This window comes from Sarcophilus harrisii, chromosome X (assembly GCF_902635505.1).
Source record: "Sarcophilus harrisii chromosome X, mSarHar1.11, whole genome shotgun sequence".
In the NCBI taxonomy this organism is placed as follows: domain Eukaryota; kingdom Metazoa; phylum Chordata; class Mammalia; order Dasyuromorphia; family Dasyuridae; genus Sarcophilus; species Sarcophilus harrisii.
The window spans coordinates 7,185,849-7,246,796 of NC_045432.1; the positions used below are offsets into that span (position 1 = coordinate 7,185,849).

General features: G+C 52.7%; 2 protein-coding genes and 3 long non-coding RNA genes across 8 annotated transcripts; 4 read left to right on the forward strand and 1 right to left on the reverse strand.

Moving 5' to 3' along the window:
• Positions 1-993: 993 nt before the first annotated feature.
• On the forward strand, positions 994-2,370 carry LOC111721678 (translation initiation factor IF-2-like). The gene is made up of 2 exons (XM_031944730.1): positions 994-1,101; positions 1,372-2,370. The coding sequence occupies exons 1-2, from the start codon at positions 994-996 to the stop codon at positions 2,326-2,328; spliced, it is 1,065 nt and encodes a 354-aa protein (XP_031800590.1). The 3' UTR covers positions 2,329-2,370.
• Positions 2,371-8,125: 5,755 nt separating this feature from the next.
• LOC100926345 lies at positions 8,126-50,271 on the forward strand. Of its 3 annotated transcripts, none has more exons than XR_004230537.1 (9): positions 8,126-8,151; positions 47,056-47,154; positions 47,653-47,753; positions 47,900-47,998; positions 48,231-48,331; positions 48,841-48,936; positions 49,212-49,283; positions 49,738-49,871; positions 50,211-50,271. It is a non-coding gene; the product is annotated as an uncharacterized LOC100926345 (long non-coding RNA). The 3 variants fall into 3 exon arrangements; XR_004230536.1 differs by lacking the exon at positions 8,126-8,151 and adding an exon at positions 46,552-46,719; XR_004230538.1 differs by lacking the exon at positions 8,126-8,151 and adding an exon at positions 46,552-46,719 and having other exon boundaries at positions 47,657-47,753.
• LOC116420238 lies at positions 8,537-9,278 on the forward strand. Its single transcript, XR_004230539.1, has 3 exons — positions 8,537-8,566; positions 9,013-9,113; positions 9,246-9,278. It is a non-coding gene; the product is annotated as an uncharacterized LOC116420238 (long non-coding RNA).
• Positions 50,272-54,381: 4,110 nt separating the features above from the next.
• Positions 54,382-58,416, reverse strand: LOC116420270. Of its 2 annotated transcripts, none has more exons than XR_004230569.1 (3): positions 58,184-58,416; positions 55,456-55,639; positions 54,382-54,951 (listed from the first exon to the last, which is right to left on the reverse strand). It is a non-coding gene; the product is annotated as an uncharacterized LOC116420270 (long non-coding RNA). The 2 variants fall into 2 exon arrangements; XR_004230570.1 differs by lacking the exon at positions 58,184-58,416 and adding an exon at positions 56,546-57,091.
• On the forward strand, positions 57,628-59,243 carry LOC116420269. The gene is made up of 2 exons (XM_031944640.1): positions 57,628-57,911; positions 58,742-59,243. The coding sequence occupies exons 1-2, from the start codon at positions 57,822-57,824 to the stop codon at positions 59,165-59,167; spliced, it is 516 nt and encodes a 171-aa protein (XP_031800500.1). The 5' UTR covers positions 57,628-57,821; the 3' UTR covers positions 59,168-59,243.
• Positions 59,244-60,948: the final 1,705 nt, after the last annotated feature.

Here is a 60,948-nt window from a genome sequence, read left to right on the forward strand (position 1 = left end):
GGAGATCTGTATACTTCAACAACAATACTGAATGATGACCAGTCTGATAGGTCAAGGGCCATCACAGCTTACAACAGATCAACCCGATGTTTCTAATGGAGCAGTAATGAACTGAACTAGCGATGCCAGAAAAAGAACTCTGGGAGATGACTAAAACCATTACATTGAATTCCCAATCCCTATATTCATGCACACCTGCATCTTTGATTTCCTTCCACATATTCAATTGGCCACAACTAATTCAGGTCTGATTCTTTTTTGTACGCAACAAAATAATGTTTTGGTCATGTGTACTTATTGTGTATCTAAGTTATATTTTAATATATTTAATATCTACTGGTCATCCTGCCATCTAGGGAGGGTGGGGGGTAAGAGGTGAAAAATTGGAACAAGAAGGTTTGGCAATTGTTAATGCTGTAAATTACCCATGTATATATCCTGTAATAAATTAAAGGCTATCAAATAAAAAAAAAAAAAGAAAAAATAAAAGCTTTTTAAAAAACCAAAAAAAAAGAGGCGAGGGCAGGGGCTGGGGCCCCAGCAGAGGGAGGGCCCATTTGCCCCGAAGACAGAAACCGGCCGGTGTGGGCATGGCCGCTGTGAGACCAGCCCCTGCCTGTGGGGAAGAGGCCTTCCACAGGGAGCCTGCCCCGGACCCCTTGGCCCTGCTTGGGGACAGCTGCCTTTGTGGGAACAGGAGGAGCTGTGGGGGTTTGGGGAGCCAGACCCCCACTGAAAGGCTCAGCCTGCCCTGCTTCCCACCTGGGGCTGTCTCCAGGTTACCCCGGGCTCCTCCCTAAACAAAGGAGGTTCTGGAACTGCAGGGGTGGCTGGGCCCAGTTGTGGATGTGGCCCCGGCCTGTCTGCCCACCCCCAGGCCTGCTGCTGGTAGATGACCCCTGGTGTTAGGGCCCCAGGGGGCAGAACTTCCAGCATGGCTGGTCACCACAGACAGTGGGCCTGAGAGGTGCTGCCAGCTGGTGGGAGTAGGACATGGGTGGAGGGGCCTCCAGCCCATGGTTGGAACAGCCAGACATGGACATGGACATGGACATGGACAGGCCCGATGAGGAAGGACCCCTGAGACGTAACAACATACAGGTGAGCAGCCCTGCCTGTGGGCCAGGCCCCTTGCCGGTGCTCCCCGCACCCACACTCGGGACCCCTCCCCAGCACAGGGGGCTTGGGCCCGGGAGGACCCCTTTAGACAGCTGGGGAACACCGGGGCTGTAGCAGGGACCCAGGGCCTGCCCAGGCGCAGGAGGGAGAGTCTGGGCCTCCCCGACCCTGCCCTGCCCGGTGCGGGCAGACCACCTTTCCCGGGGGCACTGTCAGAAGCAGGGGACAGGCGCTGTGTGTGTGTACTTTCAGGCCTTGTTAATCGGGAATTGGGTACATTTTGAGGGGCCAGGACGCCTGGGCCCCCAAGCAGATGGAGAAATCAGCCCCTGCCCTTTAGAGCTCGAAGAGCCGTTACCATGGCCATCCCACACAGCATTTGGGGTTACGTGGCGGGAGGCGGGCGCCACCTCACAATTCCCCTGTGAGGCGGGCGGAAGGAGGGTTGCCGGAGACCCGGTTCGCCGCAAGGCGGGCAGGGTGCGACCCCAGAACCTGCCACGTCCCCTCACCTGTGTGGCTATGTTGAGGCTTTTCCAACTGACTCCTGGCCAGGTTCCTCAGCGCAGAGCCGATGGAAGACCCGGACCTCAGCCACCTCCCGGGGCCCGGCCCAGAATGCCCCAGTTTCAGGCAGAGAGCATCCGTAGCAACCATCCCTGCGGGACATCAAGTAGGGGGAGCCATGCCCCAGTGTTGCATCCTCGGGTGGTCCCGGCCATCCCCGACTTGCTGGCGACAGCCTTGGCCGCAGGGGGGGAAGGGATCCCTGGAGCTAGGCCTGGGGCTCTGGGCTATGCCCATTGGCCCCAGGCGTACTTAGAGAACCAGCATGCAGCCTTGTTCGGGGCTGGAGATGGGAGGATGAGAGTGAGCGTGCCGGGGAGGCGCAGTCCATTCTTTCCTGACCCTCATCGAGGACGGCAGGCCGGGCCCCACATGCGAAGACACCGAAGATCCCGCGCCCTCCCCGAGCTGCTCCTGGCCACGCTCGCCAGGACCGAAGGTGAATTCTCCGGAGCAGGCTCCCAGGCCCTGGCCCAGGCCCCCCAAGCCTCCCAGGCAGCGGCCGAATCCAACAGCGGCGACAGAGCTGGCCCTGCCCCCTGGCCCCCCAGACCCCAAGACCCCGCCGAAGGCCTTCCACAACCGGCCGGAAGAGGCGAAGCCCGAGCTCTGGGCGCCTGGAGCCCCCCGAGGAACATGTAACAAGGCTTTGAAAGAACTGGAGCCCGCCCCCCCCCCCGCCCTCACTCCCGTCCTTCCTGCCTCCCTCCTCCCCCTCCCTCCCCTCGAGCCCTTCTATCTGCCCCCCCCTCTCTGCCTAAAGGCTCTCACCAGCAGCCTCCTCACGGGACATAGGAGAAAGGAAGGAGGTCCTCAGGGCCTTCCCGGACCCCTTGCTGTGCCCTCCCTACCGCGGATTTATTCTTTGAAAGTTTCCTTATGTTACTCAACGTTTGGTCTGAAGCTACGAGAGCTCTCATGAGTGCAAGAAGAAAAATAAACACCTTCTCTATTGAGCCTGCCTTTGTCCTTTGCTCTCTTGCCTCCTCCCAAGCCCCTTTCAGGGGCCCCTCCCGTGCCCTGGCCCGGCCCACCACCAATGCCTTCCCTGGGCTCCCGGTCTGTCCCGCTGCTTCCCCGGCAGCTTCCCCCCCTTCCGGTCCGTCCTGAGTGCCTTGAGGAGACCCCCAGACTACAGGGCAGCTCTCCCTTGAGAGGAACTGGGGAGGCTGAGAGCAAGGGACTCAGTGGGAGGAAGCCCCGCTCTAGACTCCCTGCCCCTGCTTCCTTTAAACAGAGATGGGGGGAATCCCCTGGAGTGTGCAACCTTTTTATGTGGCTAATCCAAGGGCTCGCGGGGAGAGGGAAGCCCCAGTCTAAATTGTGTGCCCTCAGCTTCCTCCTTCATAGAGACCCGGGGAGACCCTTGGAGTGTAGAACTTGGGGATGTGGCAGGGACAAGGGCTGATTTTGGGTGGGAAGCCCTGTTCCAGACACACTTTTCCCAGCTTCCTCCTTCACAGAGGTGGTGAATGATGGGATGTGGCAGGGAGGGCTGTGAAGTCCAGTCTAGACTTAGTATCTTCAGATTCCTCCTTCACAGAGATGGGGGGAGCCCCCTGGGGTTCTGGGGACTGGGAGGGAAGGCTAACATGGGGTCTCAGCTAAGTGTATGTCCCAAGGCCCTCTGAGTTGAGCCTAGAAGAAGAAGCAGGAGGGAGACGGGGCGGGGGCTCCCTGGCTCATCACACCCCCAGACAATAATAGGCCTTGCCAGTGGGCTCCAAGGCACAGTGAGGGGCTGAGGCTCCCCCTGCCCTTTCTGGCTGCCTGAGACTGCAGTTTCCAACAGCCTCAGGAGACTTACTCGGGCCACTCCCCCAAGTGAGAGGAGTTGAGAAGACTGGGGGCAAGATAGGAGCCCAAGTCCATTGTCCCAAGAGTTGCCCTGGAGCAGTGTCTGAACCCGAGGAGATGGGAGGGCCCCAGAGGGCCGGTGGCAGGTGGAGGACACGGGAAAAAGGAGGAGGGGTTAGGGCACTCTAACCCAGGCCAGGCTTCCTGGGGAGTGCAGAGGGGGGGCCAGACAACTCTGTCATCCTGGCTGGTAAAGCAGGGACCCCCGGCCAGCCCACCCCAGACCCCCAGCAGGCCCACGGGAGATATTCTGCCCCCTGACCCTTAGGAGGGTGTGGGCCAAAGGGGCAAGACATCTCTCCACCCCCTCCACTTCAGTGCCTTGTCAGTTAGGGCCAAAGCAAGCTGGACTTAGGGCTGGAGGAGGTCAGAGAGTCTGCTGTGATCAAACCCCTTCCTGTTGTGTGTGTGTGTGTGGGGGGAACTGAGGCCCCTGCAGGATCAGGTAGTGGTGTCTCCCCGCGAGGCTGTGGGGGAGTCACACAGGTCGGGAGGCATGGAAGGGCCGCTCTGGTGAGTTTGTCTGGGCCCGGGCCGGGCGGGCTGCGTGGGCAGAGGCGGACCACCCCTTGCCCCGGGAGGGAAGCCCCTCTCCCATCTCTGGGCGGCCTTGGCTTCTCCCCTCCCCCAGGGCCCAGGCTCTCTGTGGGGAGGGGGGGTCTGGCCCCTGGGACCCCGAGAGCCAAGGGGCAGAAACGGCCCGAGCCTCCCCCAGATGCCCTGGCGGGGGCCCCTGCTCTTTGCCCCCAGGAGGCCTCCGGTGCGGATTGTGCAGCAAGATCCCCCGTGGCAGCTCCAGAGGAGCGTCAGCACAGATCTCCGCAGAGACCAACTGCCGTTCTCATCCCCAGGTACCCGGGAGGGGGCGGGCGGGCGCCCCCTCCCAGAAGCCCTGCTCAGACCCCTGTTGAAAGCCCGCCTCACGCGCCCGCCTCACGTGCCCCCCCCTCGGCCATGGCTGTTTCCCCACACACACACACACACACTCATACCCACCCACAAAAATACACAAATGCCACACAAACACCACTCATGCACGCACAAATACTATACCTTATAAATGCACCCAAATACACACTTACACAACACGCAAAACAACCATGCCATGGAAAGACACATATCACACATACAGTCACATGACCAAGATACACATACTTCTTGATTACCACGAAGCAGATCCATACACTCCCCGAAATGCACCCCACCACAATAAAACCCCCTGGAAACTTTATAAATACACAAAATGATTCCCCCACCTGCACCCCCCAAAGCCCACATCCATCAGATGCAATAAAACACCACAAGAAAATCAGGCACCCAGAGAAACATGTTTGTTTATATAAAGGCAAACACTTATATATAAACATGTGTAAACAGCAAACCCCCATCCCCATAGGAATACATGCATATCATGCACACTACACACTTACGTATTCCACAAGCACCCACATACATAAAAAATCACATAACACAAACTGTACAAATCCACAAAACAAACCCCATTCACATACAAACACAAAACACAAACAATACCCCCACACACACATACACAACACACAACCCAAGCACACCAAAGAAATATGGCCATTGGGCAGCTAAGTGGGGCAGTAGATAGGGCACCAGCCCTGAAATCAGGAGGACCCGAGTTCAAATCTGGGGGTGTGACCCTAGGCATCACACACAAACAAGCCCATATACTAATACAGACAACACAAAAACGGCCTCTAAAAACACACAAAACATCAAACTATACACAAACCCCCAAAACACTATACACAATAAATATAACAAAAACACACGAAAGAAACAAATAAAAAAAGAACACACACATATACAATGCAATCAAAAACACACAGTAGATCACAGAAATACACCCAACAGAGAAAACACACAATTAAATGCACATCCAACACAAAAAAAAGAAAGAAAACACACAATATACAATCACACCCCACAGAGAAAAAAACCCCACAAAAAACACACAATAAAAGCCACAACACAAAGTTTAGACACAAAAGCAACGGAAAAAAAAATATACAATCACATCCAAAAAACACACAGTAGATCACAAAAAAAAACCTACAAACTTACAATTTTACACAAAAAACACACAAAATCAACCCACAAAGACAACAATAGATACACAAACAACCAAGAAAAACACACACATAACAAAACCATAGCCAAAAAATAGTAGACCCACAAAATAATCCACAAAAGAAAAACACACATAACAAATGCACATCAACAAAGCACAATAGATCACAAAACATAAGAAAACACAACATGAATGCACATCAACAAAAAACCACAATAGAACAAATCAACCACAGAGAAAACACACACATATACAATGCACATCAACCAAAGACACACAATAGATGCACAAATACACGCCACAGAGAAAACACACACATATACAATGCACATCAACCAAAAACACACAGTAGACACACAGAAATACACGCCACAGAGAAAACACACACATATACAATGCACATCAACACAAAGACACACAATAGATGCACAAATACACGCCACAGAGAAAACACACACATATACAATGCACATCAACACAAAGACACACAATAGATACACAAATACAAGCCACAGAGAAAACACACACATATACAATGCACATCAACCAAAAACACACAGTAGACACACAGAAATACACGCCACACAGAAAACACACACATATACAATGCAACATCAACACAAAGACACACAATAGATGCACAAATACACGCCACAGAGAAAACACACACATATACAATGCACATCAACCAAAAACACACAGTAGACACACAGAAATACACGCCACAGAGAAAACACACACATATACAATGCACATCAACACAAAGACACACAATAGATACACAGGTAATAATAACACATTATTATATACAATGTACATCAATATGATAATAGTAGATATACAACACATTAATAACCTAATAATTGAGTATATAATATATTAACAATAATTTAAACACTACGTATCACACATTATAGATAATAATAAATACCAATACTACACACATAATAGACACATGAATATACACACTACACACAAATACACAAAGAGTTTACATAGTAAATACACGAATAGTCATCACACACAAGTCCATCACAATATTCAGACCACACAAATATCCCTGCACCAGACATACAAATACACACAACAGACAAATATATTCACTAGATCCACAAAAACAGCCCAACACCAGCAGTAGGCAATGGTAATGTAACCAGGACCTCATAGTATTCTTGAAGATCCCAAGATCACCTGGAGACTTGCACGGCCACATGAGTATCCAGAGTCTCCTTTAAACAGAACCCTTCAGGACCATGCGTAGCTGGGGACGACAATGACTGTAATCCACCCTCAGGGCCACTGCCCTTCCCTTGACTTCCTCTTGGGCCCCCCGCCCCCCATGGCCAGAAGACTCTCTGCAAAAGTCTCCTCCTTGGACACCTGAGAGCTGCAGAAGGGCTGAATCCCGCTCCCATACCCCGGCCTCATCCCTGCCAGTGGCAGAAGGATTCTTTGGGTTTGAGCTGATGCTGCTTTGCCTTCTGCCTTCTATAACCAAAACACCTTTCTTCAATTCAAGAAGAAAAATAAAGAGCTTTCTCTGGTGAAATTGCCTGTGGCCTTTAGGATTTTCTCTCCCTGTCCCACAGCCTGCCCGAGCCCCCTCTTGTTCACTGGTCCCTGCCTGTCCCTTCCACGGGGCTCCGGGTCTCTGCCCACCCAACTCCTTGTCATCTGCTGTGCGCTGGCACTGCCTCCCTTCCCCCGGCTTCGCTTCTGGGCTCTGCCCACAATCCTGTGAGAGGCGGCCCACCAGGCTGAGGGGGATGGACACCCAGGGTGTGGAATTTGGAGATGTGGATAATCCAAGGGCCTATTTGGGTTATGAAGTCCTGGTGTAGACACCCTGCCCCTAACTTCCTCCTTCACAGAGATAGCTGGGGAGAGCTTTGGGATGTAAAACTTGGGGAGGTGCCTCAGACAAGGGCTGATTTGGGGTGGAAAGCCCAAGCTCCCTGGTCTAGCTTTATTGCCCCCACCTTCCAATTTCACAAAGACAGGGTGCAGACTTCTGGGACCCTGGGAACGGGGAGGGGGGGACGGCACACAACAAAGGTGTTTCCAGGTCCGTCTCCAGGGCAGGCTGGGCCTGCTTCCTCCCTTGTGCCCGCCCCCTTTCCTGTGGGAGTGCTTTGTGTACCATCTAGGCATCCTGCCACGGTGGGGGGGGGGGTGGCGGGGAATTGTCTGGTCTGGCTTCCCCAAGGCCTAAAAGATCAGTCCTGCTCTCTCTAGAGTAATAAGAGGGCCTGGGCCAGTGCTGGGGCCTGCCCTGCCCATCCCCCTTGACACCACTAGAGATTCAGGCCATTGGCCCAAGCCCGACTCCAGGACCTGGGGATCACAAATTGGCTGATGTCACAACCAGACTCCATTGGCCTCAGTCCTGGGGTGAGGCTCAAGGCTGCCCAGTCCTGCCCGTGCCCAGCTCTGGCTCAGCGGGCCAGTCTCGGCTCCAGCCCGGAGCTAGGGGACCAGGCATGCAGCGTGTGTCTGTGCCACCTGAGAGGGTGAGGCCCGCCGCCTCCCAGCTCCGGGCCCGCGACTGGCTCCTGGGGTCTGGCTTCCTGGGCCTGGGCACCATGGGGCGTGGGGCTGACATGGGACAACGGATGGGGTGAGGGGGCTGGGGGCCGGAGCTTGTTAGTTTCTTCGAGCGGGCCCTGCAGCGGTGCTGATGCCCTTCCCTAGTCTCAGGAGGTCAAGGTAGCTGCTGCCAGGTCACAGGCTACCAGGTGGGGGGATGCGGGAAGGCCTGGGACCCTGTTTAGGGCAGCAACGGGCCTGAGTGTCCCCTCACACCAAGCGGGGCCCCTGCCTCTTGCCCCAGAGGCCTCCAGTGCGGACTGTGCAGCAAGACTCTCATGGCAGCTGCAGAGCAGCCTAGCACAATCTCCCAGAGACCAACTGCCCTTCTCGGCCCAGGTACCCGGCAGGGGCACCATCGGGATGGGGCTGGACCCGGGGCTCATTGGGGGTGGGAGCCCAGGCTCCCTGGTCTGGACTCTGCCCAGGCCTCCCACTTTCCCAGACAGGGTGGACCCTGGGGTTGGGTGAATGGAGGAAGGTCCACAATAAAGGGGCCTAGATCGGGGGTCTCTCAGGGCAGCCCTGCTTCCCAGCCCGCGCCTTTCCCTGGGAGTGCTTTGTGTACCATCTGGGGGGTCCTGCCCCTGGGGTGTGGGGAATTATTCAGTAGGGCTCCCCAGAGGCCCAGAGAGACTGGTCCTGCTCTGGGGGAGGGGGCCAAGAGGGCGGGTCTGGGTCTAGGGGAGGGCGGAATGGCCTGCCCATCCCCTTGACACAACAAGGAGATTCAGGGGCCACGCCCCGACCTGTGACCTGGGGGATCACAATTGATGATGTCACAGCCAGACTCCACAGTCCTGGGGGTGGGGCGCCCGGGGCTGCTCAGACCTGCCCTGCCCAGCCGGGGTGTCAGTTGGGCCAGCCTCTGCTGCCACCTGAGAAAGTGAGTGTCCCCAGGCCCCCAGCCCCCGGGGCCCGACTGCCCAGCCCTCAAGTGTGGGGGAGACAAGGCCAATGGGGGAGGCTCTGGCTCCTCAGGAGCGGCTCCTGCAGCGTCCCAGGCCCCTCTCCCCAGTCTGATGGAGGCCCGGGCTGTAGCTGCCAAGCTGCTTGGAAGTCACCCAGGTGGGATGCTGGAAGGGCCCTTGGGACAGTAGAAAGGCCGCTCTGGTGAGTTTGTCTGGGCCGGCGGGCTGTGTGGGCAGAGCCGACCACCCTCAGTCTCTGGAGGAGGCCTTCCCATCTCAAATTGGCCTCCCCTTCCCCGGGCCCAGGCCTTCATGTGTGAGGGGGGTCTCATTAACCCTGAGAGCCCAGGGGCAGAACGTCTGAGCGTCCCAGACACTTGGGCGGGGCCCTGCTCTTGCCCCAGGAGGCTCTGGTGCGGATTGTGCAGCAAGATCCCCGTGCAGCTCCAGAGAGCGTCAGCACAGATCTCCTCGCAGAGACCAACTGCCGATCTCATCCCCAGGTACCTGAGGGGCAGGCGGGCCCCTCCCAGAAGCCCTGCTCAGACCCCTGTTGAAAAGCCCGCCCCATGTGCCCTCCCCCGGCCATGGCTGTTTCTGCCCCCCCCACACACACAGAAGGATTCACATAGTTAACAAAAGCGACATGTAACCCTCAGAGCACAGATGTCCCCAAGGCACATCCACACTGAACACACACACACGGCACACACACACACACACACACACACGGCACACACACACACACACACACACACACACACACACAATGAATTTGCTCACACTCATGCATTACAGCACACCTCAGACCTGGCCTCCTGGGCCAGGGCCTGCTCTTTTCCCTACGCCTGCAGCCCCATCAGTGGGACAGACGTGGTGGGGGTGGGGGTGGTTGGTCAGACCCCTGCTCAAGCAATTGCTCCCACGCCCCTGCTCTTACAGACACATCAGAAGTTGCCTGCTCCCTGACAGCTCCCATCAGGCCCAGCAGCTGTGAGGAAGAGAACATTGAGGTGGCTGAAGAAATGCCCGAGGTAGGGTGTTGCTGTCAGCCCTGCCGGGCCTCCCGGGCGGTCCTTCTTCACACGGGTGGGGCTTCCCATGTCTGTTGCAGAGGGGCCGAGACCTGGAGCCTGCGAGGGCCGATTGGCCGGGGCCGCCCAGATGGGGTTGGGAGCCCCGCTTAATGGAGCGCAGGCCTCTGGTGCCCCCGTGGGGGATGTCTGCACCTCTGTGAGTTGGGGCTCCCGGAGCCCTCGTGACCCAGGCTCTCTCCTTTCCCCAGGAATGACAATCTCTGCTGTCAGCACTGCCCGGGCAGGACTGGCCCTAATTGTGCAACTTCCTTTCTCTCCTGGTAAAAGTGACCTGGGCAACCTCCCTCCTGCAGGGGCTCCTTGTGCCCTCGGTAGATGGGGCTGCCCTCCTGGTCGCCAAGTTCATCACGCCCTCCTCCTTCCCCGAGGGGCCCGGAGCCTCTCTAGGCGGCCCCCAGCTCCTTCCCCTGACCCTGGCTGCAGGCTGGCAGTGATCAGGCTCTGGGCCTGGAAGGCCTCAGAGGAAGCCTGGCCAGGGACCTTCCTAGGGAACAAAGGGATTTTGAGAGCTCTGAAAATCAGGGGCCATTCCCCAGGATTCCTAGGGCCTGTGCAGCCCTTCCCCTGCTTCACCAGGTCCAGGGTCTCAGAGGGGCGTCCCCTTCAGGGCTCCAGGCATACCCTGGGCAGCCTGGACCTGTCTCTACGGGGCCCTGGGGGCTTGGGCGTAACCCAGAACAAGAGGCAGAAAGCAGCCCTGCTGGGCCAGAAGCAGCATCTTCGTGGGCACCAGGACCACCAGACATCGGGTCAGCTGAGCATGGTCCTCTCAGGACCCAGCCTGATCAAGCGCCTGCCCAGACCCTGAGGTAGGGGCCTGGGCGGGGGTGGTGGTGGGGAGGAGTGGGGGGCAGGGGTTCTCTACTTGGCTCACCACCCCCAGACATTCTTATCCTAGATCAGTGCTGTTCGGGCGTGTTACTACCAGGGCAGAAGGCAGAGAGGGAGGCTGGCCTGACCCCAAGGTCTGGGGGCGTGGCCCCTGTGCCCTCCTCCCTGGGCCCTGAGGCTGTGTCAGGCAGATGTCCCTTGGCCCCAGAGTTGCCCCTTCCTGCCTCCTGGGCCCCTGCTGGTGATCACTGTCCTGTCTCAGGGTGCCCGGGCTAAGCCGCCTCTGGGGCTGGGATGCATCGGGTCAATAAAACACGCCTCTGAGGAATCTGGGTGTGCTGAGAGGGTCCCAGGCCTGGGGAGGGTTCTCCAAGCAGGGAACAGACCTTGGCTCAGCAGGGAGTTGGCTCATGACCTCTCCGAGGCCCAGACAGCTCTGAGGAGGCCCGGTTGCTTTAGGGCAATGTTCACCAGGAAGCCCCCACCTCAGTCTCCTTCCTGACCCTGTCGGGCTGCCCTCCCGCCCCCGCCCAGGGCCCGGTGTCTGCCCAGAGAGGGGCCTTCCTCCCTCCCTCTCAGGGACTCCCAGGCAGGGCTAATGGGGGAGGGGAAGCTGCCCCCCAGGGAGGTGCCCCCAGTTCTGCAGCCTCAGCCCTAGGGAGCCCAGAGACCCCGGCCTCTCCCAAGGTTACCCCGGCCTCTCCCTCACAGGCCCGTCCTCTCCCCAGCTGCCCCCCCATCCCTCACTGCCCCCCCCCCGCCTCTCCCTCACTGCCCCTGGCCTCTCCTTCGCTTGTTAGAAACCTAGAATCCTCAATGGAATTGATAGAAACAGTGCTTATGTGCTTGGGGTTATACCTTTGGAGTTCACACCTTTGGGAGAATTCACACATTAGAGCTCACACATTTAAGAGAGTTCACACATTGGCTCACACATTGGAGTTCATGCCTGGAGATATCTCCACACCTCCCACAATCCCACTCTCTCAGGAGGAGGAGTCAAACCTGTCTACAATTTTAAGACCATATATAACAAGCTCTCAGTCTCAGCCAGGGTCAGTTGGCGACTGAGAAGCCAGGAGTCGGAGTTGAGCTGGAGGCAGAAGCTGGAAGAGCGAAAAGACAAGCTGCAAGAGCTCTTGGAACCAAGGAGGGAGAGAGGCCTCTTAGAAAACCAACCGGGCTATACTGACAGAGACAATAAAGGATTAGACTAACTCCTGGCTGTATTTCAGGTGATTATTACGCAGAACTGAAACTAAGGCTGCTCCCAAAAGCCCCCCAAAAAAACCTGCTCCCAGAGAGACCAATGATATTTGAGAAAAGAAGAACACACCACGTTCCCAGTCTCTCTGCCTCTCAGGCTGCCCTCCTCCCTCCCCACTCCCTTCTCCCTTCCAGTGTCTCCTTCCTCCTCTTGGGCCAATCACGGCTGTGGCTGACCTGCTCAAGTCACCTGGGTGCCCGCCCCTTGCTCAGTCCTTGCCCCGCGTCCTGTGTTCCTCTGAGATGGGGAAACCGGCCCGCTGGCACCTTCTCACCTTCCTGCTTGCCTGGTCCAGCCCAGGCCAGAGTCCGCGCCCTTTGTCCCTCGGATTGTTTGGCCCCCACTTCCTCCCACCCCTGGCCACGGCCGAAAGTATTATCCGCGGGGCCTGAAGTATTACTAAAGTATTACCCCAGAAGGGAGCCTGAAGTATTACGTGAGGGAGCCTGAAGTATTACCCCGGAGGGGGGCCTGAAGTATTACTCTGGAGTGGGGCCCTGAAGGATTACTGGGGGAAAGGGCCTGAAGGATTACTCTGGATGGAGAGCTTCTGCTCCCGCCTGCCTTCTCTGGCCTCTGAATCTCCCCGACTCCAAAGGTTTGTGCTTGAGCCTCCAGCCACTACAAGGTGGACGATGGAATGAATCTGTTTCCTACCCGAGAGCCCTAGTGCGCCTGTCCTTGGCCCTGAGAGCTTCTTGCCTATATGCCCTGTTGAGTACAAACCAATCATTCTATCACTAGGAAACCAATATTTGAGGTAGGATTAAATGAACTGATTCACTGGCCACCACACCCCACTGATTTAGGGGAACCCCTTGAACAGGATCATGAGGAGTTCAGGTCAGAGACCTCCGGGCGGAGATCATGGGCAAAGGGGGAGATACCCTATGGAGATCAGGGACAGAGATTGTCCATGGATCAGTCATGACTCCCATGGGGATTGGTACTGACCCACTTGTGGACATAGTTAGAGAACTAAGCACGTCAAGGGCAGAGACCCCTAATGTATAGCATGAATAGAGACCCCCCCATAGAGATCAAACTCAGAGACCCCCCATGGAATTCAATGGGAAAACCATCCATTGAGATCAAAGACAGATCTACCTTGGAGATCAGGGTCACATATGGAAATGGATCCCCAATGGAGATCAAAGTCAGAGACACACCATAGCAAAGGCCCCCACCCCATGGAGACTGGGGAATCGAGACCCTTTACGAGATCAGCATAAACCCTAAGGGGAGATCAACTGCCACAGACCCCTATGGAGACTGTCAGTGCAGAACTACTGTGAGATCAGAAGCAGAGACCACCCATGACTATTTGGTCACCGGCCCTGCTGAGATCAGGGTAGAGACTCTGCTGACATCATGTGGTAGAGATCCTCATGGAAACTGTGATCAGACCAGACCAAGACCCCGCCATGACTACAGAGACCCTCCATGAGATCATCAGTTCTAATACCCCTGGGGCAGAGTCCTTAGGGAGACCAGAGGCAGACACCTCACATGGAGATTCCTGTTGAGACTATCCATGGATATCCTGGCAGAGAAACCGTATAGAATTCAGGAGCAGACCAATTAAAGGCGAAGACCCCCATGGACATTAGGTCCAGAGACCACCCATGAAGGTCATCCCCATAGGACTCCATGTCAGACACCCATTCAGAGAGCAGGGTCAGGAGACCCCATGGTGACCACAGGGTCAAAGACTTCCAGGAGAGCCAACCTGTGCAGGCCTGGGACACAGAACCCAAAATGGAGATGAGACTCGTTCTACGGTGCAGATCAGGCAGACACTGCATCAGAGGAATAGCCCTCCATGGGAGATCAGGGTCCCAGACACCGGAGGACGGAATTCCAGACATCGCGGCCAGAAAGCAAGGAGGAGATTACAGCCTAAGATGGAGAAAGAGATGAAAGACAGAACTGAAGACTGAAGGAAAGAGGAGAGATGAGAAGGGGCAGCAGAGAGGGTGTGGACACAGGAAGACCACGGAAATTAGGGGGGGGGAAGATGAGGTCATGAGCAAGGGAAGAGGAAGATCTAAGGAAGAGCAGGGGCCGGGGTTACTGTGGCAGAGACCCCACAGAGCAGATCAGGGCCAGGTTCCCGCCCCAAAGCGGCCCTTCTCCCAGCCGCGTCCCACAGCACAGGAGTCTCCCTCCCATCTCTGTGAAGGAGGAAGCGGAGTTCACCCGGCCTCCCATAGGAAAGCTGCAAGTTCCTTGTCTGACAACATCCCCAAATGGCCCAGACCTCGCTGCCCCCACTTTCCTCCTTCACTGAGACGGGGAGCCCTGGGGGCAGAACTCAGCTGTGGCTGGACAAGGGCTCATTGGGGAGGGAGACCTGGTCTAGACTCACTGCCCTGCCTCCTTCCCAGGCAGATGGGGAGCCCCTGGTGGTGAAATGTGGATATGGCAGGGACATATCATTGTGGAGGGAAGCCCAGGCCACTTGGTCTAGACTCTGCCCCACCCTTCCAACTCACAGAGATGTGAGCCCCCGGGGCCCTGGGACTGGGAGGGGAAGGCCCAGAACGTGGGGATCTCCAGCCCAGCGGTCTGGTCCCGGGAGCCTCTGAGCAGGGGCCTGAAGAAAGCAGGGAGACGGCATGGGGCCCTGGCTGTCCTGCCCCAGACCGTGCCATGGGAACAGGCACAGTGGGGCTCCTGAAGGTTCGTCCCCTTTTCTGGCTCTCTGCCTGAGGGCTGTAGTTCTCAGCAGTCTCAGGGCACCCTCCTCTGCCTTCTCCAGGGCCCCTGGGATTTGCATTGCCATTGGGGAGAGGAGGGGGTCTGGCTGTTTCCTGAGCCTGATCCCTGAAGGGGCTTCCAGGTCCAGCTCCCCCCCCCCAGGGTAGGCCTGCTTCCTCCCTTTCCTGTGGGAGTGTTTTGTGCAATTATCATAGTCCCACACAGGGGTGGCAGGAATTGTCTGGTTCAGCCCCCAGAGGGGGACAAGAATAGGCACACATATAGCCCGTGGAGAACAGTGCAGACCCCTCATAAACACCAGAGGCACACAGCCCCTATAGATATTTGATCACTGATCCACCGCCATGGAGTTTAAGGTTAGAGACCTCTACGGACATCATGTAGAGAACCCATGTAGAGATGGAAACAGCTCAGAAATCAAGGGCAACACCCCATCTGAACGAGAGGCATCCACCCATTGAGAGAACACACATCTGACCAACATGGTGGCAGAGGCTCCATCAAGGACATTAGGGGCAGACACCCCCATGGAGAACAAATTCAGACTGTTTACAAAAATTGGGGCTACAGATGTTCCATGGAAATCAAGGGTAGACACCTCAATGGAGGCCAGTCACAGAGACCCCTGGTGAAGATCAAGGGCAGAGACCCACCATGGAAATCAGGGGCACGATAACACCATGGAGAATGGGGCAAGACAGAGAAAGAACTCTGGGAGATGACTGAAACTATTATACTTGAATTCAACCTTGATGTTTATGCCCAATTTGCATTTCGGGTTTCTTCACAAGCTAATTGTACAATATTTCAGAGTCCTATCTTTGTACAGCAAAATAACGGTTTGGTCATTTATGCCATTAAAATTTAGGAGGGGGGGTAAGAGGTGAAAAATTGGAACGAGGTTGGTAATTGTTAATGCTGTAGTTACCCATGCATATATCCTGTAAATAAAAGGCTATTAAATTAAAGAGAGAGAGAGAGAGAGAGAGAGAGAGAGAGAGAGAGAGAGAGAGAATGGGTCAAGAGATCCACTCCATGAAGATCGGGGGGAGACCGATTATGGAGATCAGGATCCGAGACCCATGTGCCCTCATGAAGGTCATCAGCAGAGACCCCCCACAGAAATCACAGACCATGTCTCCACATGGAGATCTGTATCAGAGACCCATTATGGAGATCGGAGTGAGAGAACCCCATGGACATCAGAGTCCGAGACCACTCCACTGCTGTGGGAGATGGGAACACAGACTAACTGTGTAGATCAGGGACACAGATACTTCATGAAGGTTAAATGCAGGGAACCCCCATGGAGACCGGGTTAGAATCTTCCATGGAGATGAGTGTCAGAAACCTACCATGGAGATTTCCAGGAGGGACCCCTAATGGGTAGAGCAGGAGTAGAATGCCCTGTGGAGATCAAAGCTAGAGACCCCCATCAAGGTCAGAGGCAGAACCCCAATAAACATCAGGTTCAGGGACTTCCCATGGCAGTCAGGGACACAGATCCTTCATGGAGATCAGGGGTATAGACTCCACGGAGATCAAGGCAACTAGGATCCCCACCTTTGTTCAGGGACAAATCTTCCCATGGAAATCAGACAGACGCACTATGGAAATGAGGGTCAGAGCCCACCATGAACTGTGATGACAGCGTATTTTAAAATCAGCCGGAGTCAGGAATTCAGGTTAAGGGAAAATCATCAATCTTTATTCTCAGTAGAGGTGAAGAAGGATCGGAGATGAAGGGGATCGAGTATGTATCTAATAGCAATGTGTGCAGCTGTGTCAAGAAGGGCAGCCAGACCAGACATTAGCCAGTCCCTCCGCTCTCTTCCTGCCCCTCTGCCTCCACCCCAAAATCGTCATTACCCTATACAACATCGACTTGCACAGAGAGGGCGGGGCCTACTCTTTTCCAAGCACATATTAATAGAGTATGGTCCACCACGAACACGTGCTTGGGACCTCAGTGCATCAACTCGAGCTTCAGCCCATGACAATGAACATCAAGGCAAAGCCCCCAGTGGATCACAGGGCAGAGACTTTCCATAGATTGGGATCCAATACCCCCTGGGACACAGTCCCCTTAGGAAGACCAGGGAAAGAGACCATGAGATTACTATTAGAGATTCCCCGTGGAGATCAGTGGCAGAGACCTCCCTTGGAAATCAGGGGCAGACAACACACATGGAGAGCAGAAGCAGAGACCCAGGGCAGAGAACCGCTCTGCCCTTGGAGATCAGGAGATCTCCCTGATCCCTGATTTTGATCTGATTCTTCATAGAGATCAGGTTCAGAGATCCCTTTTGGAGATCAAAGAAGACCCCCCACATAAACATCAGGGACAGAGACACCCCATGGAAATCAATGGAAATGAAATCTCATTGAAATCAGAGACCCCCGAAGAAGCCTTAGAAACCCTGAAGTGCCCGGATGAGAGGAAATACAGGACAGCCAAAATCATGACGACTGACGAGCGTTTATTGTTAGCTAGCGACCGAACCCCACCAGAACAGGGGAGTCAGTATCAAGTGATTTCCGAGACACGTATTTATCAAAAGAAACAGAAAAGTTCCCTAACACATTTGTCACACTAAAGGAATTCCATCCTAGACAGGAGGCAAAGATGATTACACCAAGGGGGCCATTCTCAGACAGCAACAAGACAGTATTTCTTTGTTTATCAAGTTGTCACGGTCTTGGGGTTTTTTAGGGCAGCACATCTGGGGGTGTAAAAATAATACCATTTACATGAGGGTGTGAAGAGCTAGTAACAAACTTCTAACTACAGAGTTTCAAGGTTATGTTTCGCACGGTCCAGAGGGCTGTCCTTCTACTTCGACCCCTGTGGAGATTAGGGTCAGAAATCCCCCCAGAGATGGAGACCCCTCCACGGAGGTCAGGTTCACAGATATCCCGGGGACAGATACATTCTATGAACATCAAAGACAGGGAACCCCCCCTTAGAGATCATGGTGTCAGATCCACTGAGAGATGAGTTCTAAAGAGCTGAATACAAACCAAAAAGAAGAAATGGTGGAAGAGAGCAGCAGAGTGTGTGAAGACAGGGGCAAAGATTCACAGGGAAATTAGGGGGGAAAGGTCAGTTCATGAGAAAGGGAAGAAAAACGGGTAAGGAATAAAAGGTGACGGCGTTATTGTGGCAGAGACTCCACAAGGGAGATCACAGAAGAGACCCCCACCATGGAGATCAGGGACAGAGGCCCACTTGGAGATCTGGGTCAGAGACCCATTATGGAGAGCTTTGTCAGAGATCTGCCTTGGAGATCTGCTTCAAAGATACCAAAGATATCTCTACAGAAGTCCTATGGAGATCAGGGCCAAAGACCCACCATGAAGATCGTGGGCATAGACCCCCATGAAGATGAGATGTAAAGATCTGACATGGAGTTCAGGGTCATAGGCAGCCGATGGATTTCAGGGACACAGATGACTCCAGGGGCAAATACCCTCCATGGACAGCAAGGACAGAGATCCCCGACAGAGATCAAGGTCCGATATCCCCCAAGGCAAAGTCCCCTTTTAGAGACCAGGGACAGAAACCTCACATAGATATTAGTGTCAGAGTCCCCCATGGAGATCAATGACAGACCTATCATGGGGGTCAGAGACACCCCATGGAGGTCAGGGGCACAGACACCCTTGAAGACCAAAAGCAGAGACCACACATGGAGATCAAGGGCAAAGACCTGCCTTGGAAATCAGGGACAAAGACAGCCAATTGAGATCTGAGAGACCTCCTATGGAGATCAGGATCAAAACACCCAATGGAGATCAGGGATAGGGAACCCCCATGGAAATCAGGATAAGAGACCCTCATGGAGATCAGTGGCAAAGACCCCCTATAGAAAGCAGGGACATAGTCTCCACATTGAGATCGGTGTCAGAGACCCAGTATGGAGATCAGAGTCAGAGAACCCCTAGGAGATCAGGATCCAAGACCACCTGGGGCAAAGAAACACTATGGAGGTAGGGGCCACAGACTCATCATGAAGATCAGGGGCATAGAACCTTCAGGATGGTTAAATGCAGGGACCCTCCATGGAAATCAGATTAAACTCCCCTTTTTAGATCAGGGTCAGACCCCCCCCCAATGGAGATCAGGGGCAAAAAGCCCCACTAAAATCTGAGAGAGACCTGCTATGAAAATCAAGAGTCAGAGAACACCATAGAAATCAAGGTATACCTCCCAATGCATTTCAGGGGCAGAGATCCTGTGGGGAGATAAGCGGCAGAGACTCTCATGGAGACCTGGGAAACAGAACCACGAAATTGAGGGATATAGGCCTCTCATGAACATCAAGTGTAGGGACCCCCCATGGAGATCAGGGTCAGAAACTACCTGGGGAGATCAAGGTAGAGCCCCATCAGGCACACATACCCCCCATGAACAACAGTGCAGACCCCTCATAAATATTAGGGACACAGCCCCTATGGATATTCGAATCACTGACCACCCCCTACCCTGGAGATCAGACTCAGAGACCCCCCATGGACATCTTGGGTAGAGCACCCACATAGGGATCAAAGTCAGAAAGCCCCCATGGAAATCAAGGGCAAATACCCCATTCAGTTCAGAGATAGACTCCCCATGGATATCATGGTCAGAGACCCATTATGGAGATCAGTGGCAGTCCCCAATAAACATCAGGTTCAGAGACCAGCCACAGATGTCGGGGACACTGACTCCCTCCCCATGAAGACCAAAGACAGAGATGGAGATCAGGAACAAGGAACTCTCATATTGATTTGAGACAGACTCCTCTTTGAGTCAGGGTCAGAATTTTGTATTGGAGAGGAATGCAGACCCCCATATGGTGATCAGGGGCAGAGACACTCCATGGAAATCTGGGGCAAAGACCCCTCATTGAAATGAGAGACAGAACTCCCAAGGAGATCAGGGTCAGAGACCCCATGTAGATTAATGTCAGAAATCCCCCCAGTAATATAGATTCTTCAGGGGAGATCAGGTTTACAAACTCCTCAGAGGCAGTGATCAGATGTTAAAGACAGGGACCCTCCCCAATGGAGATCACAGTGTGAGATCCACTGAGAGAATGATAAAGAGATGAGCATTTAAGAGAAAGAAAAGATGGTGGAAGGGAGCAGTAGAGTATATGGAGATAAGGGGCAAAGATTTACAGGGAAATTAGGGAGAAAAGGTCAGGTTATGAGAAAGGGAAGAGAAACATATAAGGAATAAATGATGGCAGAGTTATTGTGGCAGAGAACCCCACCAAAGAGAGCAGTAGCACAGACACCCACAGAGGTGAGCAACAGAGATCCCACATGGAGATCTGTGTCACAGAACCATTTTGGAGATCTGGGTCAGAGAACCCCATGGAGATCAGGGTCCATGACCACCCATGGGTAAAGAACCACCATGGAGATCAGAGGCTTACAGAAGACATCAGGGGCATAGATTTTCATGAAGGTTAAATTCAGGGACTCCCCATGGAGATCAGGTTAAACCCTCTCATGGAGATCAGAGGCAGAGACTCCTCATGGAGATCACAGCTAGGGCCCCCTCCCCATGCAGATAATGGGCAGAGACCCATTATGGAGACCAGGGTCTGAGACCCCTATGGAGATCAGGGTCAGAGATGCCCCTGGGGCAAAGACATCAAGGTCAGAGACCCCCATATATATTACGGGGAGAGATGGATGAAGAATTGAAGGATTAGGACAGCTAGGTGGCACAGTAGATAGAGCACCAGCCCTGAAGTTACAAAAAAACTGAGTTCAAATGTGACCTCAGACACTTAACATTTCCTAGCTGTGTGACCCTGGTAAAGTACTTAACCCCAATTGCCTCAGCAAAAAAAAAAAAAAAAAAGAAGAAGAAGAAGAAGAAGAATTGAGGCATATGGTGATCATGGTCAGAGACCCCCATGGAGATGAAGACCAGAGTTTCCCCATGAAGATCAAATTCCAACTGGCCATCAAAATCAGGGTCAGAAATGCCCCATTGAGATCAGGGATGGAGACCTCCTATGGAGGTCAGACACACAGAAGCCTAGTACAGATAAAGGTCAGAAACCAGCCATGAAAATCAGGGGCAAAAGGTCACCAATTAAATCAGGGTAAAAGACTCCCCCATGGAGACCATTGTCAGAGACTCACTAAGGAGATCAAGCTCAGAGACACCCTGGGGAGATCAGAAACAGAGTCCCCCAATGATCAGTGGTAGAAGATCCTCATAGAAATCAGAGACAGAGTCTTCACATGGGAGATCTTTGTCAGAGACTCAGTATGGAGATCAGAGTCAGAGAACCCCATGGAGATCAGGTTCCAAGCAAAGAACTGCTATGGAGATAGGGGCCACAGACTTACCATGGAAATCACGGCATAGATCCTTCATGAAGATCAGGTGCCGGAAACCCCCATGAAGATCAGAGAAGATTGCCCATTGGAGGTCAGGGGCAGAGACACCCACATGGAGATTAGGGTAGAGAACTTCTATTGGAGATCAGTGAGAGAGACCTGCCATGGAAATTAGGATCAGAGATCCCCAATAGAGATCAAGGTCCAATACCACTTGGGCAGATCTCCCTTCTGGAGACAAGGGGGCAGAGATCAAACATGGAGATTATTGTTGGAGACCCTCTATGGAGATCATGGTAAGGGACCTCCCACGGGGATCAGCAAAAGAGACCCCCCCCCCGCAGTGATTACACCATGAGATTCACTAAAGCATGATGGAATGAGAGTTGAAGAAGACATGGGGGAAGGGGCCAGCACAATGTGAAGACATGAGGGGCAAGATACATGGGTAAATTATGGGGAAAAAAATCAGGTCATGAGGAAGGGAAAAGAAACATGTACAGAATAGAAAGTTCCAGGGTCATTGTGGCAGAGGTCCCACAAAGACGATCAGGAATACAGAAAGTCATGGAGATCAGAGGCACAGAGCCCCCACAGAAATCAGGGCTAGAGACCACCATGGTAATGAGAGGCAGAATTATTTATGAGTACAGACCACTCTCTATGAAATCGGGGAAAGAGACCACCCACAGAGATTAGTGTCAGAGATTCCCCCCCAATGAAATTTAAGGGCAGAAACCACACATGGAGATCAGGATCAAAACCCCCCATTGGGATCTGACACAGATTCTCTATTGAGATCAGAGACCCCCTAGAGATTAGGGCAGAGCCCCCCCCCCTCCACATGGAGAGCAGGAGAAGAGACATCCCATGGAGATCAAAGACTGAGTTCCCACATGTAGATCAAATTCAGGCTGCCAATAAAAATCAGTCACAGTTGTGAATTGTTGTGAGTAGTTTTTTGTTGATTCTCTAGGGTTCTCTAAGTATACCATCATATCATCTACAAAGAGCGATAATTTGGTTTCCTCATTACCTACTCTAATTCCTTTAATCTCATTCTCATCTCTTATTGCCGAAGCTAGCATTTCTAATACAATATTGAATAGCAATGGTGACAGTGGGCAACTTTGTTTCACTCCTAATCTTACTGGGAATGGTTCTTGTTTATCCCCATTACATATGATGCTTGATAGAGTCGGGAGTTGGGACACACGCCTCCCAACTCTAACCCTAACCCTAACCCTAAATGGTTTTAAATAGATGCTCTTGATCATTTTAAGGAAAGGTCCATTATGACACACTTCTCAGATTGGCTAAGATAACAGGAAAAGATAATGGTGAATGTTGGAGGAGACGTGGGAAACCTGGGATGCTAATACATTGTTAGTGGAACTATGAATGGATCCAGCCATTCTGGAGAGCAGTTTGGAAATATGCTCAAAAAGGTATCAAACTGTGCACACTAGCCCTTTTTGTAGTGGCTAAAAACTGGAAACTGAATGGGATGTCCATCAGTTGGAGAATGGCTGAATAAATTGTGGTATATGAATATTATGGAATATTACTGTTCTGTAAGAAATGACCAACAGGATAATTTCAGAAAGGCCTGGAGAGACTTACATGAACTGATGCTGAGTGATCAGGGTCAGAGTTCCCCATAGAGATCATGATCCAGGATTCCCTGGGGAAGAGTCCTTATATTCATACTAGGAACACATCCCCCACCATGGAAATCAAAGACAGACACCCCCCCCCATGGAGAACAAAGTCAGGTACCACCCATGAAAGTCAGGGTCAGAGAACTCCCATGGAGTTCAGGATCAGAGACTATCTATGGAGATCAGTATCAGAAAGAAACCCAGGGAAAGAAACATCCACCATGGACATCAAGGACAAAGACCCCCCCCCATGTTTATCACATGATGAGATGGATGAAGAGACGAGGGATAGAAAGCTGAAGATCAACGAAAAACAAGAGATGGTAGAAGGGACAGCAGAGTGTGTGGACACAGAGGCAAAGATTCGCAGGGAAATAAGAGGAAAAGATCAGGTCACGAAGAAGGGAAGAGAAACGTATAAAGAATACAAGGTGACAGAGTTATTGTCTCAGAGATCCCACCAAGGAGATCAAGGGCAGAGACGCAGGGGCAAAGACCACACTTGGAAATCAGAGGTAGAGATATCCCCAAGGATGTCAGGTCTACAGAAGCCTCATGGAGACTGGGGCAAAGACAACCCCCCTACAGAGATCATGATGAAAGATCCCTTAGAAATTAACATCACAGATCCCCCACGGAGATCAGATTCCGAGACCCATTATGGAGCACAGAATCAGAGATCCCCCATGGAGATCAGTGTCCAATAACCTCAGAGCTAGAACCACCTTATGGAGACTAAGGGGGGAGATCTCACTTAGAGATTAGTGTCGGAGTCCTCACATGGAGAGTAGTGGCAGACCCCCAGAGACCCTCCCCAATCAAATCAGTGCCAGAAACCCCACATGAAAATCAGAGGCAGAACCCTCTTGGATATCTGGAGCAGAGACCAGAGATCAGGGCTAGAGACCCTCCATGAAGGTCAGAGGCAGATGCCAACGGACATCAGGTTCACAGACCTCCCATAGAGGTCCGGGACTCAGACCGCAGACCCCCACGTGGAGATTAGGGGCAGAGACACTCCATGAAGATCAGGGTCATAGACTACCCGGGGGCAGAGTCTCTCCATGGAGATCAAGGACATAGTCCCCCAGTGATTGAAATTAGTCACACATGAACCTAGTGGAGATCAAGGTCAGGAATCCATCATGGATATCAGGGGTAAAGACACTCCATGAAGATCAGAGACTGAGACCCCTTTGGAGATTAGTGTCAGAAATGCCCCCAGGGATGGAGACCCCGCATTGCAGATCAGGTTCACAGACTCCCTGGGGCAAAGATCCTCCATAAGCATCAAAGACAGGAACCCCGCCATGAAGATCACAGTGTGAAATCCACTGAGAGATGAGAGATAAAGTGCTGAACAATATCAAAAAAGAAAATATGGTGGAAGGGGACAGAAGAGTGTGTGGAGATGAGGAGCAAAGATTTACAGGGAAATTAGGGGGATAAGGTCAGGTCATGAGGAAGGGAAGAGAACTGTGTGAGGGACAAACGGTGGCAGGGTTACTGTAGCAGAGAACCCCACCAAAGAGATCAGTGGCATAGAAGCCCCATGGAGTTGAATGACAGAGATCTCACATGGAGATATATGTCAGAGACCCAGTCTGGAGATCTGGTGTAATGGGCTGAGGCTTGAGTTGATGCACTGAGGTCCCAAGCACGTGAGGCTAAATAGTAATTGGACTATATTCTATTAATATATGTGCTTGGAGAAAGAATGGCCCCCGCCCACTCTGTGCAAGTCCAGATGTGTTGTATAGGAAATGACGATTTTGGCGGGTGGAGGCAGAGGGGCAGGAAGAGAGGCAGAGAGAGACTGCTGGCTGGCTTCTGGTCTGGTGGCTGCTGGTCCCGTGGCTTCTGGTCTGGCTAGCTTCTTGACTCAGCTGCACACATTGCTATTGCCAGTTCCCCTTTTACCTCTGACCCTTTTTCACCTCTACTGAAAATAAAGGTTGAAGATTTTCCCTTAACCTGAATTCCTGACTCCGGCTGATTTTAAAATACGCGGTCATCACAATCTGGGTCAGAGATGTCCCATGGAGATCGGCACCCAGGACCGCCCAGGGGCAAAAACCCACTGTGGGCATGAGGACTAGGATCACACATCAGGAGCAGAAGCCGCGAATGAAGATCAAGTGTAGATCAAGATCAAAGACCCCTCATTGTGATCTGGGAAAGACTCTCCATTGAGATCAGGGTCAGAGATCCCTTATGGAGATCAAGGCCGACCCCCCAGAGGGAAATCAGGGGCAGAGACATCACATGAAATCAGGGATAAAGTCTCCACATGGAGATCTGTGTCAGAGACCCAGTATGGAGATTAGAATAAGAGAACCCCATGAAGATCAAAATTAAAGACCTCCCCAACTAGAGGTCAAGGGTAGAGATGTCCCAGGGAGATCGTGAGTAGGAAATTAGGTGCCCAAAAAACCCTACTGAAATCAGAGACAGACCCGCTATGGAAATCAGGGTCAGAGACCACTAGGGAGTTCAATGCAGACCCCTCAATGGATTTCAGGGGCAGACACCCTCCATGGAGATCAGAATTCGATAACCCTTGGGGCAGAGTCCCCTTAGAGAGGCCAGGGACAGAGACCAGACATAGAGATGACTGCTGGATACTCCCCATGGATACCAGTGATAGAGAATCTCCGTGGAGATCTGGGGCAAAGACCACACTTGGAGATCAGAGGCAGATCCCCAATGGACGTGAGACTCAGGCGTCACCAATGGCGGTCAGAGACACACACTCCCCACGGAGACACAGGACAGAGACCACCTGTGGAGATCTGGAGCAAAGACCTTTGATTGTGGTCTGAGACAGACTCCTCGTTGATATCAGGGTCAGAGACCCCCCATGGAGATCAAGGCAGACTCCCACATGGAGATCAGGGGCAGAAATATATCGCATGAAAATCATGAACAAACAACCCGCATTGAAATCACAGACAGACCTGTTATGAAAATCGGGGTGTGAGGCCATCATGGAGATCAAGGCAGACCTCCCCCAGTGGATTTCAGGGGAAGAAGCCCTCCATGGAGATCAGGATTCAATACCCTCTGGGGCAGAGCCACCTTATGGAGAGACAGTTGGAAACCTCACATGGAAACCAGTGTCCGATCCATGGAAATTGCAGGGCAAGATGAATGAAGAAATGAGTGATGGAGAGCTGAAGACGAACAAAAAAGAAGAGATGGTGGAAGGCGCAGAAGTGTGGGGAGATGTGGGGCAAAGATTCATAGGGAAATTAGGAGGGGAAAGATCAGGTCATGAAAAAGGGAAGAGAAATACATAAGGAATAGAAGGTACCACGGTTATTGTGGCAGAGAAGCCATCAAGGAGATTAGGGGCAGGCACCCCCATGGAGATCAAATTGACACTACCCATAAAAAACCCCCATGCAGATCAGGGTAGAGAACTCCTATGGAGACCTGTTTAAGAGACTCCCCCATGGAGAACAGTGTCAGACCAATTGTGGAGATCTGGGAAAGACCCCCTTGGAGATCAAGGTCAGAGATCAAGGCCCAATACCCTCTCAAGCAGAGCCCCCACACTGAGACCAGGGGAAGAGACCTCACACGGAGACTAGCGTTGAGGTCCCACCTTGGTGATCAGGGGCAGACCTCCCCCTATGAAAATCAGGGCCAAAACCCCATGAAGTCCAGAGGCAGATCCCTTATGGACATGGCGGTTAGAGAACCCCAATGGAGGTCAGAAACATAGGCCCCCATGGAGACCAAAGGAAGAGACCCCCAATGAAGACCAGACTCATAGAGCCCCAGCAAATCAGGGCTAGAGATACCATGCAGCTGAGAGCAAACTGCCCAATAGATGTAAAGAAGAGACCGCCCCCATGGAGATCAGGACCTCAAGACCCTTTGAGATCAGGGGAAGAGAATCCCTCCTGGAAATCAGGACAAAGGCTTCCAAATGAGATCATAAACAGAATCCTATAGAGATCATAGTCGAGAGACCCCCATAGAAATCAAGGTCACAGACCCCACAGGAAGACCGTTTCAAACACCCAATATGGAGATCGGGGTCAGAGATCCCCATAGGCGTCACGGTCCAAATCCACTCCTCCCTGGGCAGAGAGCTCACCTGTTGAAGCAGGCAGAGACATAGAGATTTATGTCGAAGTCCCCCAGCCCCTCATGGAAATCAGAGCCAGAGACCCCACAAAGATCAGAGGAACACCCCTCGTGAACAGCTGGATCAGAGACCCCCTATGAAGGTCAGGGACATAGACCTCCTCCATGGAGACCAAAGGCAGAGATCACACATGGCGATCAGGGTCAGAGATCTCCTTTGAAAATCGGGGCAAAATTGTTGGTGGAGTTGTGAACGAATCCAACCATTTTGGAGAATAGTTTGGAACTATGCTCAAAAAGACAAACTGTGCATACCCTTTGATCCAGCAGTGTTACTTCCTGGGCTTATATCCCAAAGAGATTATAAAGAAGGAAAGGACCTGTGTGCACGAATGTTTGTAGCAGCCCTTTTGTAGTGGCTAAAAACTGGAAACTGAATGGATGTCCATCAGTTGGAGAATGGTTGAATAAATTGTGGTATTGAAAATTATGGAATATTACTGTTCTGTAAGAAATGACCAAACAGGATGATTTCAGAAAGGCCTGGAGAGACTTAAAGAACTGATGCTGAGTGAAATGAGCAGGACCAGGAGATCATTATATACTTCAACAACAATACTCTATGATGACCAGTTCTGATGGACCAGGCCATCCTCAGCAACGAGATCAACCAAATCATTTCCAATGGATCAGGAATGAACTGAACCAGCTATGCCCGGAGAAAGAACTCTGGGAGATGACTAAAAACCATTACATTGAATTCCCAATCCCTCTATTTTTGCCCACCTGCATTTCTGATTTCCTTCACAAGCTAATTGTACAATATTTACAGAGTCTGATTCTTTTTGTACAGCAAAATAATGTTTTTGGTCATGTATATTATTGTATCTAATTTATATTTTAATATATTTAACACCTACTGGTCATCCTGCCATCTAGGGGAGGGGCTGGGGGTAAGAGGTGAAAAATTGGAACAAGAGGTTTGGCAATTGTTAATGCTGTAAAGTTACCCATGCATATAAACTGTAAATAAAAGGCTATTAAATAAAAAAAAAATCGGGCAAAAACCCCCAACTGAGATGAGGGACAGACCCACTTGGAGATCCTGGTCAGAGATCCTCCTCCCCCATGGAGATCAAGGGCAGAGACTCACAATGAAGATCAGGGTCATAGACCCCCAGCGGGTAGAGACACCTCATGGACATTAAGGAAAGAGATGCCCCACAAAGATCAAATTCAGAGACCGACCATAAGAAAGAGTCAGAAATGAGAGTCAGAAAAGCCACATGGAGATCAGAGTTAGAAACTCCCTATGGAGACCAATGTCAGAATTCCCCCCACCCTGGGAAAGAGACTCCATGTGGAGACCAGCAGCAGAGACCTCCCATAAAGAACAATGTTGCAGATCCCCCTCTGGGGGCAGAGAATCTCCATGGAGATCTGCATTACAGACCAATAAGGGAGATCTGGGTCAGAGACCCCCTGTGGAGAGCAGGGTCCAAGATACCCAAGGGGAAGAGAAGCGCTATGGAGATCAGGGCCAGAGACTCACCATGAAGATCAGACATATAGGTCAGAGAGCCCCATGCAGCTCAGAGACACAGTCAACCCATGGGGATCAAAGGCAGAGATCACACATGGAGACCAAGGTCAGAGACATCATTTGGAAAACAGCACAAAGACCCCCAATTCAGATCAGATACAGACCACCCATGGAGATCATGGATAGAAAGCACATGGAGATCAGGTCAAGACCCCCAGGGTTAGAGACCCTCCAAGGACAGAGATGCCCCATGGAGATCAAAGTCAGAGACGAGTATAAAAATGAGGGTCAGAGAACCCTTACGAACATCAGGGTTGAGATCTCCTATGGAGATCCAGTGTCAGAGACCAATTTTGGAGAACAAGGTCTAAGACTCCACAGGAGCAGGCCCTCCTTCTGCAATCAAGGGAACAGACCCAAACACACAGAAATCAGGAGGAGCTCCCATGAAGAAGAGCCTCAGGGTCAAAAACAGAGAACCCCCATGGAGATCAAATTTGAGACCATCCAGGAAAATCAGAGTCAGAGAACCCCCATGGAGATCAGGTCAGAGATCATCTTTTGGAGATGAGTGCCAAAACCGTATCTGCTTCAGCCATCTTGGTTGCCCTCTGTTCATTATTGAACACAAATGGAAAATTTTCATTATATTGTTAAAAGGTTTTGTACAAACAAAACCAATGCAGACAAGATTAGAAGGGAAGCAATAAACTGAAAGCATTTTTCCATTCTGAAGTTGATAAAGGCCTCATTTCTAAAATGTATAGGGAAATGACTCAAATTATAAGAAATCAAGCCATTCTCCAATTGATAAATGATCAAAGGATATGAAAGACAATTTTCAGATGAAGAAATTGAAACTATTTCTAGTCATATGAAAAGTTGCTCCAAATCATTATCGATCAGAGAAATGCAAGTTAAAACAACTCTGAGATACCACTACACACCTGTCAGATTGGCTAAATGACAGAAAATAGTGACGAATGTTGGAGGGAATGGGGAAAACTGGGACACTGATATAAGTTGGTGGAGCCTTAATGGATCCAGCCATTCTGAGAGTAGTTTGGAACTATGCTCAAAAGTTATCAAACTGGCATAGTCTTTGAGCCTGCAGTGTTTTACTGGACTTATATCCCAAACAGATCCTAAAGGAAGGAAAGGGACCCACATGTGCAAAAAGTTTGTGGCAGCCCTTTCTGTGTGGTTAGAAACTAGGAAATTGAATGGATGCCCATCAATTTGAGAACAGCTGAATAAATTGTGGTATATGAATGTTATGGAATATTATTGTTCTGTAAGAAATGACCAACAGGATGATTTCAAAGAGGCCTGGGGAGACTTACACGAACTGATGTTGAGTGAAAAGAGCAAAACAAGATCATTATATATGGCAACAAGAAGATTATACAATGATCAGTTCTGATGGACATGGCTTTCTTCACAATGAGATGATTCAGCCTACTTCCAATGGTTTAGTGATGAAGAGAGCCAGCTACACACAGAAAAAAACTGTGGGAACTGAGTGTGGTTCACAACCCTAGCATTTTCACTCTTTTGTTGTTTGCTTGCATTTTATTTTGCTTCTGTTTTTTTCTTGTGGGCCGTGATAATTGTATAAATGTGAATGCACTTATTGGTTTTGACATATATTTAACATATTTAACATGTATTGGACTACTTGCCATCTAGGGAAGGGGGAGGGTAAGGAGGGGAAATTTGGGAACACAAGGTTTTGCAAGGGTCAATATTGAAAAAACATCCATGGGGGGGGCGGAGCCAAGATGGCGGAGAAGACACACGCGTCTTTCTAAGCTCTTCTCTTACCCTCTTTATCAATAATATATCGAGCCTCAAAAATAGTCTTGACTGCTACAATTCGTAAAGATAAGAAGAGAACAACTCACCGGCCGAAAAAATCTGCAGTCTCGCCAAAAGGTTGGTTCCGGGGCCAGGGGAGATCGCGAGACGGGAGAGAAATTAGGTTCGAGGAGAGTCTCAAACCCAGGGTGAAGGCACAGATCTCACACAAGCGCGCAGCCCCAACCCGCAGTAAGGGGCTTTTTCCTTGGGGCAGTTGTGATCCTGCACGGCAGGAGGGAGCCCGGTTGCTCCAATCTGACAGTGGGGAGCCAGCTTGGGCATAGAGTTTTTTTCCAGGGCCGATTGCATCGGCAGAGACACTGGGCAGAGTTTGTGGCTGTCTGCGTTCTGCAGTCAGCTCAAACCTCACAGTCCCACAGAGGCCCGCTGGGCGGTGACATCACCCTTAAGTCTCTAGCCGAGGGCAATCGATAATCCACTCAGCCCTACTAAGCAGTTTGATAGCTCGGCCAGTGCTGGAACCACCTCCTGTTGGGGAAGGGAAAACCTCACACAGACCCCATACCTTGAGCCGGAAATCGGTTTACATCTCCCTGCTCTGCAGAGGAAGCTGGTAACCCCTTGCCTAGGAGACCACCCTAAAGGCTTTAAAACATGAATAAAAGATGAAAAGAACAATCGACAGCTTCTATGCAGAAAAGAAGTCAGCAAACCTGAAGAGACCTCAAACAAAAAATGTATCAGACTGTCCTCCTTTACAGAATGCTCTCAGAAGAGGCATTTAAAAAGTCCTCAAAAGAGAGTTAGAAAGAAATGGGAAAGGGAGAAGCCTTTACAAGAGAGCAAAACTTCCTGAAATACGAATTGGAAAAAATAAAGAATTACCACAAAGTAGGATTTGTGATTTGGAAAAGACAAAGAACTCGCAAGAAAGTAGGATCTGTGAATTGAAAAGAAAATAATCACTAAAAAAAAATTAGTAAATGGAAAAAAATTCCACAGACCAAAACAATAATTCAAAAACTCAATTGGACATATACAGAAAGAAGAAAAAAGCTAATGAAGAAAATAATTTTTAAAAATTAGAACTGAACAAATAGAAACTAATGATTCATTGAGACAGCAAGAATCAGTCAAGCAAAACAAAAAAATGACAAACTGGAAAACCACGAATTATCTACTTGCAAAACGAAGACTTGGAAAATAGATCTAGGAGAGATAATCTGAGGGATTATTGACTTCTGAAAACTATGATGAAAAAAGCTAGATACTATTTCAAGAAATCATCAAAGAGAACTGCCAGATGTAATAGAATCAGAAGGTAAAATAGGCATTGAAAGAATTCATCGAACACCTTCTGAAAGAAACCCTAAAAAATAAAACCCCAAGGAATATTGTGGCAAAATTTCAGAATATAAGATTAAGGAAAAAATTTTACAAGCAGCCAAAAACCATTTAAATACCGGAGGTGCCACAAGGATCACCCAAGATCTGGCTGCCTCTACATTAAAGGAAAGAAGGGCCTGAATATGATATCTGAAAGGCACAAGAACTTGAGATGCAGCCAGAATAAACTACCCAGCTAAGTTGACATTTTCTTCCAGGGAAGAAGATGGAATTTAATGAAACAAATGAATCCATTGTTTCGAAGAAAAACCAGAACTAAACAAAAAATTTGATTCCAAGAATAGAACCAAGAGATCGAAAAAGATAAAATAATTTTGAGAATTGTATTTCCGTTGTGGATATACAAAAAGAATACATTATAATTTGATTGTACTGATATAACATAAAAAGGGAAGTAGATATGGAAAAGGGATGATGGCAGAATAAGGTGGGAAGGAGGGAAAAAGAGGGAACCACATCCCACAAAGAGGCCAAGGAAACTTATCATATCTGAGGAATTTAGAGAGGGGAGGAACATTGTGTGAATCTTATTCATCAGAGTTGGCTCAAAGAAAAATAATTGACATTTGTTTTAGAGAAAATTTCTCTCGCCCCATTAAAAACGGGGAGAGGAAAAGGGAAAAGAAAAGAGTAAAGGGAAGGAAGGGGAAAGACTCAAAGGGGGGAGGAGGATTATAAAGAGGATAAGTATCGTGATACAAGAGGGGTACATAAGTTTAAAAGGGGAAAGGGTTGGGGAGGCAAGAATAAGGATGCCACAATCTGGGGTTATTAGGACAGGAAATACAGATTTAGTAATTTAACCGTAAATGTAATGGGATGAACTCCCCATAAAGAGGAGGCAGATAGCAGACTGGATCAAAAGTCAGAACCCTACAATATTTGTTTACAAGAAACACATTTAAAGCAGGGGGATGCATATAGAGAAAAGTGGCTGGAGCAAAATCTATTATGCTTCAGGTGAAGTCAAAAGGGTAGCCATCCCTTATCTCAGATCAAGCAAAAGTAAAATTGATCTAATTAAAAAGAGATAGGAAGGAACTACATCCTGCTAAAGGTAGCATAAACAACGAAGCAATATCAATATTAAACATATATGCACCAAGTGGTATGGCCTCAACTTCCTAAAGGAGAAGTTAAGAGAGTTGCAAGAAGAAATAGACAACAAAACTGTAATAGTAGGAGATCTCAACCTTGCACCTCAGAATTAGACAAATCAAACCACAAAACAAATAAGAAAGAAATTAAAGAAGTAAATAGAATATTAGAAAAATTAGGTATGTTGGATCTTTGAGAAAATTGAATGGAGATAGAAGGGAATATACTTCTTCCTCAGCAGTTCATGAAACCTATTCAAAAATTGACCATATATTAGGACATAAAGACCTCAAATTAAATGTAAAGAAAAGTAGTAAATGCTTTTGATCATGATGCAAAAATTAATTCAACAAAAAGTTAGGGGAAATAGACCAAAAGTAATTGAAACTAAACAATCTCATCTTAAAGAATGATTGGTAAGCAAAATTATAGATAAAATAATAATTTTAATTCAAGATAATGACAAATGAGACATCATACCAAATTGTGGTGCACAAAGGTAATAAGAGGGAATTTTATATCCTTAGAGGCTTACTTGAATAAAACAGAGAAAGAAAAGATTAAGAATTGGGCTTGAACTAAAAAAAACTAAAAAAGACTAAATTAAAAACCCCAATCAAATACTAAATTGGAAATTTAAATTAAAAGAGAATTAAAATATTGAAAGAAAAACCATTGAACTAATTAAAAACTAAGAGTTGGTCTCTATGAAAAGCCATAAAATAGATAGCCTTGTAAATCTGATTTAGAAAAGGAGGAGGAAAATAAATTAGCAGTCTAAAATGAAAAAGGAATTTCCACCAATAAGAAGGAAAAAGAAATAATAAGAGATTTGCTCAACTTTATGCCAATAAATTGATAACCAAGGAAAATTACTCCTCCAAAAATACAGACTTCCCCAGGACTAATAGAAAGAAGAATTGTTTGAATAGTCCATTTCAGAAAAAGAAATAGAACAGGCAATTAAACCCCAAGAAAACCCAGGACCAGATGGATTTTAATGCAATTTACCAAACATTTAAAGAAACAATTGGCCCCAATGCTAATAAATTATTTGATAAAATAGGAAATGAAGGAGTCCTAACAAATTTTCTATAAATGGGATACCTAAACCAGTAGGCTGAAAACAGAGAAAGAAAATTATGACTAATCTCCCTTAATGAATATGATGCTAAAATCTTAAATAAATATTAGCAAAAAGACACAGAAAATCATTCCAAGATAAACACCATGATCAAGAGGATTTATACCAGGAATGGTGGTTCAATATTAGAAAACTATCAATATAATTGGCCAAGTCAATAACAAATTAATAAAACCAATATACCCAATAGATGCAGAAAGCATTGATAAAATCCAACATCCATTCCTATTGAAAAAACACTTAGATATATAAATGGATTTTCCTTAAAATAATCAAAATCTATTTAAAACCATCAGTACACATATAATGGAGACAAACCTAAACCATTCCCAATAAGATCTGAGGAAAACAAGTTGCCCACTATCACGTACTATTTAATATTGTATGAAACCAGCTATAAATAAGAGCTTGAGAAAGAGATTAAAGGAATAAGAATAGGCAAATGAGGAAGCCAATTATTTCACTTTTGCCGATGACATGATGGTATACTTAAGAACCAGAATTCCAAAAAGTTATTAGGAAATAACCAAACTTTAGAAAAGTTTTTAAAATAAACCAATAAGTCATCAAAGGATTCTATATATCAATAACAAAACCAAATAGCAGAGTTACAAAAGAATTTATTTAAAGTAACTATGATAATATAAATATTTAGGGAATCCATCTGCAAGGAAAAAATCAAAACTTTATCAAAATTAAACCACTTTTCAAAAATTAAGTCTGATCTAAAATTGGAAAATATTAAATGCTTTAGAAGGGAAAATATAATAAATGCAATATTACCTAAACTAATCTATTTATTTAGCCTATAAAAATCAGACTTAAAAAACTATTTTTAATGACCTAGAAAAATAAAACAAAGTTCATATGGAAAAACAAAAGGTCAAGAATTTCAAGGAATTAATGAAAAAATAAATGATGGTGGTTTAAGCTTACCAAGATCTAAAATATATATAGAGCAGAGTTCTAAAACCATTTATTGGCTATGAATAGATTAGTTGATCAGTGGAATAGATTAGTCCAATGATAAAACAGTCACAAATATAGCAACCTAGTCTTTGACAAACCAAAGATCCCAGCTTTGGGATAAGAACCTTATGTTTGATAAAAAATTGTTGGAAAATTGGAAACTAATATTAGAACTAGGATTGATCCAACTTAAGCCGTATACAAGATATAAAATGGGCATGACCCTAGGTAAAAGAATGAAATTATTAATAAATTAAAAATAGGAAGACCTCAGACCTGTGGAAGGGAAGGTTTTTATGACCAAAGAGAACTAGAGATCATTACTGATCACAAAATAGAAAATTTGATTATACAACTGAAAATTTTTTTAAACACAGCAGACAGATTTAGAAGGAAGAAAAACTGGAAAAAATTTTTACAGTCAAAGGTTCTTGATAAGGCCCCACAAATATATAGAGAAATTAACTCTAATTATAAAAAAAGCCACTCCAATTGAAAAGGTCAAAGGATATGAGGGACAATTCCCGATGAAGATTGAAACTGTTTCTATCATATGAGGGATGTCCAAAGTCGTTTATAGAGATGCAAAATTAAGAGGCTCTGGATGCTATTTCACACACCGTTGGATTTACAGAAAAAAATAATGATGATTGCTTGGAGGGGAATGGGAAAACTGGAACATGATTCATTGTTGGTGGATTGTGAACGAATAAACCATTTTGAGAGTAGTTTGGAACTATGCTCAAAAGTTATCAAACTTGCATACCCTTTATCCGAGTAAACCTGGATTATATCCAAAGAGATTATAAAAAAAAGGAATGTTTGCTTGCAGGCCCTTTGAGGTGGGATGAAACTGAATGGATGTCCATCAGTTGAGAATGAAATGGAATGGTGGTGGAAAATTATGGAATATTGCTGTTCTGTGGGAAATGACCAACAGGATGATTTCAGAAAGGCCTGGAGAGACTTACACGAACTGATGCTGGGTGAGATGAGCAGGACCAGGAGATCATTGTGTACTTCAACAACAATGCTAGATGATGACTAGTCCTGATGGATCAGGCCATCCTCAGCAACAAGATCAACCAAATCATTTCTAATGGAGCAGTAATGAACTGAACTAACTATACCCAGAAAAAGAACTCTGGGAGATGACTAAAACCATTACATTGAATTCCCAGTCCCTATATTTATGCTCACCTGCATCTTTGATTTCCTTCACAAGCTAATTGTACAATAATTCAGAGTCTGATTCTTTTTGTACAGCAAAATAATGTTTTGGTCATGTATACTTATTGTGTATCTAAGTTATATTTTAATATATTTAACATCTACTGGTCATCCTGCCATCTAGGGAGGGGTGGGGGGTAAGAGGTGAAAAATTGGAACAAGAGGTTTGGCAATTGTTAATGCTGTAAAGTTACCATGTATATATCCTGTAAATTAAAGGCTATTAAATAAAAAAAAAAAAAAAAAAGAAAAAACATCCATGCATATGTTTTGAAAATAAAAACCTTTAATAAAAAAATAAATAAAATACGAGAAAGGGAAAAAAGAAGTGAACTAAGACAAAAAAATCTAAAAAAGAGAGACATCAACATCAGAGACATCAGAGACATAGAAACTCCCATGGAGCTCAGGGGCACAGAACCCCATGGAGGTCAAGGTCAGAGACTCTCCATGGAAATCAGGGTCAAAGATTCCCTATTGAGTTCAGAGACAGACCACCCCATGGAGATCAGAGTTAGGGACCTTTTATGGAGATCAGAGGTATAGAAGCCCCAAGCAGATCAGGGCCAGAGATGCGCTGTAGTGTTCTCTCTAAAATGTAATGTTCTCTGTTGAGGTTTTCTTGGAGTCTCTGGAGGCAGCCTTCGTTTCAGTTCAGTAACCACCACAAGTGCAGCCAGGGGTTAAAGTCCAAATCCTTTATTGTCTCCTTCAAAGTCTTGTCCCTTCACTTGGGGACTGGCTAGTTTTTCTGGAGGCCCAGCTCTCTCCTTGGATCTGAGAGTTTCTGCTCCCGCCTGCCTTCTCTGGCCTCTGAATCTCCCCGACTCCAAAGGTTTGTGCTTGAGCCTCCAGCCACTACAAGGGTGGACGATGGAATGAATCTGTTTCCTACCCCGAGAGCTCCTAGTGCGCCTGTCTCCTTTGGCCCTGAGAGCTTCTTGCTTATATGCCCCACACTGAGTACAAACCAATCATTCTATCACTAGGAAACCATTATTTGAGGTAGGATTAAATCAGTGCTAAACTAGATTTAACCACTGTCTCCTCAATCCCACTTAGTGCCTCTTTTCAGGTTCCGGCCCATAACGGCTCCTTGTAGGGTTCAATCAATCATGCTGAACCAGGCTAAATGAGATCGCTATTGTCTCCATCAATCCCACTGACTCAGCACCTTGTAAGAATCCTTTGTTTCAGGTTCAGAGTTCTGGCCTCTAACAATGCTCCATGAAGATCAGGGGCATAGATCCTCCATGAAAATCAAGTGTAGGGACCCGCCATGGAGTTCAGGGTCAGAGACCCTCCCATGGAGATCATGGGCAAAGGGGGAGATACCCTATGGAGATCAGGGACAGAGATTGTCCATGGAGATCAGTCAGGCGGACCCCCCATGGGGATTGGTACCGACCCACTTGTGGACATAAAGTTAGAGAACCTGCCAAGCACGTCACGGGCAGAGACCCCTAATGGATAGCATGAATAGAGACCCCCCCATAGAGATCAAACTCAGAGACCCCCCATAGAGATCAAACTCAGAAACCCCCCATGGAATTCAATGGCAAAACCATCCATTGAGATCAGAGACAGATCTACCATGGAGATCAGGGTCAGAGACCCCCCTGTGGAGATCAGGGTCACACATATCCCAGGGACAAAGAACCTCCAAGGACATTAAGGTCAGAGACCCCCATGTAGATTACGGGGTGAGATGGATGAAGAGATTAGGGATTGAAAGCTGAAGACCAAGGAAAAAGAAGAGATGGGAGAAGGGGGCAGCAGACTGTGTGGAGTGGAAGGGCAAAGATTCCCAGGGAAATGACAGAGAAAACAATCAGGTCATGAGGAAGGGAAGAGAAACATGGAAGGAATAGATGGTGCCAGGATTACTGTCGGGGAGATCCCACCAAAGATATCCAGAACAGAGAAAGCCGTGGAGATCAGAGGCACAGAGACCCTATGGAAATCAAGGGTCGAGACCTCCATGATAAGGAAAGAAGAGGTATTGGAGGCTAGAGACCCTCCATGAAATCTGGAACAGAGACCACCTGTGGAGATTAGTGTTGGAAACCGCCCAATGGAGATGGTGGCCAAAACCCCCCATGGAGAGCTGAGGAGACACCCCATGGAGATCAGGGCCAGAAAGCCCCCCATGGAGAGTAGGGTCACATATTCCCAATCTCCATTGGGAATGGATCCCCAATGGAGATCAAAGTCAGAGACACACCATGGCAAAGGCCCCGCCATGGAGATCAGAATCGGAGACCCTTGATGGAGATCAGCATAAACCCCCTACGGGAGATCAATCACACAGACCCCCCATAGAGATCAGTGCAGAACTACCGTGGAGATCAGAAGCAGAGACCACCATGACTATTTGGTCACCGATGCCCTGCTGGAGATCAGGGGTAGAGACTCCCCATGGACATCATGGGTAGAGATCCCTCATGGAAATCAGGATCAGAGACCATCATAGAGATCAAGGCAGACCCCGCCATGGATTTCAAGGGCAGAGACCCTCCATGGAGATCAGGATCTAATACCCCCCTGGGGCAGAGTCCCCTTAGGGAGACCAGAGGCAGACACCTCACATGGAGATTCCTGTTGGAGACTATCCATGGATATCCCTGGCAGAGAAACCGTATAGAATTCAGGAGCAGAGACCACCCGGGGGGGGGTCAAGGAAGACCCCCCATGGACATTAGGTTCAGAGACCACCCATGAAGGTCATCCTATAGGGATCGATGTCAGATACCCATTAAGGAGAGCAGGGTCAGAGACCCCCCATGGTGACCAGGGTCAAAGACTTTCCAGGGGGAGAGCCAACTCGTGCAGGCCTGGGACACAGAACCCAAATGGAGATGAGACTCAGAGCCCCACGGTGCAGATCAGGGCAGACGCCGTATCAGAGGAATAGGCCCTCCGTGGAGATCAGGGTCCCAGACACCGGAGTGACGGAGACCTCCGGGACATCGCGGTCAGAAAGTATGAGGAGATTACAGCCTAAGATGGAGAAAGAGATGAAAGACAGAACTGAAGACCAAGGAAAGAGGAGAGATGGGAGAAGGGGCAGCAGAGGGTGTGGACATGAGGGGCAGAGATTCCCACGGAAATTAGGGGGGGGGGAAGATGAGGTCATGAGCAAGGGAAGAGACATGTGTGAGGAATCCGAGGTGCCAGAACTGTCGTGGCAGAGACTCTGTCAAGGAAATCAGGAGCAGACACCCCCGTGCAGATCAAATGGCCAGTGCCAATAAAAGGACCCCATGCAGATCGGGGAAGAGCCCTCCCACGGAGAGCAGAGGCACAGAGCCTCCATGGCAATGAGGGACAGAGGTATTCAAGTGTAGAGACCCTCTGGGAAATCTTAAACAGAGACCGCCCCAAAGTGATTAGTGCTGGAGACAACACCCCAGTGGAGATCGGGAGCAGAAACCTCCAAAGAGATCCTCCATTGCCATCTGACACAGATTCCCCATTAAGACCAGGGTTTGAGACCCACTATGGAGATCAGGGTAAACCTCAATATGGAGACCAAGGTCTATGACCCTGATCGTGTTATGGAATACGATTGTTCTGTAAGAAACAATCAGCAGCATGATTTCAGAGAGGCCTGGAGAGACTTACAGGAACTGATGCTGAGGAAGTGAGCAGGACCAGGAGATCTTTAGATGCAGCAACAAGAAGACCATATGATGATCAGTTCTGATGGCCGTGGCTCTCTTCAAACTGATTCTAATCGTTCAGTGATGGAGAGCCATCTGCACCAGAAAGGACTGTGGGAGCTGAGCGTGGTTCCCAACATAGCATTCTCACTCTTTCTGTTGTTGTTTGTTTGTACTTTGTTTTCTTTCCCATTTTTTTCCCCTTCTGGATCTGATTTTTCTTGTGCAGCAAAATAATTGTATAAATATGAGTTTCATATATTTTAACATATTTAAGATGTATTGGAGTACCTGTCAGCTAGAGGAGGGGGGAGGGGAAAATTTGGAACAGGTTTGCAAGAATCAGTGTTGAAAAGTTACCCAGGCATGTGGTTTTTAAATAAAAAGCTATAATAATAATAAAAAAAGAAATCAGAGGCAGACCTGCTATGGAAATCAGGGTCAGAGATCATTATGGAGATCAAGGCAGCCCCTCCCATTGATTTCAGAGACCCTTTATGAAGATCAGGGTCATTTAATACCAACCATCCATCAAAATCCCTATACCCAATATTGGACAATTCTGTTAACATTTAGAAGACATAACGCTAATATGAATAACCTGAATATATTCTCCTTGCACAAACATAAATACAGATCGGAACAACCGCTTACACTTAACCAAACAAATAATCATACCCACACAGGAGCACCCTATTACACACATTGTTAACCCAACTCAGGTGTGCACAAAAGGAAAGATTAAAAGGATTAAAAGGAACTCGAACAAAAACCCCGTGTGTTTACCAAAAACATCACCTCTAGCATTTTCCAGTATTAGAAGCACTGCCTGCCCTGTGAGTTGTGACTTTAATGGCCACGGTATCCCCACCGACCATGCAAAGGTAGCATAATCACTTGTCTCTTAATTGGGGACCGGTATGAATGGCACAACCAGGGTTTAACTGTCTCTTATTCCCAATCAGTGAAACTGACCTTCCGGTGCAGAGGCGGGAATGCTCATACAAGACGAGACCCTGTGGAGCTTAAGTCGCATAACTCAACACATACTACCATCCAACCTATCGGAACAAACTGTATAAGCCACTGAGTTATAGTCTTTGATTGGGGTGACCTCGGAGCATAAAACAACCTCCGAATGAATATGACCTAGATGAACAAATCCAAGTGTATCAATACCAGTAATTGGCCCATCTCTTGATCAACGGAACAAGTTACCCCAGGGATAACAGCGCAATCCTATTTGAGAGCCCATATCGAAAATTAGGGTTTACGACCTCGATGTTGGATCAGGACACCCAAATGGTGCAACCGCTATTAAAGGTTCGTTTGTTCAACGATTAAAGTCCTACGTGATCTGAGTTCAGACCGGAGAAATCCAGGTCGGTTTCTATTTGCAGATTCATTTCTCCCAGTACGGAAGGACAAGAGAAATAAGGCCAATGTCCCTGATAAGCCCTAGAACCAACATATGACTCCATCTCAACATCCTAACTCAGTTTCTACACCCCCAAGAACAGTGCTGTTAAGGTGACAGAGTTGGTAATTGCATAAAGTTTAAGCCTTTACTACCAGAGGTTCAAACCCTCTTCTTAACAAATGTTCACACTAAACCTTCTACTCTATATTATCCCCATTCTCCTAGCAGTAGCCTTTCTGACACTTATCGAAGGCAAAGTGTTAGGTTACACACAATTCGGAAAAGGACCAAATATCATAGGACCCTACGGCCTCCTGCGACCATTTGCTGAGCAGTAAAACTATTTAGGAAAGAACCTCTCCGCCCACTAACTTCTTCCATTTCAATGTTTATCACCGCCCCTATTCTAGCCCTCTCTATCGCCCTAACAATTTGAACACCCCTCCCCATACCCAACACACTACTAGACCTCAAGCTAGGACTTATGTTCGTCCTTTCACTCTCTGGATTATTGTGTTGTCAATTTTATGGTCAGGATGCACATCCACCTCAAAATATGCTCTCATTGGAGCCCTATGAGCAGTTGCACAATCTCGTATGAAGTATCACTAGCTATTATTCTCCTCTCAATCATACTAATCAATGGCTCATTTACCTTAAAAACACTTTCAATTACTCAAGAGAACTGATGACTTATCATCACAACATGAGCACTTGCCATAATATGATATATTTCTACACTATGTTTCTGCTAGTAAACTTTTACTAGCACACCTGGAAATATTGACCCTGGGGCAGAATCCCCTTAGGGAGACAAAGGGCAGAGACCACTCGTGGAGATTACTCTTGGAGATTCCCCACGGAAATCAGAAGCAGGCCCCCCATGGACATCAGATTAAGAGACCACCCATGGAGGTGAGGGACACAGCCCCCCCCCCCGATGAGACCAGGAACAGAGACCCCCTCATGGAGAAGCAGGAGCAAAGACCCCCCCATTGTAATCTAGCAGACCCTCACAAGGAGGTCAAGGTCAGAGACACTCCAAGGAGATCAGGATCAGAGACCCAACATTTTGATCAGGAAAAGGACCCTCACGGAGATCGTGGCAGAGACCCAGTATGGAGATCAGTCCGATTCCTCCCCCCTTGCAATGGAGATCAGGGTCTAAGACAACCCAGGGGCAAAGAACTGCTATGGAAAGAGGGGCCACAGACTTCCCATGAAGATCACGGGCATAGATCTTTCATGAAGATGAAATGCAGGGATCCTCCCAATGGAGAGCAGGTTAGACTTCCCCATGGAGAACTCTGGTAGAGACTTCCCCATGGAGAATACAGGCAGGATCCCACTTGGAGATCTGGGACGCAGAACCCCATGGAGATCAAGGTTGGAGATGCCACATGGAAATCAAAGCTCTACACCCCCCATGGAGGTCAGAGCTCCCTACCCCCCACCCTGTGAACATCAGCTTCAGAGACTTCCCATGGAGATAGGGGGACACAGACCCCCCAGGGAGATCACAATTAGGGAACACACCTGGAAATCAGGGGCAGGGCAACTCCCCCACTGAGATCAGAGACAGACCCACTATGGAAATCAGGGTCAGAGACCACCATAGAGATCAAGGCAGCCCCCATTGGATTTCAGGGGCAGAGATCACTCCCTGGGGCAGGGTCCCCTTTGGAAGACCAGGGGTAGAGTCTCCACGTGGAGATTATTGTTGGAGACTCCCCATGGAGATCAATAGCAGAGACCCTGCCCTTGAAATCGGGGCCAAAGACCACCCGGGGAGGTCACAAGCAAACTGCCAATGGACATCAGAGGCAGACCCCCCCACCATAGAGATCAGAGGCAGAGTCCTCATGGACATCAGAGTCAAGAACACACATGGAGGTGAGAGACACAAGCCCCCCATGGAATTCCAGGGAAGAGAAATCCAGGACAAAGGTCCCTCGCCGAGGTCAGAGGCAGACCCCCCAATGGAGAGCAAGGTCAGACATCCCTCTTGCAGATCAAGGCAGACAACCCCACGGGGATGAGGGCCAGAGACCCCCTGTGACCACCAGAGGCAGACCGCTCAGGGACATCGGGGTCAGAGACCCCATGGAGGTCAGGGACACAGACTCCACCAGGAGATCAGAGGCAGAGACCACATGGAGATCACGGTCAGAGAATCCCCATTCATCTCAGGAACAAGAACCCCCCAATGGAGATGAGACACTGAAACCCTATGGAGATCATGGTCCGAGATCCACCGTGGAGATCAGGTTCAGAAACACGTCCCCGCCCCCAGAGAGAGATCCAGTGGCAGAGACCCCTCATGCACATCAGCTTCTAATACCCCCTGGGGCAGAGCACCCTTCTGGAGACCAGGGACATAACCCCCCAAATGGAAATCTCCTCAGAGACCCTTCACGGAAATTGGGCCGACAGAGGCCCTTGGGAGCATGAATCATCCATCGACATCAAGCGCAGAGATCCCCGTGGAGATTAAGGTCCAACACCCCCGGGGCACATCCCCCTTCCAAAGACCAGGGGCAGAGACCTCATGTAGAGATTAGTGTCAGGGGCAAAATTTCCCAGCTGAGAAAAGAGACAGACCCCTATGGAGATCACGTTCACAGACCCCCGTGGAGGTTGGGGTCAGAGATCCTACATGGAGATAAAGGTGCAAGAACCCCCAGGGGCACAGCCCTTTTATGGAGACCAAACACACCTACCCATGGACATCGGTGGCGACATCCTCATTAGAAATTTGAGCAACGATTCCCAGGAAGATCAGAGGCTCAGGAACATCTGATCCAGGAACCCCGTGGAGGTTGGATACTCAGACATCCACCGAAGGCCAAAGGCAGAGACCACACATGGAGATCGAGTTCGGAGACTCCCCTTCTTGGAAATCAACACAAAGCCTCCCAGTTGAGATCAGAGACAGATCGCCCATGGAAATCATGGTTAGAGAGCCGCCAGGGAGATCATGTCGGAGACCCTCCGTGGACATCAAGGACAGAGCCCCCCCATGGAGATCAAATGCAAGACTGACCTTACAAATGAGACTTAGACACCAAGACTATGTGACGATCAATTCTGATGGCTGTGGTTCTCTTCAACAATGAGATGCTAGATGCCAGTTCCAACGATCTTGTGATGGAGAGAGCCATCTGCACCTAGAGAGGGGGCTGTGATCACAATGGAACACTTCCACTCTTTTTATTGTTGCTCGCTTGTATTTTATTTTCCTTCTCATCTTTTCCGCTATGATTTGATTTTTCCTTTGCAGCAAGATAATCATATAAATATGGACGTATATATTGGATTTAACATATATTTCTACCATTGGACTACATGTCATCTGGGGAGGGGGTGGGGGAAGGGGGGAATTGGAACACCAGGTTGGCAAGAGTTAATGCCAAAGAACTATCTATGCGCGGGTGTTGAAAAATAAAAATCTTTAATTAAAAAAAAATTAATGATGGTTAGAGACTACACACAGTGATCAGATTCCAGGACCCCCGGGTTTAGAGCCCTTTTATGCAGACCAGGGACATGGATCCCTGTGGAAATCAGAGACAGACCCTTCCATGGACATCACGCTCAGAGCTAACAGAGATGCCCCATTCAGAGACCGCCCATGGAAATCAGGGTCAGAGAACCCCCAGGAAACAGGGTCAGAAACCCAACCAGGGAAAAACCTTCCATGGACATCAAGGACAGAGCCCCTCCATGGAGAACATGGTCCCAGACCCCCCATGGAGATCATGGTCCAAGACCCCCCATGGAGATCATGGGCAGAGACCCCCCCCATGGAGATCATGGGGTGAGATGGATAAAGACATGAGGGACAGAGAGATGAAGGTCATTGGAGAAGAAGAGATGGTGTACCAGAGTGCTTGTAGAAAAGGAGCAAAGACTGCAGGGAAATTGGGGGGAAAGGTTCAAGTCATGAGCAAGGGAAGAGGAAGAGCTAAGGAAGAGCAGGGGCCGGGGTTACTGTGGCAGAGACCCCACAGAGCAGATCAGGGCCAGGTTCCCGCCCCAAAGCGGCCCTTCTCCCAGCCGCGTCCCATAGCACAGGAGTCTCCCTCCCATCTCTGTGAAGGAGGAAGCGGAGTCTACACCGGGCCCTCCCATAGGAAAGCGGCCCTTGTCTGAGCAACATCCCCAAATGTACCAGACTCGCTGCCCCCACTTTCCTCCTTCACCGAGATGGGGGGAGCCCTGGGGGGCAGAACTTCAGCTGTGGCTGGGACAAGGGCTCATTGGGGGAGGAAAGACCCGGTCTAGACTCACTGCCCCTGCTTCCTCCTTCCCAGGCAGATGGGGGAGCCCCCTGGTGGTGAATGAGGGATATGGCAGGGACAAGGGCTCATTGGGGGAGGGAAGCCCAGGCCACTTGGTCTAGACTCTCTGCCCCCACCTTCCAACTTCACAGAGATGGTGGGAGCCCCCCGGGGCCCTGGGGACTGGGAGGGGGAAGGCCCAGAAGAACGTGGGGGTCTCCAGCCCAGCGGGTCTGTCCCGGGAGCCCCTCTGAGTTAGGCCTAAAGAAAGCAGGTGGGAGACGGGGCGGGGGCTCCCTGGCTGTCCTGCCCCAGACCTTGTGCCAGCGGGCTCAGGCACAGTGGGGGCTCCGAAGGTTCCCGTCCCCTTTCTGGCTCCCTGCCTGAGGGCTGCAGTTTCCCACCAGCCCCAGGGGCACCCCTCTGTCTTCCCCAGGGCCCCTGGGATTTGCATTGCCATTGGGGAGAGGAGGGGGTCTGGCTGTTTCCTGAGCCTGATCCCTGAAGGGGCTTCCAGGTCCAGCTCCCCCCCCCCCCCCGGGGCAGGCCTGCTTCCCTCCTTGTGCCCACCCCCTTTCCTGTGGGAGTGCTTTGTGTACCATCTGGGGGTCCTGCCAGGGGGGGGGGGCGGGGAATTGTCTGGTCTGTGCCCCCCCCCAGGCCCAGAGATCTGGGTCCTGCTCTGGCTGGGGGAGGGGGGCCAAGAGGGTGGGTACGGGTCTGGGGGGAGGGGCCGAGCCTGCCCTGCCCATCCCCCTTGACACCACCAGGAGATTCAGGGCCATTGGCCCAAGCCCGACCTGTGACCTGGGGGATCACAATTGATGATGTCACAACCAGACTCCATTGGCCTCAGTCCTGGGGGTGAGGCCTCAAGGGCTGCCCAGTCCTGCCTGTGCCCAGCCTGGGTTTCAGCCGGGCCAGTCTCGGCTCCAGCCCGGAGCTAGGGACCAGGCAGCGGCAGCGCGTGTGTCTGTGCCACCTGATAGGGTGAGTGCCCGCTTGCTCCCAGCTCCCGGGGCCTGGCTTCCTGGGGCCTTGGGCACCCAAGGGGCGTGGGGCTGGGACATGGGGCAACGGACGGGTGAGGGGGCTGGCGGGGGCTTTGGGAGCTTGTTGGGCTCTTCAGGGAGCGGGCCCTGCAGCGGTGCTGATGCCCCTTCCCCCAGTCTCAGGGAGGCCGGGCTGCAGCTGCCGCCAGGCCGCTGGGGCGTCACCAGGTGGGGATGCGGGGAAGGCCCCGGGGACCCCCGAGAGCCCAGGGGCAGCAACGGGCCCGAGTGTCCCCCCGCTGCCCCGGCGGGGGCCCCTGCTCTTTGCCCCCAGGAGGCCTCCAGTGCGGACTGTGCAGCAAGACCCCCCATGGCAGCTGCAGAGCAGCCTTAGCACAATCTCCCCAGAGACCAACTGCCCTTCTCGGCCCAGGTACCCGGCAGGGGGCGCCATCGGGGATGGGGCTGGGACCCGGGCTCATTGGGGGGAGCCCAGGCTCCCTGGTCTGGACTCTCTGCCCAGGCCTCCCACTTTCCCAGAGACAGGGTGTGGACCCCTGGGGCTGGGAGAAATGGGAGGGGGAAGGTCCACAATAAAGGGGCTTCCAGATCTGGGGGGGCCCCCCCCAGGGCAGCCCTGCTTCCCTCCTTGTGCCCGCGCCCTTTCCTGTGGGAGTGCTTTGTGTACCATCTGGGGGTCCTGCCCCGGGGGGGGGGGGGGGGGGAATTGTCTGGGTAGGGCTCCCCCCCAGAGGCCCAGAGATCTGGGTCCTGCTCTGGCTGGGGGAGGGGGGCCAAGAGGGCGGGTCTGGGTCTGGGGGGAGGGGCCGAGCCTGGCCTGCCCATCCCCCTTGACACAACAATGAGATTCAGGGTCATTGGGCCACGCCCCGACCTGTGACCTGGGGGATCACAATTGATGATGTCACAGCCAGACTCCACAGTCCTGGGGGTGAGGCGCCCGGGGCTGCTCAGACCTGCCCTGCCCAGCCGGGGTGTCAGTTGGGCCAGCCTCTGCTGCCACCTGAGAAAGTGAGTGTCCGCAGGCCCCCAGCCCCCGGGGCCCGGGACTGCCTGGGGCCTCAAGGGGTGGGGGGAGGAGACAAGGCCAATGGGGGGGAGGCCTCTGGGCTCCTCAGGGAGCGGCTCCTGCAGCGGTCCTGTGCCCCTCTCCCCAGTCTGATGGAGGCCCGGGCTGTAGCTGCTGCCAAGCTGCTTGGAAGTCACCCAGGTGGGGATGCTGGCAAGGCCCTTGGGACAGTAGAAAGGCCGCTCTGGTGAGTTTGTCTGGGCCGGGCGGGCTGTGTGGGCAGAGCCGGACCACCCCTTGCCCCGGGAGGGAGGCCCCTCTCCCATCTCTGGGGGGCCTTGGCCTCTCCCCTTCCCCGGGGCCCAGGCTCTCTGCGGTGAGGGGGGGGTCTGGCCGCTGGGACCCCGAGAGCCCAGGGGCAGAAACGGCCCGAGTGTCCCCCAGATGCCCTGGCGGGGGCCTCTGCTCTTTGCCCCCAGGAGGCCACCAGTGCGGATTGTGCAGCAAGATCCCCCGTGGCAGCTCCAGAGGAGCGTCAGCACAGATCTCCGCAGAGACCAACTGCCGATCTCATCCCCAGGTACCCGGAGGGGGCAGGCGGGCCCCCCTCCCAGAAGCCCTGCTCAGACCCCTGTTGAAAAGCCCGCCCCATGTGCCCTCCCCCGGCCATGGCTGTTTCTGCCCCCCCCCCACACACACACACAGAAGGATTCACATAGTGAACAAAAGCGACATGTAACCCTCAGAGCACAGATGTCCCCAAGGCACATCCACACTGAACACACACACGGCACACACAATGCTTACACACACACACACGGTGCTCACAGTGTTCACACCGAACACACACACACACACACACACACACACACACACGGCACACAAAGGCTCACACACACACACACACACACACACACACGAATTTGCGCCCACACTCATGCACAAGGCACACTCCCAGACCTGGCCTCCCCGGGCCAGGCCTGCTCTTTCCCTGGGCTCTGCAGCCCCATCAGTGGGACAGACGTGTGGGGGTGGGGGGTGGTCAGGACCCCTGCCCGGCACCGTTCCCACGCCCCCTGCTCTTTACAGACACATCAGAAGTTGCCTGCTCCCTGACAGCTCCCATCAGGCCCAGCAGCTGTGAGGAAGAGAACCATTGAGGTGGCTTAGGAAGAAATGCCCGAGGTAGGAAGCGTTGCCCAGCCCTGCCGGCCCTCCCGAAGGGTCCTTCTTCACACGGGCGGGGGGGCTTCCCATGTCTGCTTTGCAGAGGGGGCCGAGACCCGGAGCTCGCGAGGGCCGATTGGCCAGGGGCCGCCCCCAGCTTGGGGTCGGGAGCCCCGCTTAATGGAGCGCAGGCCTTCTGGTGCCCCGTGCGGTGGGGGATGTTCCGGCACCCCGTGGTGCTGGGGGGGCTCCGGAGCCCTTCGTGACCCAGGCTCTCTCTCCTTCTCCCCCAGGAATGACAATCTCTCTGCTGTCACACTGCCCGGGCAGGACTGGCCCTAATTGTGCAACTTCCTTCCCTCCTGGTGAGTGACCTGGGCAAACCCCTCCCTCCCTGCAGGGGCTCCCCTTGTGCCCTCGGTAGATGGGGGCTGCCCTCCTGGTCGCCGGGTGCCCGGTCACGCCCTCCTCTCCCCGAGGGGCCCGAGCTCCCCCTCTTAGGCGGGCCCCCAGCTCCTTCCCTGACCCTGGTCATTGGGCTGCAGGGTTGGGCAGTGACTGTGGCCTCCGGGCCCTGAAGGCCCTTCCCCAGAGGAAGCCTGGCCAGGGACCTTTCCCAGGGAACAAAGGGGAGCCTGAGAGCTCTGAAAATCAGGGGGCCATTCCCAGGATTCCCCAGGGCCTGCGCAGCCCCTCCCCCCTGCTTCACCAGGTCCAGGGCTCCCAGAGGGGCGTCCCCCCTTCAGGGCCCAGGCACAGCCCCGGGGCAGCCCGGACTCGTTCCTCACGGGGCCCTGGGGGGGCTGGGGCGTGTTCCAGAACAAGAGGCAGAAAGCGGCCCTGCTGGGCCAGAAGCAGCATCTTTCTGTGGGGCACCAGGACCACCAGACATCGGGTCAGCTGAGGCATGGTCCTCTAGGACCGAGCCCGACTGCTGCCCGCTCAGACCCTGAGTAAGTAGGGGCCCGGGCGGGGGGTGGTGGTGGTGGTGGGGAGGAGTGGAGGGGCTGGGGGTCTCCTCCACCTGCCCACCACCCCCAGACACATTCTATGCCAGAGTGGGGTGCCGCTGTCTGGGCATGCCGCCGCCCAGGGGAGAGGGCAGAGGGGAGGCCGGCCTGACCCCTTGACAGTCTGGGTACATGGGCTCCCATGCCCCCTCCTCCCTGGGCCCCGAGGCTGGTGCATCAGGCAGATGTGGCCCCGGCCCCGGAGCCACCCCCCTTCCCGCCTCCCGGCAGCCTCCCCCGGGCCCCTGCTGCAGATCGGTGATCGCTGTCCTTGTCTCTCAGGTGCCCGGGCGGCTGCCTCTGGGGCGTGATGCATCGGGTCAATAAACACGCCTCTGAGAAACCTTGGTGTGCCGAGAGTGTCCTTGCGCTTGGGGGGGGGGGGGTGTGCTTAAAGGGTCCTTGCGCTTTGGGGGGGAGGGGCTCCCTCCAAGCAGTGGGAACATGACCTTGGCCCAGCAGGGAGCTGGCCCGGTGACCTTTGCCAGGCCCAGACAGCTCTGAGGAGGCCCGGTTGCTTTAGGGCGATGTTCACCAGGAAGCCCCCGCCTCAGTCTCCTTCCTGACCCTGCTGGGCTACCCCGCCCCAGGGCCTGGTGTCTGCCCAGAGTGTGGCCTCCCTCCCTCCCTCTCAGGGACTCCCAGGCAGGGCTAACAGGGCAGGGGAAGCTGCCCCCCAGGGAGGTGCCCCCAGTTCTGCAGCCTCAGCCCTAGGGAGCCCAGGGACCCCGCCCTCTCATTCAAGGCCCCTGGCCTCTCCCTCACAGGCCCCGGCCTCTCCCTCCCCACTCCCTTCTCCTTCCAGTGTCTCCTTCCCTCCTCTTGGGCCAATCACGGCTGTGGCTGACCTGCCTGTCACCTGGTGCCCCGCCCCCTTGCTCAGTCCCTTGCCGCCCCGCCTCCCGTGTTCCCCTCTGAGATGTGGGAAACTCGGCTCCGCTGGCACCTTCTCACCTTCCCGCCTGGTCCAGCCCAGGCCAGAGTCCCGGCGGCCTCTCTGTCCCCAACTATTTGGCCCCACTTCCTCCGCAATTCTGGCCAATGCGGCCCGAAGTATTACTCCGGAGGGGGCCCTGAAGGATTACTCTGGAGGGGTCCGAAAGTATTACCCCAGAGAAGAGCCTAAAGTATTACCCCACTTGGGGGCCTAAAGGATTACCCGAGGGGAGCCTGAAGAATTACCCCTGAAGGGGGCCTAAAGTATTACCCCTGGAGGGGGCCCTGAAGGATTACTCTGGAGGGAGGACCTGAAGTATAACTCTGAAGGGGAGCCTGAGGATTACTCTGGGGGGAGGGGCTTGAAGGATTATTGGGGGGAGTGGGGGGACGAAGTATCCTCCAGAGTGGGGCCTGAAGCATTGCTCTGGAGGGGCTGAATTTACTGGGGCCCGAATTGGGGGGCTGAATTGTTCCTCTGGGGGATGCTCTTCCTCTTGCTTGCCCCTTCTTTCTGGGGGTGCCCAGAGCTCTTCCCCATTTCCTCCGTGAGCCTCTGGTTCCCTCTCCTGTCCTTGCTGGCTGCCCCAGGTCCTGCATCCTCCCTGCCTGTGGGCCGCAGGTCCATCCCAGGCCAAGCGCGAGCCCAGTTGCAGCCCTGAAGATGTGGCGCCCCTCCCTCTGCTGGGTCCTTTGTCCGCCTCTGCTCCCCGGCGGGGCCGGGGCTCCTTGGGGCACTTTTCTGCCTCCCTCCCTGTCTCGGGAGAGAAGGGGGTCCCTAAGAGCTGAACTGCGGCCCCTTTCCTGGGGAATTGGAGGCCAGGGGCCCTTTCCGGGCTGTCTCCTTGGTGTCCCTCCGTTTCCCTCGCTCCTTTTGGGGGAGCATCCGCAGCCCCTCCGGGCCGGGTCCCTTCCTCCTCCTCCTGCCCCCGCTGCCGCGGCCCAGTGTGCCCGGGTCTAGGCGGGGGCTCGCGCTGTCTCGGGGGGGGGGGGGCTGGATGTGTCCGAGGACTCCCCCTCCTCCCTCCCGCCGGGTCCTCTCCCTGCCGAGACCACCCAGAGTTGTTTCTGGCCCGGCCCGGGGCTGCCCGCACTAACACCAGACTTGACCCGAAAGTTCGGCCCTCGCCGCGGGCTCCCCGCCCCCAAGTCTAGGAGGGCGCGGCCCGCCCGGCCCCGGCCCCGGCGTGTCTCCCGGACACCTGGGCCCTAGGCAGCTCCACAAGCGGGGACCCGTCAGTGGTTCCCTGATTTGGGGAAGAGAGCAGGGCCCTGGGAGAAGGCGCCGAGTCCCAACCCCGCTCCTCCCTCCGCTGTGCAAATACTCTCCACACGCGTAATACAGAAGCTGCCCTTCCCCCAGCCCCTCGCACGCCCGTTGCGCATGCGCGGGTCCAGACCAACCAACCCCACCCCCCCCCCCCCCCCCCCCCCCCCCCCCCCCCCCCCCCCCCCCCCCCAGGGCTTCGGGGACCTGCCCAGCCCAGGTACAATCCCGGCAAACGGGGAGCTGTCGGCGTCCCGCCCCCCGCCCCCAGCCTTCTGCCAAGTCCCCCTGTCGAGAGCCCCGATCTTCGCCTCCAGCCTCCCTTTCCTTGGCGGGAGGCCGTTCTCGGCCCGGTCCCGGGACGGTGCTCCCCATCCCCGAGCCGGTGCTCCCCATCCCCGCGCCGGTGCTCCCCATCCCCGCGCCGGTGCTCCCCATCCCCGCGCCGGTGCTCCCCATCCCCGCGCCGGTGCTCCCCATCCCCTTGCCGGGACCGGAAGCCGCGGCGCCCGAGAGGAAGGAGTGGCGCTGCAGGCGGCGGGACCGGCTGCCTTGGGAGCGTCTTCTCCCGGCGCGGGAAGTCTTTGGCCTCTGCGTCAGCGCCTAGCAGGGGCCCGCGTGCAGCCAGTGCCTCATAAATGCCCACCCCTCCCGGTGGAGTCCTTGCAGGGGGAGGAGTGCAGAGAGGCCGGGAAAGAGCACGAACCGCGGCCGGGCCGAGATGGGCGGGCGGACCTGTTGTCCGTCTGTCCCCGCGCCCCGCCCCCGATGCGCAGGGGGTCGGAATGGGAACACGAGAGAATTATGGTCGGGCCTTGTCGGGAGCCTAGAATCCTTTCCACTTGCGAGGTTCTAGGCGCTACTGGCGGACAGCGCCCCAAGGAGTCTGAGCTGCGGGACGTAGGGGGCGCCCCGGGGCGCCAGCACCTCCGCCGGGGCGGGGCCCCAGCAGGCACCGGAAGCTTTTAGAATTGAAATCGAAGATGCTAGACTTAACCAAGTGTCTTCCTCCTCTCCTCACCCCCAGGCGTGGCCCGTAGGAAGAAAGTTGCGGACCAGGCCATTGCTTCCCTCTTTCCCCCTCATTCACATTCAGCACTCATTATTTTTCTACTCCCTTTTCCTGAGGGTCCTAGTCCTGTCTTCAGGGATCTATCTTCAAGTCCAGGCTAGTGGGAAAAGCTAGACCGCTGGTCACGTGGTGCAGTGGGTTTTATTTATGAAGACCTGCCCTGGAACCCCATCTCCCCCTGGTGACCTGAGCCAAGTCCCCGTGCAGTGGTTGTGGTCCTTTTAAGAAACTGATTTGTGATCCTTTCTGACTGAGATTACTCCCAGGCCCCTCTGGCCTATGCATCATCAACTCAGGAAGCCGGGACCTTTGATTGACAAATCCTGGTTTAAAAGCACCCCTTTGAATTCCAATAGGAGATGGAGGCTTGTCCCGGCCCCCACTGGATCTGAGCCAACTTGGGACTCCACCCACAGGCCCTTTAGCTAAATGTCTCATTATAAAAGAGCCAAACTAAAATCCACTCTTTGAAGAGGGTCCAAACATGGCAGTCCTGCTCTTGGCAGCCAAGGAGCTTCTGCCCTGGCACCCTTTTCCGGTGCCCTCCTCTCTTTCCCTTCACCTATTTCCCTAACTAGACTTGAACCTTACTTCCAATCCCCATAATAAACCTCTTTTATCAGTCTAGGTTTTGGGGTCTGTAAATTCCTTTCCAGGGGACTTGCGCCACCAGAAAGGGAATCCCAGAACTCCCTACCCTTGTGCCGAATTCTGAGGGGTTGCACAACCTGAACCCCGAACCTGCCACTAGACCTCATTTAACTCCCCAACCACCAAAACCCTAATTTCCTTTGGGGTCCCCAAATCTAAACCTCATCACCTGCCCACTCCTCTCCTCCCTCATTTGGGAAATGAACCAGGTGCTGCACGGGTCGTTGCTCAGCTTTTATCCAGCACTTGCTTTTTGTAGTTGCATTGCCAAGTGCTGAGAATATTCCAAGGGAGGCAAAGTGCGGCCTCTGCCTGCGAGCAGCTTCCAGTCTAAAGGGAAGAGATGCCCCGTGCCCAGCACGGTGGTACACACACCCAGCAGGCTGGAGCCCTGGCACTCTGGAGAGAAGCACTGAGGGAAGAGGGAACGGGAAAGGCTTCCAAAAGAGGGAAGGCAGCAGGGGAGGGCGGGAGGCAGAGAGGGAGGGGAGAGGATTCAGGGAAGGGGGGGAGCCCTGGGAAATGACCACAGCCGGGAGGCAATCTGTGTCTGGAGACAGGTACCTCTTGGAGGGTGTTCTTTTATTGGGGGGGGGCAGTAAGAAGACCAAGAGAGGGGCTCACGTGATGAACGACTTAGATAACAAACCGAATTTTTCATTTGGTCTTGGAGTACATTGGGGGAGGGGGGCCCAGAGCTAGCAGGATCACTGAGTCCCAGAATGGGGCTGGAGTGAGACAGGCAGAAACTCGGACTGCCTCAGTCTGGGTCCAGGTATGGCTGAAGGAGGGTCTGGGAGGAGGGTTGGGGTAGCAGGGGAAAGATGCTGCCAAGGTGACAGGCACAGGCCTTGGCACATGGCTGAGAGATAGTGGGTGAGAGAGTGTGGTGTCCAGGGCGACTCCAAGGTTTCCAACCTGAGGGCCTGGGAGGTGGAAGTATCCTCCAAGGACAAACTGGCCCGGAAGCAGACTCTTCTGTATCCTGCAGCCAGGACTGGCTCACGTTTTATTCTTCCAATGGCACCTCGGGAGAGTGGGCTCCGCTGTTCAAGGTGGTCTCAAATACCTGGCAGTACCCTCTCTGCATCCCAGCTCTGGAGGGGGGACACCTTGTGTTCACGTGCCTGGTGCGTGCACACATGTGCAGCTGCCCGTCGGCCTGTTGCTGAGGTTCCCCCCCAACCCTGCCCATACCCCAGCCTGGGCTCCAGGCCTGTTGCTGAGGCTCCCCCCCAAGTTCTGCACCCCAGGGATATCAAGATGTTATTAAGTGCAGACCTTAGGGATGTAGACCATGCAAGGGTTCATTTGCGGTGGGGAGCTATGTTCTAGACACACTGCGCCCACCTTGTCCTTCACACACTTGGGGTGCATCCCTGGTGGGGATGTGGCTAATCCAAAGGTACATTTGCGTTGGAAAACCATGGTGTAGACTCACTGAGCCACTGGGGAAGAGAATAAATTTGGGTGATTTCCAACAGGAATACTGCTATTTCTTTGTGTGTGGACAGGGGAGGGGGCATTGAAGCGATGTGCCCCCTCACTCAGGCCTATGGGCGTGTGCAACCAATGAGCATCATCTGCCGAGTGGGTCCTACCTTTTCAGGGCATGCCCAGCGGATGCCCAACAAGGCTGGTCCCCAACTGCCCGTGGCCACCTTGGTTTGGGAGCACTCCCCCTTCTATGTCTTCCTCTCCTCCATCCTCTCAGCCGCCCCAGGAGACTGAGGGGAGCCGAGCTAGCCACTTCCCCCATGGACAAGTGTGGTTTATGGCTCCTCCCTGTCAATGAGGTAAAGCTTCCATCACCCGCCTGGTGTTTGGAACTGCCGCCCGGCTGGGCCGGCTTCCCTCTGCCACTTCTAGCACCTGTTTGGGATGAGGGCCTGGCCTGCTAGCCTTGGGCCCTTCCTAAAAGGGCTCCGCTATCCCGCTTCCTGGGCTGGCCTGGCTGCCTGGGGCTCTCGCTGAGCAGGGACTGAAGTGGCTGGGCTGGCTGCTGAGGCAGAGACTGAGTGCAGAGGCCTCCCTGGAGTCTCAGGCCCCCAGGCTGGGGCTAGGATAGAGGGCAACCAACCACCATCCCCAAGAATGGGGAGCAGCTACAGCCAGGGAGTGCCGCTTAACGGGGCTGGCTGAGGCTATGGGGGGGGGGGGTGAAAGCAGCTTCCAGCAGGGGGCTTCCTGAAGGCTAGGCCATGAGCATGGGCTGGAAACAACGGGGGCATCCGGCAGTGCACCGGCAGCCCCCGGCAGTCCTTGGGGAGAGCCTGGGCACAGGCCGGTGGACAAGGAGCAACCTCTTAGGTCTCGCTCAGAGGCACACGGTCTCTGGTCAGAGCACAGTGGAGTCGGGGGCGGGGGGGGGGGGGAGAAGGAGGGCAGAGAGTGTAGTTTCCAATGTGGAAGGCCCTGAAGGCTGGGCTGGGGAAAGTGAGCCTTCCACCTGGGGTAATGGGGAGGAGCCGTGCAGGGTCAGCCTGGGAATCAGATGGCACCAGACATAAGGAAGGGCCCAAGGGACTCACGATGGAGTGGAGGGAGACAGGGCTACAGGGAAGTCATGGCACCCTCCCAGGGCACCGCTTGGTACGGGGCTACAGAGAAACAGTGAAGAGGGACCAGGCTTGTGAGGGCAGAGAGGGGCGGGAGCACTGGCCGGCCCTCTGGGTCCCGGGACGCACGCACCACTTCCCAGATGAACAGACATGTCACTGACTCCTCGGGGAGGCTCCCAAGCAGGTGGCCGGGCAGCCAGCGTCTCCACAGGCCCCCAGAGGGCAGGTTTCAGCTGCCGGGCGGCCAGCAGCTCCACAGGGGGGAGCAAGGCCGGGGCGGGGGGGGGGGAGGAGATGGGGCTCCCTAGGGCTTCAGGGAGGTTTGGCCGCCTCAGCCGCAGGAGCCCAGCTCATCAGGAGAAGGTCGGAGGGCACTGGGCCTGACTCCAAGCTGCTCCTAGGCCTCAGGCTCCCGGGCTGCTGCCCCCTGGAGGATGTGGGAGGAGGATGGGGGAGGAAGGGATTAGGGGATTAGCCCAGGGCATTAGCCCCCCCCCCCCCAGGGTGCCAGTAGAAGCCACTGGGCAGTGGGGCCAAGGGATGGCCATCGAGGGGTGGCAGCGAAGGGCTGGGGACCTCCCTGAGGCAACAGAGGGGGCTCAGGGGCTCCCTGGAGGGGTTTTTGGGAGCTCCAAGTCAGCCCATCAGCCTGCAGTTAGAAGGCTTGGCCAGCTTCCCATTGTTGGAGAAGCCCTGGAAGGATGTTGGAGGTCCCAGGGACCATGGCCCGTCTCTAAGGGCGCCTCCTCGGCCGCCTCCTCAGAGCCCTGCCATTTCTCCCCACAGGAGGCCAGGCCGGCCCAAGGGCACCCACAGTCGCATCGCTCCCAGCCGCCGCCTCTGCCCCCCTCCAGCATGCTCCCCCCCGCCCCCGCCGTCTCGCTGCCAGTGCTGGCCCCCGGGCACAGCGTCCCCTCAGTTGCCGGGTCATTTCCAAGGAAGGCCCGCCTGGACGATCTCACTGCCTCCCACTGCCTTCCCTGGGCCTGCCCTGCCTCCAGCCTCAGCCTCCCCTCCCCGGGAGCCGGCCAGGGCTTGCCTCAGGGACTGCTCTCCCCCTGCCGCTGGGCAGCTCCTTCCTAAAAGCTGGATGGGCCATGCCCCCCTCATTGGAAGGTTGTTGGGCCCAGTTGTGGATGAGGCCCGGCCTGTCTGCCCTCCCCCTGCCGCTGCACAGCTCCTTCCTAAAAGCTGGATGGGCCATGCCCCCTCATTGGAAGGTTGTTGGGCCCAGTTGTGGATGAGGCCCTGGCCTGTCTGCCCTCCCCCAGGCCTGCTGCTGGTTGGCTGGTGGATGACCCCTGGTGTCAGAGACCCCCCCCCCAGGGAGCAGGACCCTAGCATGAGCTGGTCTGCCAGGGGCAGTTGGGCCTGAGAGAGGTGCTGCCAGCCGGTGGGAGCGGGACATGGGTGGAGGGGCCTCCAGGCCATGGCTGGAACAGCCAGACATTGACAGGCCCGATGCCGAAGGACCCCTGAGACGTAACAACATACAGGTGAGCAGCTCTGCCCGTGAGCCAGACCCCGTGCCAGTGCTCCCCGCACCCGCACTCGGGGCCCCTCCCCAGCACCGGGGGTTCGGGCCTGGGAGGACCCCTTTGGACAGCTGAGGAACGCAGGGCTAGCGGCAGGGACGGGGTCTGCCCCCGGGGAGCCTGAGCCCTCCCCCGACCCTGCCCGTACCCCTGTGAAGGGGCCGAAACCGCGCTCTCCCCGGGGGGCACTGCCACAAGCGGGGACAGCGCTGTGTGTGTGTGTACTTTCTGACCTTTATTAATCGGGGTCGTGTCATGTTTTGGGGGCGGGACGCCCTGGGCCCCCCAACTGGATGGAGAAATTAGCCCCCTGCCGGGGGGCTCAAAGGCCATTACCATGGCCATCCCCTGGCATTTGGGGTAACCGTGGCAGCGGGGTGGGGCGCCACCTCACAATTCTGCTAGGTAGTTGATGAGAAAGGGTTGCCATGGAATAACAGCCAGGGTGGGGTGGGACCAACAGACTTGGAACCGTGGCAACAGTTTATGACCCGCCTGGTTCGATTGTGATCCTTGGGTTTAAGCCTGGACACTTTCTTGTGAGATCAGCGGACAGAAGATTTAGACCCCCGGCATCACCAGGGGCCCATCCCCAAATGCCACAAATCCAAGCTGAAGGAGTCCGCATCCCCTTTGCGGGACACGGGCGGGGGAGAGGCTTTTCCCAGCCTATGATCCACGCTAGGGTGGTCCGGGCCATTCCTAATCTGTTTGTAACGGTTTTTGGTGCGGGTCGGGATGGAAGACCGGGAGCTAGGCCACAGGCAATGGTGTATGCTCGTCATCCTCAGCCATACCTAGAGAGTCAACAAGGAGCCTTTATTGGAGCCGGCGATGGGAGAATGGGAATATCTCTCCAAGCAAGGCGGTCCCAGGCTTTCATGGACAGACATCGGGGCCCTCGCTCAATGGCCCACGCTAGAAGATACCGAGCCCTCCCTGAAAGCCTGCTGGCAGCTCTGGCTGGAGCAGAAGAGCAAAGCTCCGGAGCGGTTGTTGAGGCCTCCTCCCAGTCTCTGGCTGAAGAACCCCAGGAGGCAGCAGGAGCCGATGGCAGTGACAAATCTCACCCTCCACCTGCACCCATGAGTTCTCCACAACTTGCCAGTGGCCTAGAAGAACAAGAAGAACGAGGACAAGAAGAAGATGGAAGAACTGAAGATGTCCCTTCTGCCCTGAACACCACAGGGGAGGGGATATGTAGTGGGGGATGTTAAAGGACTGGAGCCCAGCCTTATAAACTCTGGCCTTGTCCCCTTCATCTGTTTCATCATTCCCCCCTTTCCCGTTGGCGTTCCCCTTTGGGCCTTCTCTCTCCCCTTCCCCTTTGGCCTAAAGGCTCCTTTCAACAGCGATTGTCCTATAGATTTGAGGAGGGCAGGTGACGGCCACCTTTTCCTACCTATCTCTGTCCCCTTATCTTTCTGGGAAGGACCTATTCTTTCAAACATTATCCTCTTGCCCTACACCCTTTCCTCTACATTTAAAAGCTTTCTTCCACCTATCATGAATTAACGATCTTTCTCTCTGGAAATGGCCTTTGTTCTTTCATCCTTCTCTCTTTCCCCCCCCCCCTCCCAAACCCCACCACAGCCTGGTGGGCCCCCTCCATCTCCCTATCTCTGCCTCTTTCTTCCCCTGGGCCACAGGTCTCTGCCCCTTGATATCCCTGCCCCCACTGTCCCCTGCTGCTGTCTCTTTTTCACCTAATCTCCAGGTGCCTGCCCCTGATCCCTTGAGAGATCCCCCCAAAGGGTGCGGGGTGGCTCCCTGGGGTGCAGAACTTGGGGACATGGCTAATTCAAGGAGCCTTTGGGCCGGGAAGGTCTGGTCTAGACTCCCTGCCCCCACTTCCTCTTTCACAGGCAAATGGGGGAGCCCCCTGCGGTGGTGAATTGGGGGGATGTGGCTGGGACAAGGGCTCATTGGGGGAGGGAAACCCTGGTCTACACTCAGTGCTCCCACCTGCCTCCTTCACAGAGATGGGAAGCCCCCTGCGGTGGTGAATGATGGGATGTGGCAGGGACAAGCGCTCATTGGGGGAGGGAAGCCCCACTCTAGACTCCCTGCCCCTGCTTCCTCCTTCACAGAGATGGGGGGAGCCCCCTGGGGTTCTGGGGACTGGGAGGGGGGAAGGCCCACAAGATCATGGTCTCCAGCCCAGTGCATGTGTCCCAGGAGCCCCTCTGAGTTAGGCCTGAAGAAAGCAGGAGGGAGACGGGGCGGGGGCTCCCTGGCTGTCCTGCCCCAGACCGTGTGCCAGTGGGCTCAAGCACAGTGGGGGCTTCAAAGGCTCCCCCTGTCCTTTCTGGCTCCCTGCCTGAGGGCTGCAGTTTCCCAGCAGCCTCAGGGGCACCCTTCTGCCTTCCCCAGGGCCCTGCAATCAGGGAACTTGTGGGGGAGACTGTGATGTGATGGGGGCCCAAGACTCGGGCCCCAGGAAGTTGCCCTGGGGGGGGGTAAGAAGCGCCTTGGCTGTGGCTGTCCCTGAGGGCCGGCCCGCCGCCGCTTGGGTGCAGGGAAAACAGAGGACAAATGAAGGCTTTTTAACCCTGAAGTGGCCTTGGGGGGGGGGGGCAGGGAACTCGACCATCGTGGCGGTTAGAGCGGGGACGCCGGGCCTGCCGACTCCCCGGCCCCTTACCAGGCCCACGGGAAGGAGGGAAGAAGGGCAGGGCACAGACCCGGCCCTACTGACGCTCAGGAGGGTGTGGGCCAAGGGGCAAGACATCGTTCCAGCCCCCTCCGCCTCAGTGCCTTGTCAGTTGGGGCCAAAGGAAGCTGGACTCAGAAGTGGAGGAGGTCATAGGGTCCACTGAAAGAAGGCTTTCCTGGTACAGAGGGGGAAACTGAGGCTCCCAGGGGCCAGGTAGTGGTGGCCCCCTGACAGGCTGGTGGGAGTCACACACACACGGCACACAAAGCACTCACATCATACAAATACACAACACACGAACCACACATACCGTACAAACACATAACACGCAAAACCCTCACA

Bases quoted from the DNA above. Each gene is read 5' to 3' on its own strand.
- LOC111721678 (XM_031944730.1), top strand. From the start codon at position 994: ATGGGTGGAGGGGCCTCCAGCCCATGGTTGGAACAGCCAGACATGGAC. The intron at 1,102-1,371 runs GTGAGCAGCCCT...GTGTACTTTCAG, and splicing joins TGAGACGTAACAACATACAG to GCCTTGTTAATCGGGAATTG.
- LOC116420269 (XM_031944640.1), top strand. From the start codon at position 57,822: ATGGGTGGAGGGGCCTCCAGGCCATGGCTGGAACAGCCAGACATTGAC. The intron at 57,912-58,741 runs GTGAGCAGCTCT...CGTCATCCTCAG, and splicing joins TGAGACGTAACAACATACAG to CCATACCTAGAGAGTCAACA.